The sequence below is a fragment of the Strongylocentrotus purpuratus genome, unplaced genomic scaffold (assembly GCF_000002235.5).
Source record: "Strongylocentrotus purpuratus isolate Spur 01 unplaced genomic scaffold, Spur_5.0 spur5_scaffold_16, whole genome shotgun sequence".
NCBI lineage: Eukaryota > Metazoa > Echinodermata > Echinoidea > Camarodonta > Strongylocentrotidae > Strongylocentrotus > Strongylocentrotus purpuratus.
Window position 1 is genome coordinate 10,178,096 of NW_022145601.1, and position 72,089 is coordinate 10,250,184.

Consider the following 72,089-nt stretch of genomic DNA (forward strand, 5'->3'; position numbering starts at 1 on the left):
TAATATGATGCGGTGCATTACGATTCCTCCGTCTATTTATAAAGAGAGAAAAGTTAAAGGTTATATGCAGCGATCATCTTTTATAAAAACTTCTGAAAAAGTCAGTAAATAGCCTGGCCAGTGTCTCGTTCGGGTTTTTGCAAACAATTGAGGTATATCATTTATCATAGGCTTATGGGATAATGTTAATACTTAGTAGTTGAATAAAAATAAATAATTAAAATAAAATAATTCAAAAGTGGAAGCGAACGGGGAGAAATGGATTGTCCTTATATCAATCTGATGAAAATATATAATTTATTCAGAAAAAAAAGTATTCGGCAGTCTGAAATCTAATCGAAGTAGGATGAATATCTAATTAAAATTACTTGCACAACCATGTTAAAGTGCTGTCCAACCAATTGAATTATTTCACTTGTCAGAAAGCAGGAAAATAAGATAAAGAGAGTGGTGAAAGATTAAAATGTATCAGACGAATAATAATTAAGAGCATTATGATCGTTTGAGAGAGCGCTTCTAGAGTATTTTACTATCAAGGTTGAACAGAAAAAAGGAGAATGAGGAGAAAAAGAAGAAGAAGAAGAAGGAAAAAAAGGAATATAAACGAGAATAATGTTGTAACTTTTGTATTGGTTGGGATGGGTTTAACTATCAACCCCCCCCCCCCCTTTAAAATATATTTGATAGTTAAACCCATCCCAACCAACACAAAATGTACAACATTATTCTCGTTTATATTCCTTTCTTTTTCTTTTTCTTCTTTTTCTCCTCACTCTCCTTTTCTGTTCCTTCTTTTCTTCTGCTTCTTCTTCTTCTTCTACTACTATGTCTATGTCTTCTTCTTCTCCTTCTCCTTGTTTTTTTTTTTCCTATTCCGCTACTTCTCCTTCTTCTTATTTAACTACTTATTCTTGCTCTTCTAATTTTTCTTCTTCCGCTACTTCTCCCTTTTCTTCTCCTTTTTTGTGTTTATTGCTCATGCTACTTTTCCTTTCTCTTATTCAAAGTTCTACTTCTTCTTGCTCGTCTTCTCCTTCTCCTTCTCGTTTTCATCTTCCTTCTTCTTCTTCTTCTTCTTTAAAATAATTCTTCTCCTCTTTCTTTTCGTGAAATGACAGCCCATGCATTCTGTAAATAGTTATCATAAATAAGAATACAAATCAATTGTCAATTACAAAGTGTGGACTGCAATAATTAAAGTTTAAATTCAGTAACAATCCGTATATGCCTGTATACGTTTCGGACTTTGCCCGATTAACGAGTAGGCTAAATCCATGTTTAACAAAATATGTTGGTATAGATTTGATAAAGTACAAGACATAATTAAAATCATTCACTGATATCCCCAAAATAATAAGAACAACAATAACAAAGTGATAATGATTATTTGTAAAGCGCCATTACCATTTCGCGAAATGTTCAAGGCGCTGAGAGCGTACATAAACCAACATTATAATAAAATGTAAATTGCAATAAAGAGTAGGCCCACATAAACAATATAAGAGTAAAATAGAGTACATCGAAAACTTTGGCCTAGAAAATTGAACAGGATGATGGTTGGACACATGATGCTTATTAAACAATTTTTTAATTTTTTTTTTAAACGTCGGTGTTTTTTTCGGCGTTTGTAAGAAAATATGGTTTAAAAGCTGCTTTCGGTCGTAAGGCTTTTTTCAACAAGCCGCAATAACAGTGCAAAGTAATAGATTAATATATTTAATTCAAAAAACATAAAAAAGGAGATAGATTACAATATTTTTGTTTCACATTCTTCTGTAAAGATTTGTTATACTTCAATAAATGTTTTCATAAATACGCCAATACCCCCTAAAGACGTTTTCAACTTATTCATAGTAAACATGAATTAGCAACAAATTTGTATGATTTTCCATTTGTTAGGTTTTTCACATTAATATATTTAAAAAAATAACAACTTAGTTTAAGTACAAATCTAATCAATGTCCTCATTATGGGGAACAGGACATAATCTTCTTATAACTTAACTTACTAAAATATGAAGGTATTCAGAAAATGTTGAAGAATAAAATATAGGCTAATGTAAAAATCCTCCGAGATTTTTTGTTTCTGTTTGAATTTTTTTTGAGTTGGTTTGAGCCGTGTATGTGCAAGGAAATTGCATTTTTATGTGAAGTCAATAAAAACACTCTCCACCAGTTTAATTGATCGGTTGGAACGAAATTTTAACTTTATGACATGCATATACTTTTACCGAAATCTTTATGTGACTCCATAAGCGCCAAAGTGGAAAATCGATGCCGTATTATTGTTGCTTTTTGTCGCCTTCTCCCAGTCTCATTGTAAGATGGCGCTATATTCATTATCACGATTAGCTCTTGTTGATGTCAGGGCGGTTCCGTAGGAATACAGGCGATTGATTGACTGGTGTTGCTTTAGCTACGCTTTTCCATGCACCTTGATCAAGTATATTTAAGATTACTGCAATCTTTATCATCATTACTGTTTATTACGACGGTCATTTCCACAAATGTCAGATTTTAATCATTCTTATCGTTGAAAATATTGTGCTAATCATGATTTGCATTAAAAATAACTTTAATGATCTTTATTTAAATCATTATCAGCATCATTATCAGCATCATCATCCTCACCAAAAACACTACCTTTACCATTATCATCACCACTACCATCGCCATCATCATCACCAACATCATCATCACCACCCCTATCACCACCACCATCATCATTCATCATCACCACCAACACCATCATCATCATCCTCACCACCTTTTTTATCACCATCACCACCATCATCATCACCTTCAACACTATCAAAATCAACATCATTATCATCACCACCACCACCACCATCACCATCATTCATCAACACCACTACCACCACCACCATCATCATTTATCTTCATTCAATCACTATCACCCCCATCATCATCATCTTTTTCATCATCATCGTCATCATCACCACCACCACCACCACCACCATCATCATCTTCATCATCGTCATCATCACCACCACCACCACCATCATCAAAATTCATCATCATCATCATCATCATCATCATCATCATCATCATCATCATCATCATCATCATCATCATCATCTTCATCATGCACCATCAATATAGGAACAAGAAAGACAGTAAAGAACAAACCGATAGGCAAAAACTAAAGCATTTTCTTAAAAAGATCCCGGTATACCAATATATTTCATCATCATCAATACATGATACAGTAATACATCTAACATATTTTATGTACAATATGAAAAAGTGATATTTCTATTTGAAAATTACAGTAGCAAATACATATCAAGCACGTACCAATTAAGTACTGGGAAATATAATACAATGAGACATTATTAAAAAATGGTTGACATTATTTTTGCTTTTTTACAGCATACATTATATCATATCATTTCAAGTATGAAGTTACTTAAGTCAAGATTTTTCTGTAAGCTGCGAAAGTGACATTTTGTCACTCAAAGTTTTTTGCTAATGTATAGTCAAACATTCCCACAGGCCAGTACCTTCCAAATGATTAAAGCTTGCATCTATAGTACTTTGAAAATTAATATCTTGATAATAACGTATGTTATTGCCTATTAGGGTAAACTTTATTTTCTTTGATTCAAATTAGTTTATTGGTCTTGTAGATATATTACATGTCTCTTTTTAAACAAAATGTAGAATACTGATCTGTTTATTTTTCTCTTAAGCTTTACTGTACATAAAACCACACACATGTCCATATTCAGTTAACAACTAACTTATTCATACCCTTACCAAGTTTTGTAATTTTAGAAGCATGTGAGTAATTGACTTGCCCCGCTTTATGTTTCTTGATAATGTGACATATTCAAGCTTACATCCAAAAGTATTAAACAAAAGTCCTAATTCAACCAGTCTAACTTTCATTCTTGAGTTACAAAAACACACACAGTAAGAAAACATCAAATTTTGTAAGGGGTATGAAAAATTGAGTTATTAACTGTATATATCAAACACAACCCTGTAATTAATGCATATTTAAGTAGGTCAGGCGTAACATAAATGCCTTTAACTGGAAGCGAAAGATACATAGATATAATAAGTAGTGACAAGACTTTTACAAATTGGCCTTTGCCTGCAAAAAGGCTGTAATAACCACCCATGACTGGGGGCAGTAACAGCCTTACTGCTAGCAAATACAATGAATGTACAAAGTTTCTTCCTACTAAAGAATACTCAACTTGTATGTTAATACCATGAAAGTAAAAAAATATGAAGAAACAAGCCGTGAATGAGTCAAAATGATCATCTAATCGTTGTTAGAACAGCTGTACCTCCCAGAAGAGGTGATATTGATTGATATACTGTAAACGCTGATATTTTTGCATGATTAATTTTTCACACCGAGCGACCCCAAAACATATTCGCAGGTTCTTAAATTTGCGTTGCAAGCAATTCAGCCCGTTCAAAACACGCATAAGAAGTCAGGCCCATATATTTGCGGTTATAATATTCACGGACACTGACTTTAGCGCGAATATTACCAGGTTAACAGTAGATTGATGTATGTAGTATATTTTGCATGATGTAGGGCAGAAAGTGAACCAAGATTATGAATGAAATTAAGGTTTGGCGTTACCAACTTCTATTTACGGAGTAGCAGAGCTGCCAACCTTGTGCGACCAAAAAAAGGAATCATGATGGCAAAAAAAAGGAATTTCAAGCCAAAAAAAGGAATTCATAAAAAGAACCTTACAACCACGCGCGACACACTTCCAATGCAGAAATGTTCATTCATCATGCTGTTTTTTCCATACAAGCAGGTAATTTTTTTTGTGGTTATTTTGGTATTATCGGCATTTATTTTCTTTTGAGAATATTTTTCTCTTCAAGTATGTTTTAAAATAAGTTTTCTATTGAATTCGTGATCAAATCACCATTTAAGGGCAGTTGTTTGACGTGTGGTATGTTTAAAAAAAAAAAAAAAAAAAAAAAAAAAAAAAAAAAAAATTAAATTAAAAAAAAAAAAAATTAAATTAAAAAAAAATTTTAAAATTATGAAAAAATGTATTTTATGAAGAAAAAACGTTGTACCGTAATTTGGAGGAAAAAACGGAGTAATTCTGGCAAAAACGGAATGGTTGGCAGCTCTGGAGTAGGATACATCTTACAAGGAAACCTGTATATAAAGACTGCTCAAACGAGACAAGAATATTGGTCTTTACAGGCAGTTTGCTTTTGTACAAGTTTCAATAAGAATAGTATTTGAAGGGGAAAACAAATAGGTCTTTTTGACAGGTGGTCTTTCTATACAGGTGGCTGTTAAGTAAGGTTTTACTGTATCTTTGCCGATGTATGACGCACTTAAAATAAATCTATACTATTAATATATCATCACTATCATTTATACTAAACTTCAATATGATACTATTTGATTGTCTTTTTGCTTCATAAAAGAATATCACATAAACGACATTAAATTTGATACAACTTCCATACAATATTTGCTCCTAACACATTTGTAAACAGTTTCAAAAAAGAAAGGAACAGTGTCTCATATCGACTGATAATTGCTACTAACATAATTGTAAACATTTAAAAAAAAGAAAGGAATCAATTGATAATAAACAGAAAATCGTGCAGTAACACTATATTAAATTTGATGTTCAGTGATTGTCCTTTTCAAAAGCTGTTTTAACATTTCAAAAAGTATCCTCAATATATCAAACATTATAATTTTGTATTGTATTTCCCTTATCAGAAATCAAGAGCATTTTAAAATTACGGCATTTCTGTTTATGTCACTGAAAACACTCAACATTTCATTTTAGTTTTGGTCAATTGAATACTTACTCACATTTTGAGTTGTACATTTAAAAAAAAAATGGAATTCTTCATAAATATTAGAAATGTTTTTTTTAACAATGTTTTCATGGAGGTGCAAACACACAATTATAATGCCAAAATATTTCACAAGAATATACAGAAAATAGCCTCTTTGAAAAAAATCTATCATAAAGGGAATACTCAGAGCAATAAATAATTCAGCTTTCTATTTAAAAGAATACATGTACAGGCATCTACATATGATTTTTTTTTTTTAAATAATGTGCAACTGATATGCATGAGTGCTTTGTAACATTATTTGGTATAGGTTTATATAAGTACTATGCAATGATATACTGATAGGAATCTGGCATGAATATAATTGGAAGTCACTTTATATCCAAAGTCAGTGGATGACAATGTAATTATAACATTAACATTCCGTAACCAATTAACAAAAGAAGGACTTGTTCGAGGAAACTTTTTTCCACCGCGAGCTCCCAAGGCTTTATCTTCTTAATTTTTACGCATCTTTAGACTGTACCAAATTTTTAAAGATTTTGACTCAAGGGTACTGAGCAGCCTAGTTCACTTTAAAAGAAATAAATATTACTGCCTCTTTAGTGGATAATGTTCATATCTGTAATAGTAAACTATTAGAACCCGGAAGGAAAATGAGCCGCAAAGTCTGCATAAAATAACCAGAAGCAAAATGCCACATTGTTAGGTGGTACCATATATCTTAGGCCCAATTAACACGAAATAGCCGTAAATGTTGCAGTTATTTTACAGATAGATGGCTGATACGAACATGGCTTTTGTATCCACAGATGTGCATCAAAATCATTTACAAATACAGCACTCAGATCTGGCCTTGTAATAAAAAGGGTCTAGCTAATGATGGGAGGCTCTTCCCTATAAAATGAAACCACTTTTCAATAAGAATAATGGTAAATAGTTGGTGTTTCTAAAAGGGTATTTCATATAGACTCTTCTATGCAAGGCAAGCGGCTTTCGGCAGGTATAATGATGGTGTTGTTGAAGAAATAATAACAATGAAAATAACCTTTCAAGTGGTTTGCAGTGTACTACTATCCTCGTCAGTCGTTACGATTACGGTATGAGCCAATATGTTCGCATACAGATGATTTCAAGAATGTTTTTCTTCACATTTGTGAAGAAAAAAACCCTGCCAAAATAATAGATAAATAGATCATTCGACCTTGCTATGCATACTCTCTATTCCATTGGGAGCAATTGAGCACTTCATTAACCATTTTAAAGGTATCCATATCTAAGTATGTTCAAATGACTAACCTTCTATCAAAGTAGTCTATAAATACAGGTAATTCCAGATCAGATTTATTATTGTATGTAAAATGTCCCGTTTAATGGAAATCTCTCAACCAAAGTAAAAACGTAAAATTGCACAGACTGACTAAAAATGACTTATATTGTAGTATACAGTTGTGATTAAAGTCTATTCTGAATACAAGGGAAGACTGGGAGTTGGCATAGACAGGCACTTTTATTTACAGAATTAAAAAGAAAGGATTACATTTTTCAAAATTATCTGAAGTAACAGATGCCTAATAAATAAAGAGTATGATAACTCGCTACTGCATAATATTATTATGCAGATTGATATGATAATAATATGGTTAAATGCAATGATAAATAGATATAAATGACCTCATGTGACATATGCAATGACACCTTGCCATGCAAAACTCTTTGTGACTAAGATACATTGAATTTTTTTCGACATGTATGAATATTGACAAGGGTCAATGCATACTTTTAACCTGCAAAACCGCTGTGCATCTCCCAAACTATACTCCTCGGAATGCTACAAGACCACATCTCACTCAACCTGGGCCGAATTCCTACTGATACATGTAGGCCTGATAGATACAATGTACCTGTAGCTTCTAGATAGCTATTGTTTTTCGATTGGTAAGGAATAAGCATTTCTCAATCATACTTGAGAATATTTACAAACTGGTTGAAACTCTTTGAATTCACGGCACTGAACAGCAAAAACGGCCATAGCGAAGCAATGCAATGCGGAGTGTCCCACTGAAGAATTTGCCAGAATTTTCTATCCATGTAAGTGTACAAAGTAATGCCCAGCTTAAACAACTGAAAATATTTCAAAAAATAAAGATGCTTAAAGATCTAATGTTACTTACATTAAATCATGAAAGAACCGATACTTAAAATAATTCTGCTATTTACAGTTTTATACATCGATCAGCTACCAGTTTTTATTCTCATCATTAAAAAACAAAAGCCCAAGATATATGGTTATTGCTCTAAAGTCTAGAAAGAGTTTGGGGATCAGAGAACAAAACAGTATGGGTAGAATGTTGCGAAGGTTTGACAAAGTGGAAATGGACTAATAGCTCCAGCATGCTTGAAAATACTTGGGACTGGACAGATGGCTTCGCTGAATAAAAATATCAGCATCATTGACTATGTATGGGACTATACAGTTCAAAGTCTTTGAAAAAAATGCCAGCATCTTTGACAACACATGGGACTGTATAGTTGGATGCCTGGAAAATATGTCCATATGACAAAATCTCTAAGATTATCTGGGAAGTATTGATAAATTTTCCTTCTTCTTTCCTTTAAGATCTTCAAGAGCTTCAAGAAGATGTCCACTTATTAGATTTCCATAGAATGTTGAGGGTAGGGTTAGCAACTCTAAACTTGAAAAGGAAGTGCTCCCAGCATCTTTTGCAATATGTGGGACTGAACAATCGGCTGCCTCAGGAAATGTCTCGTGTCAGAGGGACTCGAGATTACCTCGCAAAATTTGGGTAATTCACAAGTCTTTCTTTTTCGCTTCTCCAAAAGCTTCAAGAAATGTCTTTGGTCAGGTACCCTACAACTGTACGGGAAAGCGCTTTTATTTCTTCTTGAGCTTTGAGAAAATGGATCCTCTTTTCTTCTCCTTGGCTGTAGATCTCTTGGTCCCTTGGATTGCTTCAAAGTCAGGGGGTGGGGCGCCATTGACATGCTCCGGAATGGGCTCTAGATGAGGAAACAAAAAGGAACAAGTGATAAAAACAATGGGTGGTATTCTCATAAGTTAAGCCGGACTAAGTCCAGACTAAACAAGAAATTTAGTTCACACTTCTATGGAATGCTAGGTGTCATCTTCCTCCTTCAATATTCATGACAAGATTATCTACCAAAGACTTTGTTGAAATTCAGTTCACATTCGTAATTATTGTTTTTCTTCCCATTTCATTGCAAAATTATTTTTTTGGACACTGTTAATTGCAGGATTAAAGTAATCTGTACAGGGTAAATGGGTTAGCAACTGGCACTCCATAAAGGTGTGGACTAACTTAGTACGCGCTAACTTAGTTCGCGCTACCGGAATACCACCCAATATGAACAATGATCTCATTACATATTATTAAAACAGTCATCTATTTGCAATGATCCCATGTTTCATTTAGCCTTTCAACAGACTATGAAATACCTTCCAGTCTGCCTCCCCCTCCCCCATCCTAATAAAACCCTGTACTCCCAAAGACCTAGAAAAGTTAAATGCCAAGGCCAAATCATGCTAGTTTGGTGGCTCTAGAAGGAGTCACCTCTGCACTAATTTCAACATTATTTACCCGGGAAATGTGTTGCATGATTGATGGGTGTTCTCTGTGTAAGACTGAACCCCACAACTATACTACCACAAATAACTAAAAATCTGTTAGTATGGAGTAGGTTTGGCAGAGCGACTGAAGTATTATAAATGTTCTTTGTCTATGATGGATTAACTGTGGGGCAACTGTGGGGAGGAACAGACCACGAAACACCCGCGAAGAGACCTCCCAGCTGATATGAAAAAGGGCAGAGGACTCTGGAGGACTCTTGTCGATGTCTTTACCCCAGAGAGGGGTGAACAGTTAAATAAGTATAGAGTATTTAAAGTTAACTCTGTATATAAAATGAGTTCACATTATTTACCTGGTAAGTGCGTCGCATGATTAATGGGCGTTCTCTTTGTAAGTACTACGTTGGTGTTAGCTCCTGGGTTGTAGGTAGGGTCTATCGATGCCAGGATGTTGCCTCCGTTCGACCTGTTGGTAGGTTGATTATCCTTCCCACTTTGCTACAAAAGAGAGAGAGGGCAAAGAAGTTTTTTTAAATAAATACAACAGAAATTACCTCTTGAATGCAAAATCGTGCGACTTCTGAAGGGTGTTCTTGTATACAAATTAATGTTGAGTGATACTTTCTAAAAATCTCTTGAACAGCCCTCAAGTACATGCAACAACCTCTTCCCCCCCCCCCCCCCCAAAAAAAAAAAAAGTGATAGATGAATGACAATATTTCATTAATAAGGAAATTCCAGTTTCAAATAAAAATGTAACAAGCAGATTGCTCATGCAACAAATAGCAAATAGCAATTGTCAAGATACAGTACATGCATACATGCATGGAGCAGTATGTGGCATTCTAAAACAATTTGTGTGTGTGTGTGTGTGTGGGGGGGGGGGGGGGGGAGTGGGTTGGAAATCATTGTTTTAATTTCAGAGTTAATTCAGCAGGGTTCTTACTTAGCAATCCATGAAGAAAGAAAAATTACTAAGAGAAATCCCAGATGGAGCTCCAAAATATTACAGGGTCATTAAAGCAGGCTTTGTTTACACTTTTAAAAAACAAAAGCCAATTATCCAGTGGAAACACAGCTTTATCACCCCTCCCCCCCCCAAAAAAAAAAAGCCAGTTGCTCATACTTTGGTTCATGTCCAAGGGCCGATGAAATTACTTTGTTTTTTTCTCATATTTAAATTATCTTACAGGGAAAGGTCGTTTTCATATGCAGCCACTGTTTTGCCGGAATGCCTAAGAAATATAAAACATTCAAAAAGTTCTGAAGAAATTTGAAAACATAATTATATAGCATCTCATAAGTATGAACCCAGTGCACTATTTCCATCCCTTCCTTATCCTGTTCTCTAAAGTGCATAGAGACATGCAATTATATGTGTTATGCACTCTACATCATTACCATTAATCTTCTTCTTTTTTTTTTTTTTAATTCCTTAAAATTTCCCAGACTGGTACAAAAAAAAGGAACTAATTTTCCAGGTCCTTCCTGCATTGCTGGGACCAAGTATACATGCAGATTGCCGTTGCAGCCTGTGCTTAAAATGCAAATCACAATGAAATTCAAAATTCAAATCCCAAACCCTAATCCCCAATGAAACTATGAAACCCTAACCCACAACATGCCCTCCTGAATGCCTTACTGTTAAGCTGACATCTGTCAGTGTAATTCCTTGTCCTTCTTTGGCGTCTGCTAACACGGCAACTTTACTATCCTTGTTTACCTGCACCATGGGCTGTAAATAAATGGTAAATCATGCATTATCATGCAATATGGCAATGTCAGGGGATTGGTAAACCAAAAGTAAATAATACATCAATCAATTTTTACACTGGATGTAAATAAATGGTAAAACATGCAATATAGCAATACTTGGGTCCTGTATTATAAAGAGTTGTGATTGATCCAAATCAATCACATTTTAAAATAAAATCGCAACTACGAACTTAAGAGATAGGAGTTGCAATTAATTTCAAGTTGCGATTGATTGGAATCAATCGCTACTCCTCATAAGGTAATCTATAAACCAATAGAAATCCATGCATCAATATGTGACAATCTCATCATTTTACAAGTTTTAAATAAGTGCTCAATCATGTATGAACATCCAATAGAGCCATACCAAGTGACCAATAAAACAAGATGTAAATCATGCAACTACAATGACTATAAACAAATAACAAATTTTGCACTACGGTGTGATATTGCTTTAGCTGTAAATAAATGGTAAAACGTTTACATGTAGCATGCAATAAAGCAGTACCACATGTAAACCAAACAAAACTCCCACTTTTATCAATATTACATTGGTGGTATAGCAACCATAAATTGTGCATTTACATACAATATCATAATACCAAATGAACAATAAACTAACAGTAAATCATGCAATTCACATAAGTCGTACAGTGATGGTAAATCTAGCATAAACATGCAAAATAGCAATGCTATTATAGCATTGCTATTTATAAACATCAAAATGAATGGTAAAATTAAGCCTGCTCACTTTTCTTTTGGTATGTTTTGTTTGATGATAATCCTAAGAAACCATGATCATATTCAAATAAAAAGATTGAGTTAAAATTAGTTTGAATATACAAATACCATATCAACTGTAAACAAAAGTAAATCATGCACCTAACATGTCAATTTAGTTTATAAATATTGTGAATTGTAAGTTGTAAACAAATAGTAAATCAGGCATCATTATATAAAGTCACTGGAGTGTTGGCTCAGTCAGTAGAGCGTCCGCCTCACAACCGGAGGTCGTGGGTTCGAACCCCGGCCGCGTCATACCAAAAGACGTTAAAAGATGGGAGTTGTTGCTACCTTGTTTGGCGTTCAACAATAAGGGATAGAGCAACGTCGATCTGGCGCTGCTCAGTGGCTGCCGGGCTCACGATCGATTGGGCGAAAAGAATTTCTGTTTCGGTTTAATAAAATTTGGAGTGGACTATTAGGCTATTAAAAAACTATAATACTATACAGTGAAACCTGTATAATATATTGCTGTTTTGTCTCCTTTAGTTGAGATAAAACAAAATGATACACAAAAATGCTCTTCATGTCCTGTAAAATGGTCATATTTCCAGAGTATCATTTTCCTCCATGCGCGAGCAGTGTAAAGGCTTGTTGCGATATGGCGCAGTAAACTGCCACAGATGCGTGTAAATGAATAGCACCTGGGCGCAACAAAGGACTTGTGCGTATACACCGAGCTCTGTTTTATAAAATACGGAGCGTATTACACTTTACTTCATCATTTTTTTAAAAACACTGCGGTTTTGCCACGTCATATCTGGACACTCCTGTTTTATAAAATTTGTTATCAATAACAATTGCTAAATTTCTATAACAAATTTGCTCTTAGCCAATCAAAAGGCTCAATTTCAGTAGCGGTAGCTTATAACAGTTCTTGCTTGTAACTTGTTTTATGAAACAGGGCCCAGAACAAGCCTTAAAGTCTATTACTTACCTCAGGGTCGGCTATCTCATCACTGACTCTCTGTTTATATTTGTTGTAGGTTTTCTTCTTGGCGAGCATCACTTCCTCATGCTGCATTTTTCTGGCAATTTTCTGATCAGACAAGAAGATAAATAGGAGACAATGAAAATACAACATGAAACTGTTATCAATATTTATCTGTATAAACCAGTGTTCATGTTAGAAAGGAAATACAAAAGAATCAAATATTACATTTCAGTTGGCTTTTTAAATGTACTTAGGCAAGGCGTCAAAAATAAATATACCAGCCAGCGGCAGCTAACTGCACTTGTGCGTCCTGGCTGCATTTTTTAAATCAGCTCAGCCGGCTACCGCTGGCGGTAGGAAATGGCATTCAAAAGCATGCGCCGGCTGCCGCCTTTCGAATGGAAACCGAGCCTCAGATCCCAGCCTGGCACAAGCCGGCTGGGCTAATAAGTGACAAATAAATTGCCCCAGCCAGGCTTCGGCCGTAATTGCAGCCTCGATTCGCCAATACGTGAGGCGGCAGCCTGCTGGTATCGATATTTTTGACGCCTCGCCTTATATCATTTTCTAGAAATGGACCTTAAATTAATAAAACAGACACTCAGTAGTTAACCTTTAAAAACTAAAGATTATAATTCTGATCTAAATAACCCAATTTATAATTGAAGGAATTAGGTGATATTTCTCAGAAGCACAGTCACATCTGTAAAACTATTTCTGGGTGGATCTAACGGTGACACAGTTTTCAATTTACCTTCTTGTAAACATGATATTCAACAATGGGACAAATTTATCGAAACCAGTTTATACGTTTAGTTAATTCAATATTTCTAAGAATGTCACCTTCAAGGAAATGAAAGTACACAAATGTATTATAACCTGTAATTATGGTAAATCAATATTGTTCATATATTAACAAATCCTTTTGAAAATATTTGATTATTTCCTTTATATCTTTGTATTTCTTTTTATTTCTTTTGTTACAGACAGGGAAGTCATCATCTATTCTTTGGAAGCAGATAGAGAGTGATGATATAAAAATAACATGCAGTTGATCAAGTCATGAATCTTGGAATATGACTATTAAAAGGATCGATTAACAATGTGAAATCTGAGTGTTTTCAGTGTCTGTGATATGATGTTATATTGAAGCGCTAAAAAAATTGAGCTTCTAAATATTCAAGAAGCGCCTTAAAAAAGTGAAAACCGGCTTGTAAAAGTCATGGGGTTCCTGACTGACCTAAAATTTTATAAGTATCATTGCAGCATGAGCTAAATCAAGGATTTTGTTAAAGGATCTAAGACAAAGTTACCTGATCCCTTTAAAGAAAACAATGAGCAAGAAACAAGATTATAACATGATGTATGATAATATAATAATATTAATATTACATTTATAAAGCCCCTTTTCATTAGATACAAAGTGCATAAATAATCAATAACTAAAAACAAACAAGTTTAAAATTACATTCAAAAGGAAATGATTTTCACTTGAGGAGCCTTTGTAAGTCCTTCAGGCAAACATTTAGAAAAATAACACTGGTTCAGTTACTCAAATTTCATTAGTCTTTTATTTCTCTGTGGGAGAAAATAAATAGTTCTGGAATCATCTAAATGATAAGAAATTTGGCCAAGTCTTGGTAAAAGTAACGAGCACTGTGCACAGCAATATGTACAGTATATGAGACAACGCAAACATGTGGCATAAAAATGTAGTCCTCATTTAAAGCTGTTACATGTCATATTTAGAATATGTAGGGATTTGAAGAGCCATGCTTTTCAGGGAACATTTTTTCTCTGATGTTCTTCCACACTTGCATACATGTAATAGGGACATCCTTTTAAGGAAATGTGATGTCCTTTTAAGGCACTGCCGGGCACAGCCGAGTGCCTTAACACAATGTCACACGCGGCAGTCCACGCTCTCGTCGTGTAAATCTAAAAGTCCCTAATAACAATGAAAACGCTCACAAATTATTTTTCACCTCTCCCCAGAAATCAACTTTCTCTTTAACCTGTTGTCACGACCATTAAAGCTTTTTATCAATTTGGCTTAAAGAAAGTGAGGCATTACAAAGTATGAAGAAAATTATATTTTAGAAAAAATGAAAAATCCCGCAATATTTTCTAACAAGAATAAGAATTTTCTACGATAATAGATATTATCATAACAAGAGGGTCAATTTTAAGAGCAATTTCAAAGCATTATCTCTCCATATATAAAATTTTGCTTCATTCAGTATCTCAACTTTGACTGATATGATACATGTACATGTACGCATGATAAAAATTCAAATAGTACCTTTAATGAGGAAAATGATACACACTTGATACGCCTTTCTAGATTATCATGCAGAATATTATGTCAACACTTGGCATTCATGTTACGGTATCTTACATTCTCAAATGAGAAACAAGTGATTTCCTGTCCCACGTACATACAATGTTTACATATAGGAACAAACGTCAATAATATGTCGTTACGTAAGCAAACTTGAGTGTGTTCAATTTGCATCTATCTAAAATTCTTCTCATGAGCTGATTACTTGCATTATAGTTATGGTTTGAGTAAACAGTAACAAAAGGATAGAGTTACACATTCTGGAACATTCCCAAAACAATCAAGTCAAATTGCAATGCAGTATTTCCCTTTGAAGATAAAGAAGGGCATTACAATTAGAATAAGCAGTAAAATAAAGCTATATGTTTGGGTAATACTCATATTTTTTCATAGTTTTGGGGAAGACGATCCCCTGGACTATCACCACCCTTCTGTATCAACCGCTATGCAACCATGCCCTGGGAAATTAACCTCAGACCACAACCCCCCTACTACAGAGCAACATTGACTACAGAAATTTCAATATTTAGAATAGTTTCCAAAGAGGGTGGTTGGGGAGGGGGTTTGTCCTAATACAGAATACTTATCTACCTAAACTACGGATCTATGTGCACTATTTGTGTATCATTTTTACAAACAGTCCAGAAGTGTACTATTTTTCTTCTAAACTGCCTAAAATGTAAATACCAGAACAACCCAAAGGGCCCAGAAATCACTGCATGATTGTGGGCCTAGCAGGAGGGCCTTCACACAGGAATTTCTTACAGTTGAGAGCATAAAGGACTTTCCTGCTCTAACTGATAGTACTTCACATTAATAAATTTGTTTGTTTTACCCGACTGCTACAGGACAAACGGCTATCTGTCCCCTACGAGGGACTTGGTATAACGATTAATGCCTTATCAAAGGGCAGGAGCGCATTGAACCTGGGACATCACTGTTACAAGACCACTGCTCTACCACTGAGCTATAGTGCGTCCATAATGCCTTTCTGCCAGGGAAACAAGTTTTTTTTCTTCTGTTGCTCCTTTGACAAGGTTTAATGCATAAAGGACTCCCATGCTAATGCAGTTCTGGGGGGGGGGGGGTGTTTCACAAAGATCCTAAGTCAAACTTGGAGTTAAAAATTATGGATAGCTTTTGTAGTCTTGAGATAAAAAATATTCAAGAACAAATAAATTCCTCATCAATAACACGAAATTTCCTTGATAATAGAAATTATGAACGATTTTAATCAGCATTTTATGCAAAATATTTCAGAGATGCTAACAGCTTTCCATAATTTTGAAGCCCAACTTAGGATCTTTGTGAAACACCACCAGGTAAGCAAACAAGAGTTTGTTCTAGTACTGTGGTCAAACGTTAACTGTCCGGTATCCGACCGTCCATGGCACTATCCATTTTCAATTGGACCATTTTGTTTTCCGGTTTAAAAAAAAAAAAAATAATAAACAGAATTAAATAAACAGAATTAAACAGAATTGGAGATATCCGTGATGTTACAACACTAGTTTGTTCATACACACCTCATCATGTAGTAACTGTTTCTGTTGCTCCTCTGAAAGCGTCCTTGGTCTAGACTTCTGGACTTCCTCACGTTGCATCCGCCTTGCAAGATGCTGTAAGAACAATCCCACATAAAACTATTATTTCACTCTATCATAGACATTTCAAGGATATATCAGTGGGAATCATTAGAGTGATCATTAATTTATCGACTATTTTCTTATCAAAGTGACTCGGTAACCTTGTTGAAGATTGATGAAAAAACTGTGAAATTTTTCTATGAAATGTTAATTATCATATTCCTTCTACTGTACTAACCCACTAATACTGTTTTCACACTGGTAATATTTTGCTTAACCCCGTACTATAGATGGGGTTAAGGGGGGGGGGGGGGGTCTTAGCCCCACCTATAGTACAGGGTAAAGCCTATTCCACTTTCTGTTCAGACTGGTTTTTACCAAAGTGGGCTAAAGTTGGCTAACCCCACCTATAGTACGGGGTTAACTAACCCTGCAAAATAGCAGGGCTAACCCCGCAATTGTGGTGCTAACTCCTGCTAACCCCGCAATTGCGGTGCTAAGCAAATGAATGAGAACAGAAACGAAAAATAGTCCGGTACTACGCAATGGAGCGTATCGCAGCTGGCCAGATGCGAAGTATGTCCAATCATAACATACATGATATCCAGGGTTAACGAAATGCAGCGAGAACAGCTGGAATTTTCTTATTCCGGAATAGGCGCTAGTACGGGACAGGCTTTTACAAATCTTTCACCATCTAAATGTCTGGAATGGCATACAGAGCAAATTCATTGCTTTGTGACTATTTTCATTCACCTAAAATGTAATTAAATTGTAATAATATAGTTGGGAGAATTAAGGAATCGATCAGATCAGTTTTTCCCAATTTGTATCATTAACTCTTAAGCTGCCACCCATACAATGCACCCAGTGCCACAGTGCTAATCCCTATTGTGCCCGCTACTAATCTCCTGTGTGCCAAGTTAATTTAGGGTTGGTTCAAGTGCGTGTAGTTTAAATTGTTACTATGTTTGATCTCACTATAACATCTCATCTGTATATTGTATAAAAAAGAATTCTACGTTAAAGTTGTAGGAAATATAACCCTCTTTCTGTTGATACCAATATCATTTCATGAATCTGTAATTTTGGTAAAGTAAATAAGCACTATCAGTGAGTTGTCAAACCAATCCGTTGTCTCATTTCCCGCACACAATCTGAGGGGCCATGATCAAAACTGACAAATTTGATGATAAAATATCGCAATTTTCTCAGGAAAATCCAATGTAACGGTATATGTGAAGCACACAAAATCAAAACAACAATAAACCCCCTCCACAAATACAGTAAGCATTCATGCGTGCACGCAATGCGCATCGCACAATAGGCATAAACAATTAGCTTGTGTACTTATGCACGAAAATGTGTCCGTGGCACGCGAGCGGATGAGAGTTTATGTGTGCATGGCATGTCAACAGAAACCCGGTTATGTGTGTGTGGCACGCCAGCGCATGCACAGAACAGTGTTCTTGGCACGATAAGAGTTAATAACGGTTTGTTTTCACTCAGATTATCTTTAATTGTACATCTAGCATTGAAGTCACTACCTTAGCGCCATTTTCTCTCATCTGAACAATGTTACAAAGTCCCTTTCAGACTTTTTGAAGACCAAGTTGAGGGCAAGTGCTGCACGACCCCCCCCCCCCCCCCCCCGGCACGACCCCCCCCACCTCTCCCTGTATAACCATTGAATCTGTCAACATTGGATATGCCATAGAAGCAACTCCCAACGTCTAAAACCATCCCAATTACTGTGTTCAACAAGATTGCTCTTCAAATCAGTTACACATTTCCCTTATAAATGTAAATGCAGCTAGTACAGCCATTGTTCATCTTTAACAAGCATTTATGCTTTCCTAGCAGTCAGGTAAAATAACCACCACCACTACACTACAATGTATCTTGCATAGTTTGTATTTTGTTTGCAGGATTAGTTCATTTCAGGGTAACCTGTAATGTTGCTCCAGCAAGCTTTGCTCAAGGTTTTATTTTGGCGAAAAATATTGCATTACAGTTAGGGTTGCAACTGAGATTCGGTTGGTTTTAGTGTTAGGATTAGATTAGGGTTATGTTTAGGGTTAGGTCTATGCTGGGTACAGAACCTAGTCCAGGGTGTGGGGGGGGGGGGGGGGGGCGTTTCACAAAGCCTTTTTTCAATGTCAAATGACAAAAATCAGTGCCAAATCTGCTGATAACCAATCAGAAGCAAGGATTTCAGTAGCTTATAACAAAAACTTTCATTTTTCACTGATGACAAGTTTTGTGAAACGCCCCCCTGGTTCAGAATTCTGTAATGGAAGGACATCGACTATAAAGCCTCGTCGGCAGGGATCATAAGTTCACACTTAGCCCGTAAATTTGTCTCACATACCTCATCGTGTGTCATCTTTGCAAGGGCATCTGATTCCTCATCACTGTCACCCTCTCTCGGATCTATGGCAACAACGAGGGCTTGTTCTCCTCCTCCAGAGGCGGTAGACGACGAGCGTGAGTGGGAGTGGGAGTGGGAGTGTGAGTGTGAGTGTGGGTGAGAATGGGAGTGGGGGTGCGGGTGGGTGTGGTTGGTGCGATGCGAGTCGTCCAGTTTCATCCCTCCCATCGAATGTTCCACTTCCACGTAATCTAAATCATCACATAAGATAATACTAATAACAGTGGAGTCTTGAATGGCGCTCACATCCTGCATTCCATTATCTTTACCCGGATTCTAGCACGGCTGCCATGACAGCGCTCAAGCATTATAAGGAATGAATTCCTGCCACAGATCCATTACCCTCACCTAGGTGCAGTGTGGAAAATGTAGATTAATGCCTTGCCAAAGGACATTAGTTCTCAATGTTGAACACACCTTCTTTCCCTTTTTGATTCACCTTATTCTTGGTGTACACAACACCAAACAAAACACAAAAACAACAAAAAATATCTCTTGTAAGGGTTTAATAAGAAAACATCATCCTATTATCATCTTGCTTTTTTTCTCTTTCCATTTATAATTTTTCATTAAATTCCTCTAAGTGCCCCATAAGCAGGTTCTTCTGATGAAAGAATATATCAACAGCCTTTTCAGTAAGGCTACCACATGGTGTTGCCGAAACCCTCAACATGTGATTTGATATATTTTTTTATCTCTACCTGTTTTCGATTTGTGTTTGCCGGAGTGCGGTGGTCGATGGAGACCGTTCTCCTGCTGTGATAACCGCCGAGCAAGCTGGTGATCTCTCGCCATCTGCTCCGCTTCAATCCTCTTCTTCCTGGCAGCTTCCATTCTCCTCTTCTCCTCCATCTGCATCCTCTTGGCAAGCATCTATGCAAATTAGGATGATTGATTAATTCATTAATATTGACTACTCCAATATAGTATAAAACAATGACAGCTTAGAACAGAAATGTTTTACTACTGCTGCTGCTACTACTACTACTACTACTACTACTTCTACTACTACATGTACTACTACTACTACTTCTGCTATTACTTCTACTTTTACTACTAAATGTACTACTACTGCTATTTTTACTACTACCTTGACTACTAAAAATACTTCTGTTACTATGACTACTACTACTACTGCTACTACTACTAAAATAAAGTCTAATTCTTAAAACGTGTTTTTCAAAGTTTAAAGAAGCCGCTAGTTATTCTGAAGAAAAGGTTGAAATATTGATTAGAAGCTGCTCCACAAACCTCATCTGATTCCTGTGCCTGTAAAGCTTTCTCTTGCTCTTCCTGTATCATCTGAATCTGAAGGATTCTGGCTCTTTCTCTGTCCTCCTCCTCCCTGTGACACAAAAAGAAGAAGAAGAAAGGAAAGAATAATATTTAATTGGGAATTACGCAGAAACCTACCAATATTAGAGATTTACATGTCAACATGTATGTTCCCTTTTATATTTAATGACTGATAGAGAATTCAGCAATTTTGCACTACGTCGTTACTTCATCTTTTCTTTTAAAACAAAAAATAGACAAGGACTAAGGCTAATTACCAGTACTTTCCAAAATCTACCTCATTTATTTCCAAATGGAGAGGAATTCATGATTTACATGTATTTACATTTATACTTGTACCAAGATTCCAGGTTGTGGTTTTCAGAAAGACACTGCAATAAAGTGGCAATGTCGATGGCGATGTTGATGATGATGGTGATGTTGATGATGATGGTGATGTTGATGATGATAAGGAGGAGGAGGAGGAAGATGAGGAGTAGCAGGAGAAGGGGATTATACATGTACATATATTATCACCGGAGGAGCTCACGACCCAAAACAGAGCATAACAGATCATAAATCGTCTTATATCTAAATGAAAAATGTACTAATGTACAATGGCACATCAAATCTAATTATTAGTATCGTTATTACTATTTCTAAAGCATAAAAAGTAACCGTTTCTGTTATAATGGATTTTGCGCTACACCTGTACATGAAAGTCACTGAACAAAGCAGCCAACTCAAGACTGCCTTACACAGCTCCACGAAATGAAACTATTTGTTTTCCCCTGGATGATTGATAGATACATTTTTTTCTTTTTTGTGGGGAGGGGGGGGGGGGGTGTTACTTACAAAGGTTGCCCTTGACAACCACAAAACAACTATTGCATGCTAAATTTCATTAGCAGAGCACGAGCATTCATCATGTTCAGTTGCATTCACACTCTGGTCTTTAAGAACTATTAGTATTTTTAGTTAGAACACGTAGCAGTGCCAGTTTAGTGGCTCAATCTTTTTTAAAGGTTTGCTCCACAGTAAATTTCCTACATTATCTACATTCTTAAAAAGAACCCTAACCCTAAACTTCACATTAAACCCAGTAGCAGTGATTGCATTATATAGCCCAGTGCATATGACGTATCACCATAGCAGCTTACTATTTAAAGAATACAGAGCTGTATTTCTCAGTTGTCACCAGTAGCAAAATGTTCCCCTTGTAATTTGACTAAACTGAGGCTGATAGTCATGGGGAATCACCCATGAGTGAGCTCGACTGTTCACTCTTGCATTGGGTAATCGGTGCTTGATACCGAGTTACCCACAGTCTTCCTCCTGACTCTCAGTGAGAGTAATGTGATGGTGTGAGCACTCTCTCTCTCTCTCTCTCTTTCTCTAAAGCTCTCTCTCAGCAGTCACCTGAATGTATCGTGTGCATAATTTCCAAGGGCCTCAATGCATCGTCAGTGATGCTTACCATGTACAAGTGCTCAAAATCTTGCTCTCAAGAATAAAGCTCTAGTATGAACAGTCCCTTACAGGTGTACATGAGAAAATTAACCATATGCAGTGTACATGTACGTATTTTCAAGGTCATTCATACTTCATAGATTTCCAAGGGCCTCGACGCATTGTCCAAGCATTGTCAGTGATGCTTACCATGTACGAATATTCACAATCTTGCTCTGAAGAATAATGCTCTAGTATGAACACTCCCTCACACGACAACATTAACAGTACATTGCCAAGGGCATTCATACTTTATACTCCCAAAGGTAACGTACATAATAATGATATTAATAATAATAGGTTCTTATATAGCACTAATATCTGTCAGACTTGACAGTCCTGACACTCCACAATTATGTCTTGACAAAGGACATTTACTGCCGCGGCGGGACTTGAACCGCGCACCTTGTGATCCACAGTCTGGTGACGTATCCACTCGACCACAACACCTCTACATGTACAATGTGATGTACTCATAAAAGTTACCGGTAAGTTAAATATGAACATTGCTACCATACTATACGCATTACAAACATTTCCTATTCTCCTACCAATACCCATGCAATCAGTCCGGCATACACATTGAAGCAAATAACTCATTCACGCAGGAGGCAAACAAGTACATTTATTCCTTACTCAACCAACCACCCGTAAAAATATATCACGTTCAGAATCACGCACCTGATTTCTTCCATGATGAAAGATGAGGGTACTAGCAGAGTTAAAATCAAAAGCACAGTGGATTGCAAATAAAACCACACCTGTAACATGAATACCCTGCCTAATACACACATAATACACACATAATTACACTGGTCTGTAATCTTCTTACATGTAAAATGCGTTCATGGATGACAAATTTTGACATATTTCTTCATTTTTGTTCACAAAAGCTCTAAAAAACAGTTATCAATAAACCAGGCTGCTTTTTTGTTCCTTTATTTAAAGGTACTAACCATGATTTGAAACCCGACTACAACTGGCTTTTGAAGGCAACTGCAATATGATTACATTCTTTCTTATCTTCTTTTTTTTTTTTTGTGGGGGGGGGGCGGGATGGTTTTCACCGACCTCAAATCCAAATATGTTATTTTTTACTTTGAATGTCTTTGAGTAATATGCTTTTGTATATCATTTTAATGGATATGCAATAAACAAATTGAATTGATTTTGAAAATAATATGTAATGTTCGAGAACTTTCATATGCATAGCATTATTGAAACTGTGTAGCATTGGCAACCTCCCTCTCGGACTCGGGGGGAAAAAGGCCCAGTTATCTGTAAATCGTAGAAACTTCACACCGGTCGCACAACTTCCTGCAAATGTGTGGCCAATTCTTATCTCCAATTGAAAGAGGTAAAAATCCTGCAATTTTAATTCCACAATCCAAAGACCATTCTGCAAGTACCTAAAAGAAAATCTATAAATATTTTCAAAATCTACTCCCATTACAATTCTTTAAAAACCCAGTTGCAGTCAAATTGTAAAGTAGGTGTCGGCCTACAGCATTCTTACAATTTTATGTTCCTCTCTGCGATCTCATGCTCCTCCCTGAAAGCTTCGAGGGCGGATTCCTTAGCGACATCCTTAGCAACCTCCCGATCTCCCCTCACTGTCCGTCTCCGGGAGATGTTTCCACTGTAATGGGTCACATCTGAAATGGAATTTGAAGAAGAAGAAGAAGCAAATGTTAATGTCATGTTCTGAGACCCAGAAAACTTGAGGTAATACAATGAGGGACTATGAAAAGGGAATTTTGATAATGCAACAGCAATGCAGTGTATACATGTATGTGGATGTGGAGATCTATAAGAAAAATCACAAAATATTGACATTTTGATAATCACTGCTCAATTTCTTGGTCTGATTACTAACGTGTATGATTAAGTTGCTCCTCTTGGATGCTAAATAATGTAATTTAAACAAAATAAAAGGCATTTATATAGCGCTGTCAATCTATATAGACTGACAATTCTATTCTAAGGTGCACTAATTAATTGTTACCCCGGCTTTAGCCTAGTTGCCATTACAGTGCTCTAGCATTTCAAGGAATTTAATTCCTGCCAGGTACCCATTTACCTCACCTGGGTCGAGTGTGGCAAATGTAGATTATTGCCTTGCCAAAGGACATTAGTGCCGTGTCATTATATGCACCTCGTCCATTGTACTTCACATACCGGTAGTTAGAATTAACTACCATAGTGATAAAAAGTACAATAAGATCATGATGAACGACCTATCATAATTCATAGACACTGAACATGCTGGCAGTTTAAAAATGGGTGATTTGGTGAATTTCATATAGGACATGCCAGACAGCCTTCTGACTGCACACATAACTGACTAAACTTTGTATGGTCATTAGCCCTTACATTATAACAGAAAGAAACGTGACTAACTTTACATATTCAGTGTGTTTTTTCTTCTAATCTTTGGATTGGCCTTCACATTTAAGTTAACAAAATACAAATACAGTGAGTTACATGTACATGTATGATGGTTTTGTGAAATGCTACCCTGGTGCTAGTCATTTCAGTGTGAATGGGGTTTAAATGAAGTAATATGAATGGGGCATTAGACTATGAATCTTACATGTATATGTATTTATTTTGACCTACAGTATACATGTATATACATGTACACTGTACACATCATACTTTTGTAAGTAAACAGAGTGGGTATTTAATTATCTATAATTAAACTGTACTTCTTATTAAAAACACAAAGCGTTGGACTACGATGTACATAAGTCATTAAATATTATACAAATAATACACAGCAGTGAGGGCATTAGTCAGCATTACCCGCACAAGGTACCTTTGGAACAGTCTACACTACATGTATCACCTTGGGCGTGTTAGGACTGTTTCAAAGGTACCGAGTGTGGGTAATTTTATTAAAGCCCGAACAAAATGATGTGTATTATTTGTATAAGACGATGTTTTATTTGTTAACATGATTTTACTAATGACCGGTCATTAGCATTAACTACATGTACAATGTAAATGAGTGGTCATTAGTAAAAATTAGTTAAAGATCAAACTACAGTGTACATGTATTTACTGCATGTAGACAGGCCTACAATGTACAGTGTACATCACAGTCATACTGTACCGCAATTAATAATATTACTGTAATACATGTGTATGTACTGTGTAAAACAAGACTGATTATAATTAAAGTCCCTTATTAAATACAAACCTATGAACAATCAATGCATATAAATCAATACTTTAGTACAACCCTGAAGGGCGTTAACCCTGTGCAATTAAGGGTTACATGTACTGTACATGTTTTTTCCTGTTTACTATCATCTACGATCTGACATTAACTTTGTCTATCTATTGAACTTGAAATATTAATTCATCCTGAATTATCCTCATTATGGCAGTGTATCATAATAATATTGGATATTTATATACATGTAGTGCACATATCCACCCTGCAAGGGGCTCAAAGCGCTCCAATATTACCCCGGCTCTGCTAGGCTACCGATTTCGGTGCTCACAGTATTCAAGGAATTCCTTCCTACCGGTACCCATTTAACACCTGGGTGGAGAGTGGCAAATGTAGATTAATGTCTTGCCAAAGGACATTAGTGCTGCGGCGAGACTTGAACCGCTGACCCTGTGATCCACAGTCTGACGTCTTGTCTACTAGACCACAATACCCAGCTAAACTACATTGAATACACCCTGCACCTCTTCGCTCACTCACTCAAAATTCTTTTCTTCGCCGCTCTCCTCACCTCCTCTGTCTGTTTCCAGAGTCCTCTTCTATTCTCTCGCTCTGTCTGTCGGCATCCTTTTCATATCAAATTGATTTTGTATTATAACCTGCACACCCACTCTAGTTTGCATTATTACGGTAACTGTCAATGATAAAGATAACTCCTTTTTGTAAATTGATTTGTAAATTGATTTGTAAACTTATACCAGTGAAAAACAAAGTTCTTGAATGAGTAATACATGTAAATACTACAATAGCCATGTCATGTCCTATACATACCGGTACATATATACACTGTACACGTATATTGTACCTTACACATGTGCATATGATACACTGCTCAGCTGACAATTTTGTACAATAACAAAATTGCTACATGTACATGTACATGTATGTACATATATGTAACTTCACATAACCTGTATACTAAATTCAATTTGCAATGAATTTGCATGAGAAAAATTCAATCACTTCTTTTGATTTTCTATGTCAAAGTCCAGAGAACAAGCACAAAAGAATTTATAGACCAAATACACATGTATCAAGGACATTCAGGAAAGGCATGCAAACAATCACACTACCATGGTGAACTGCATACATCAGCCTGGCATACATGTATATTATTTATAGCAAAATTGAATTGAGCTCAATTTAAAGGAACCTTACATACATGTACATGTATTGTAACTAAATTTAAGTTCAATTCTACATTTGCATTGAGTTTGTCATAACAGAAGTTCTCCTACATCTGTAGTATTGAAAAACTGTCAAATTATGTTTTATTATCCGTATATGAACAAGTATAATTTGAAGGGTATTCTTTCAGCAATGCAAGGAAATATTCTTTGATTATATCAATATACATGTATAATAATAGTGGGTTCTCGTATAGCGCTCATGTCTACCAGACTTGACACTACTGCCGCTCCGGATTATTACCTTGCCTGACAGGGGGGAAAGAGAAAGTGGAGGGGAAGAGGAAGGGGAGGGAAGGGGAAGGGGAGGGGAAGGGGAGGGGAATGGGAGGGGAGGGAAGGGGAGGGGAAGGGAAGGGGAGGGGAGGGGAAGGGGAGGGGAGGGGAGGGGAGGGGAGGGGAAGGGGAGGGGAGGGGAGGGGAAGGGGAGGGGAGGGGAGGGGAGGGGAAGGGGAGGGGAGGGGAGGGGAGGGGAGGGGAGGGGAAGGGAAGGGGAGGGGAGGGGAGGGGGGGGAAGGGGAGGGGAAGGCGAGGGGAAGGGGAGGGGAAGGGGAGGGGATGGGAGGGGAAGGGGTGGGGAGGGGAAGGGGAGGGAAGAGGAAGGGGAGGGGAGTGGAAGGGGATGGGAAGGGGGAGGGAAAGGAGGAGGGGAAGGGGAGGGGAAGGGGAGGGGAAGGGGAGGGTAAGGGGAGGGGAGGGGAGGGGAGGGGGAGGGGAAGGGGAGGGAAGAGGAAGGGGAGGGGAGTGGAAGGGGATGGGAAGGGGGAGGGAAAGGAGGAGGGGAAGGGGAGGGTAAGGGGAGGGGAGGGGAGGGGAAGGGGAAGGGGAGGGGAAGGGGAGGGGAGGGGGAGGGAAAGGAGGAGGGGAAGGGGAGGGTAAGGGGAGGGGGAGGGGAGGGGAGGGGAGGGGAAGGGTAAGGGGAGGGGAGGGACAAGGAGGAGGAAGAGGGTGGAGCTAAATGCAATGTGGCAGGGGGAAGAGAGAGGAAATTGGAGGGGTAAGAGATAGGAAATGGTGAGGGAGAAGAAAGGAGGAGAGAAAGGAATTGTGTGGATTTTTTTCTATAAGAAAAATATATTTCGAAACAGGAAACCGCCTTTAAAATCACAGTACATGTATAGACTTTCAGACATGACTTTAGCATTCTACAGTCCCGGTACTATGAATGATATTTTGTCATATTTGCGGATACACAATACATAGCACATATGAAGTACCATGGAGGGCTTGACAATATGCTCATTCCTAGTTTTCTATCCTCTTGTAATTACCACTTGAAGCACTCAATGGTCTTGCCCCTTGTAGACAATTGTGGACCTTGAAACTTGACAGAGTAACAATAGGCCTGTCCTCAGCAGCTCGAGATTGCCAAATAGTCCGCTATTTCTGATTTGGGAAATAATCCCGAAGTTACGAATCACGTTTTCATCAGCTCGAGATTGACAAATAGCCTGCTCTGCTGTTTCTGATTTGGGAAATAATCCCGAAGTTACAAATCGCGTCCTTATCAGCTCGAGACTTGACCTTGAAACTTGAGCTCAAGCTCGAGAAATAAGTTCAAGATATTTTGCTCATATTTTTCGCGCATAGTGCAAGTCTTCGGGCTGGTGAAAACGCACCTGACAAGATGCAGGATATTTTGCAAACTAGCCCAAGATTTCTTAGGATATTATCCGACCAAATATCCCACAAATTGCTACTTCAGGCTGATGAAGACGCAAGTTAACTGGATAATTTGCGATCGGGATAGTTCAAATAGCAGGATATTTCGCAATCTAGAGCTGATGAGGACAGGCCCAATGAATGAAGCACAAGTAGCCTTTGCACTTCTCATATTTTCCTCATATTTTCCTCACAATTCCCACGGCCATTTCTCAGATGTCAACACTGTTTCAACATACATTTGTCAACAAAACGTGGGCCAAATGAAACATGTCATTCTACATGCACATGTCAGCCATGAAAATCATCTTTGGTTGCTTTTCTTCATATTTCCCAGAGCCCTCGTCAGCGCTGATTTTCTCTGTCGAAATGTTGACAACATTCCACAATGTCAACACTCTTTCGGACATAAATACATGTATAAACATGTCAACAAAACTTTTAATTTTTATGGACCAAATGAATGCAATATTAAATCAATTGTGTCATAAAAAAAATCAACATTAAAATAAAAAAATTAAATAACCCCAAACAATGAGCAGATACATGCAGGGTCTTGACATAAAAAGGGGAATGGGAACACTTCTGAAATTATCTGACAAGCAAAACAAAATATTTTATGAAAAAACCGCACACAGACACCCCAATGTTAGCTTTACAACTTCAAGTAAGAGTGCTGAATACACTATGATAATGACTGACAAAGAAAGTGGACAAAATATACAATTCCTAAGGTAGACAAAGGAACATCCCTTCACTGCTATCATGTAAAAACGTGTACTGTAGAACAGGTGTCACATGCATATTCACTTTTTACATAATAGCAGTGAAAGGATGGTCCTTTATCTACCTGAGGAACTGTATATTTTGTCCGCTTTCTTTGTCAGTCATGTTCATAGTGATACTCCCTTACAAATGAGTTTTTACATTTTAGGGTTCTTGCTACACATGTCCATAAAACATGTCACATACAATGTACATGTAGTCATGTACACATGTGTACAAGTAAGTACATGTACATGTACAGCAGTATCTGTATCTGTATGGTTTGGTCAGCCAGTCTCTCAAGACACTCCACACTAACTTTATGATGACAGGGGCGCATTGCATAGCAAACCATACAGATACAGTAATACTTTCAGTTTTAGTGTAAATCCACGTACATGTACGTAATGTAGGCCTGCAATACTGAATGTCAAGATCAGATCTACAATGTACTTGATAAGAGTAATTTATAACACTGAGCATATGCTATTTTCACACAGTGTCATACAATGTACATACAAGGAGACATCCCAGAACCCATCAGTAGTACACTGTACAGTGTATCAATACGGTATATCAGACAATGACAGAACCCTTCAGATTTTTGTTCACGTATAAAGTAAAAACACAAAGGGCACAGCTGGCAAAATTAGATGTAAACAAACCTCAAGAAATATATTCTCACATGTAAATCAAACATGGTACTGATTAAAGTATATTTGTGATTCAATTCAACAGACTACAATGTACACAAGGAGAAATAAAAATCAATTTAGATTTGAATTTACAAATCCTTATGATACATGTACATTGATAAAGCCAGTGACAAATCCAGCCCTACCCCAAAAAAAAGGGGGGGGGGGTGAAGTAGGAAGAGAAATGTGTAGCCAAACTGCCACACCAAAAACCTGATGGTCTTCCTTGTCACAAAATTTTCATGCTTGTGCCTCCTCCCTGCCCCCCCCCCCCCCCCCCCGACACACAATACTAGATCTGCCACTATACACAGTGACATTACAAAGAGAGAGTGAGGGAGGGGTACACTTGTACAAAAAAGGAGAGAAGGAAAACAAGAGGGAAGAGAATTTTGTACCTACCTAGCTACATGTACATATAGGTAAGCTAACCCCCCCCCCCAAAAAAAAAAAATAATAATAATAATAATAATAATAATAATAATGATAATAATAATAATGGATGATCTTGCTTTTCACAGAACTATTGCTTGTCAGCTCCAAACACACAAAAGAAGTTAATTAATGAAATGAAAATTCCAGGTATCCTTTTCAGTAAAAGATACCGGGGAATCTCTTCACCATGAAAAAACAAATAGTTGATGATTACGTTTAATGCCCATTAGTTGAGCAAATAAACCTTGAACAAAATATTTCTGACATACTTGTACATTCTGCAGTCTGCACACAAATGCACTGACACTCCCCTTTATGATGGTACACGTAGTCATGTACATTGTTTTGCAATAATTTTGTTTGTGTTACGTTACTTTTCATGGCCACTCAATTGCTTTTCCTAAATACAGTGTTAGACATATTATTTATCATTTTGTTCTGTTACAGTCAGAGCAACATCACTGATCAATGAGCTCACTTTCTACAGTGTACATTTGGTGGTGCAAAAAATCTAAATAACATTAACAATAACAAGCCACAAATCTGAATAAAAGACCAAAATCTGTCCAAAGAAGAAGAAATTGAAGAAACCTGAGAATATTGAAAATTCACTTACTTTCTTCTTCCTGCAACTGATATGCCAGTGCTCCATCTTCGTATACAGACCAATTCTTGACAACTGCGGAGAGGGGGGGAAAAAGGATAATGTTGAGAAGATTAACAGATAAATATTATAATTCATGTCATTCAAACATTGTTTCCTTGTTAAACCATGTTAGATTAAATTAAAATCGCCAACGTTATTATGAACCGATTAATAATTTAGCTGTTTACTGTACATGTGAACAATTTATAGCACTGGTATCTATATATTTGAGAATGTGACATGTACAATTATAAATCTTAAAGTATTCAATAAAGACCCCAATTCAACCAGTCCATCATCATACTTTAACTTGAGTTACAAAAATCACAAAAACATCAAATTTACAAGGGGTATGAATAATTTAGTTGTTGACTGTATATGCATGCACTAAGTGGCTAAAGTAAAACGAGGCAGCTGACTTCTAAAACCTTCAAAGTGAACCCTCCCCCCCCCCCCCCCCCCCCCCCCCCCCCCCCCCCCCCCCTCCCGCCGACATGTATTTAAGATAAAGCTGCTACATGTACAGTAGGAGTGTCTCCTGAAATCATATCTGCAAGCAAGTTAAAAACTAATCCTCCAAGGAATAATGAGTCATGTTATCGAATCTTCAACAAGTATGTGCAAAAAGACTGAAGATATAAAAAGCTGGATGTTGAGGCCTTTTCAGGGTGGAATGTGATTGTACATTTAATTCATGTTGGAAAGGAATTTTGTTGATTTGTGTGGAATTAACAGTCCAAGATTAAATACATGTAATATATATCCTGTGATGGACAACTGCAATGTACATGTTAGATTTAATAACATAATGTTTTTATACAATTACAAAATACACACATCAAGATGCCCTAGAGTACATAGGTTTTGAAGGTAGATTCACTCCCCATATACATGTACATGTACTGGAATACTTAAGCATTAGAACATCTAATGTCAACTATTTACAATTTGTGATTTCTCTGGTACTTCAAAGCTGATACATTGCTCTTTTATTTACCAATGAAATTCTCACAGAATCAAATGAAACTCAGTCTACGTGTACATGTACATGTACTGTACCTGTTGAAAGACTAAAATTGAATATCAGCAGAACCATTTTGGTACGAACTGTATACATACATGTATGATCGTGTACATGTTTATTACATACAGTACATGTACATTGTTAATGTACATGTAGCTGAGTAATGCATAAAGAAAGATAAAGAAAAATAAACATATGATTCCCTACATGTACATGTATGCATGGATGCGAAAAGATATTTTCGGCTTACCAGTGTTTAATTTCTACCACATTTTCATGAATGTACATACACCTGTAGTCATGTTTTTTCTCACCTTGTATCAGATTTTTGTAGAAAAAAATTACAGAATGACTTTGAGAAATTGAGAATGGCTTTGCTTACAAAATGTTCAAGTGTGTCAGAATTCCCATACAACACCATAAGTATCTTTAAAGGGACTGTACATGAAATTGTCTCTGTTATCCCATAATTAAGCAGAACTGGGTCAATAGGGTCACTCATACAACAAAGGAAGTTATTAATTTTCTTCTATTTAGAAAGGGATTAACGGTTTATATAGAGTCTCAGGTCCAAAAGTCGAATTGTTAGATTAAGTGATGACCTGATTAGTGATGACCTCGTCACAAGCACAGGCAGTGGGGAAAACGATTGGGTGATTTCTTTTTTTAATGTGTACTGTTTACTAATAATTAATATTCGGTGTAGACTATTGTATGATGGACAGGTGGGTTTAAGTTTCCAATGCATCATGGAAGAGAGCCTGCAATGCATGATTTTCTCTTCTTCTTCTACTGCAGAAGTACAGCTAACACTAACAGGCCACCATGTTGTTGACGTCTTCAAGGCTATTCACAGTGATAGAACCTTGTGGTACGCCATGTGTAAAAATTGGATGAATTATTATTATAAACTACATATTGAGATCAATAACAAAGATTACTTTCAGACCAACATGACAGACAAATTGGAGTGTTGTTCTAGTTTCTGAGTGGTGAGTCAACACACCGATTACTGAGCTGGGAGACATTGCCAGGCATAGTGCCAGGTGGAGGGGCATAAATCGAAAATTTAAAAAAAATAAAATAAAAAATAAAAAACGGGAAAACAAAACCGTCCAATTGAAAACGGAATCCGCCATGGGCGGTCGGATACCGGACGGTTAAACATTTGACTACAGCACTAATTCACACCAGGCATCAGTCAGTCTAACTCCAGTATGTGCTGGGCTGCTACCGCGCATGTGTACTTTCTCTTGGGCATGTTGAATCGACGATATAAAACATGGGATGAATTGGGTTTAGGACAAGGAGTCACCCTTTTTCCTAACAAAGACTTCTTCAAATTATAACTTCAAGTGGTTGTCCGGATGCCCAGAGGAGTCTAAAGGTAAAACATCGTAGGGTAGCGCACCCAGTATTCGGTCACATAGCCGTTTCAACAGCTGTAACAATTATAAAAATAATTTATGAGTCACGAAACTTGCACAAATCAGGCAGCTGAACAACTTTTCTTAACTCTCAAAATTAAATCAGATTAAGGGCCCCAGAAAAATCTCCAACTTAGCTCGAAATTGGTCAGTGTCGCACAACTTTCTGCACTTCTGCGTTCTGTTAGCACATGCGCTATGCATAGCCATATGTAAAAGTCTATTGCTAAACAACTCAAGGAGCTCTTCCGTGTTCGCTCCATCGCAGCAAATTTGCAAATGACGGAGCTCCCGGAGTTACAGTCAGCCAAGACCACAGATGACCACAACAGAACTCATGAGTCAGAAGTCAACTCAAACTCAATCAAACGAGAAAGCCATTAAAAAAAATCAGATAACAAGTCTGGCATCAACTTTTCGTTTACCTGGGAAGAAATACTCATGAATAACATTAATAATGGATACAGGGCAAACCCGGACTTTAGTGCCCAGCTGAAAATCTCAGTTTATTATGGATTTAATATCAATAATATTAATTATGCTAATATATGCAAATATAAACATACCAAAACTTGATGATTTTTAATCATTTGACGTCATAAAAAGCAATTTTAAGCCAAAAATAGCAGCGAAGTAGGGAATCTCCTCTTTGCTTGATGCGAGATACTAGCGAACTGAAATAACCGAATAAAAACTATGGTGAACTAAAAAAAGAAAAGAAAAAATCAAACCACCTCTGAAATTACCTTTGAAATGTTTATTAATTTTTTCTTCCGATATGCGCACATGATAGGGGCAGGTTGGGATGGGATGGGGGGGGGGGGGGGGGGGGGGGTGCTCAATAGTCGCCAAATTTGGGTAAAAGGGCAACTGGCCTTGGGGGGGGGGGCTAAATTTATTATTTACTTATTTTTCTTTGTAATCATTTTCTAATTTTTTCCGGGGTGGCTCTTTTCTTTATTCTGCTTCTCTTTCTTTCTCACCAGATATGCACGAAACATTGGGGGTTTGAAGAGATGATTACAAAGAAATAAAAGTAAATAATAAATTTAGCCCCCCCCCCAGGCCAGTTGCCCTTTACCCCAAATTTGGCGAGTTTTCAGCACCCCCATCCCATCCCACTCGCCCCCTCGATGCGTGCATGCCTATTAAAGAGAAAGGGAGAAAGGGACGGGGGGGGGGGCAGAGAAAAAGAAAGAAAGATTAAAATAACCCTAAATTTGGCGCCCCCATCAGGAAGGGGGGGGGGGTGTCATCTCTTCAAACCCCCAATGTTTCGTGCATATCTGGTGAGAAAGAAAGAAGAAGCAGAATAAAGAAAAGAGCCACCCCGGAAAAAAATTAGAAAAATGATTACAAAGAAAAATAAGTAAATAATAAATTTAGCCCCCCCCCCCAAGGCCAGTTGCCCTTTTACCCCAAATTGGCGACTATTGAGCACCCCCCCCCCATCCCATCCCAACCTGCCCCTATCATGTGCGCATATCGGAAGAAAAAATTAATAAACATTTCAAAGGTAATTTCAGAGGTGGTTTGATTTTTTCTTTTCTTTTTTTAGTTCACCATAGTTTTTATTCGGTTATTTCAGTTCGCTAGTATCTCGCATCAAGCAAAGAGGAGATCCCCTACTTCGCTGCTATTTTTGGCTTAAAATTGCTTTTTATGACGTCAAATGATTAAAAATCATCAAGTTTTGGTATGTTTATATTTGCATATATTAGCATAATTAATATTATTGATATTAAATCCATAATAAACTGAGATTTTCAGCTGGGCACTAAAGTCCGGGTTTGCCGGATACAGTAAGAACTATCAACTATCATCACATCTCAATGAAAACTCTTCCGTATTTAGTTTCAACTGACAGCAACAACTTTTCGAGAATCTGCATCTGCAACCGCAGAACTATCAGCGCTGTCAACGACACCGACTAGCATCCACGCCCGAAACGTCCGGGTCAAATTAGACTTGGCGTTCCGTTATCATAACAACATTCCTCGCACATCCTCACTTTCTCACAAAAAGTGAAACCAACAATTACATGACAACAAATACATACCTTCCTTTACACCTGGGTTATTGGCTTCTATGATAGTGCCATCCACTCCATCGGCCATTTTACTAGTGATCTGTCTCTTAGTCTGTCAATTAATAAGTCTTTTTTGGTCAAATGGCTTCCCTTATTCGACTTCCAACGCTCGACGATTTCAGCAGATGCTGTGCTGTAGTTGAACAAGAGATGGCGCTGAGCCGAACTCAAAACAAATACTTTTGACATGACGTGTATGTATATCTTGCACCCACGATGTTATTCTGAATAAAATAGTAAAGATGGTTACAAAGAATTCCATTGAGTCATCGTATGCTTGATGATTCACTGCAGAATGAATGAAATAATGGAGGGGGCACACATAGATAGCGCTACATTTTAAATTCATTTTTTTTTTACTCTTATGTCTTCCCCACCACTTTAAAAGTGGGCGTGGTCAATCATGGGCGTAATACGAGTAATACAAAGTTGAAGTGGATGAGCGCTAGCTTCGCCTGGGTTCCAACCTACTTCTCTATCTTTTTAAAAGTTTTTTTGTCTCCAAGTTCATAATATTGACTTGCCATATTGAAGTAAATACTAAATAGTCAAGTTTTCTATTCATTATATGTTATGTTAGCGAGTTTATTAAAATAACACTTCATGACGGCAGTTCAAAAAATAAATGATAGCATAATACTTTCATTATCTTACCAGTTATTTTTTACGGGCGATCTTGACAAAGGACTTTAAAAACAAAAATCATCATATGATCCCGAAAGTGTAAAATCAGTAAATAACAAAGAAATTGATAACAAATAGAAGCGAATTAAATGTTACCAGTGGGGCAGACTAGATTTTTTGATAAGCGATCGCTTCACAATTTAGACGTTTTTTAGGGTTTTAGACATCTAATTACGGTCAGATTAGCATATTTTGATACCTCATTTGTGACACTAGTAGGTCACTCGGAGCCCCGTCGTTTGGCGGGCTCCGAAACTAAGGCTTATAAATAACTATATTTTTTTACCTGCCTGTAAATTTGGGAATTTGTCATTTTCCAACAAACGCGTAAAAAAGTAATATTTACAGAAAAAGGGAGAACAAAATCCATTTCAGCAACATTTTGTCAATCACTGGTATCGAAATAGAATTAAACCACGTTTGAATTTTATTTGGGGGGGCAACTGCCCCCCCCTCCCCCCATCAGTACGCCAGTGACGAATTAAATACTGAATTAAATAGACTAGTCTTCTATTCATTATGGATGCCAAGCACCTACGTATTAATAGACCTCTTCACGACTGCAGTGTGTAAAAAAAATATGAAAATAATGACATAAAAACTCACTATCTTATTAGTAACTGCAATAAAGTCTTTACGGGAATTCTTGACATCATCAAACGTTATCAATTGCAGTATATTGATCGAGTTTTACATCATACCTGATTTTCTTTTATTTATGGGATGAATATGATTCTCTTTGCTTCTCTCTCTCTCTCTCTCTCTATGCCATTACACACTCTCTCTCTCTCTCTCTCTCTCTCTCTCTCTCTCTCTCTCTCTCTCTCTCTCTATCTCTCTCTCTTTGACTCTCACTACCCTCCCCCTTCTCTCTGCACCCCTCTCTCGCTGTGTGACTCTCTCTATCCTTTGCATATTTCACGTCAATCATTACCAATGGTGCTATCCCACTCATACTATCTCCCAAAACTTCTGACTTTCCCGTAATATCATTCAGACTGAAAAAGTATTGAATGAAGTATTTGTTCATATTGATACTGTCAGCTGTCGATCCAGACAGATGTAGATTTGGTGATGAAAAAATCAGGCATTTCGATTCTCTCCCTAATTATTCAGAGGATCACTTATTATGAGGGTTCTAGGACAACCCCCCCCCTCCCCCCCCCCGAGGACAATATTACCTTATTAGGGGTGGGGTACTTGTCCTCGGGGGTAATTGTCCTATATAGGAGTTAATTTTCCGGGGAATTATTTTCCTGGGAGGAGGGGGTATTTTTTTTTTGGGGGGGGGGGGGATTTTCTGGGGGTGATTGTCCAGGGGGTAATTATCCTGATACGATTGCAATGGATTCAACTATTTTGGCGGGAAAGCCCGACATTTTAAAGACCATCAACACTACTGGGCCAGAAGGGATTAGACCACACAGCGAGGTCACTGACAGGTGGCCATCTCATTAACTCAGCTCTCAACTAGCATAAGAAAAAGAGGATCATGGGGGACCAACAGGCACCGATGGGGAAGTTTTCTATAGAGGGAGCAAGTAACTACAAGTAGGACAGTGGGGCTTTAAAAAGGCATTACTTTTTTTCCAGTCATACCATACTTACTGATTGTTGTTGATGTAAGGGAAAGAGGACTAAAGCACAATATGGTAGTGTAGCAAAACACTATCGGGGAGTCTTGGGGGAGGTCATCCCTATAAGGGGCCTATTTTTTTCATGGTAGGCCTATAAGCTGGCCCCGACAGCTAAGCTAGTCCTACCGTTAAGCTAGTCAAGACATACGAATTCTTTGTTTCCACTTTACTTTATTAACATGCAATTATGTACACTCTCAGATATAAAAGCAAAAACAAATTAAGATACATGTATCAAAAACGTGTGTAGAAAGACGTGAATGAATGAATGCAAAGTGATTCCATTTCTGAGAACATTATGCAAGTATATTATACATAATTATATTATTATGTTTACATATTCAATACATTTCGGATATCAATAATACGATACAGTAGTCCTGCAAAACCATATACATGTACATGAGATATATAACAAAGAGAAATTCACCGGCTTTCAGATGACTCAAGGCAACCAAAGAGACTGTATTAGAAGAGCAATTTTGAAATAGCTCGAACAAAGAGAATACATCTTTCACAACGTAACGCATATTGCAAGACTCCACTTCACTTTCCATTATTCAGGTGAACTGCCCACCAACTGCCACAATCATTACAACACAGGCTTGAATGGAAACGATCATTACAATATAGACATAAATGGACAGAAATATATTATAGAGTATAAATTGATAAGATGTAATGATAACAGAAAACTGTACAGGAGCATTGGATGTTTGAAATATTAAACTTGAAAGAAATTGTGATTGTAGATAATAATACAGCTTTGAGCATTTATAAAATATCCTATTCAACCATGAACAACACTTCAAAGAAGTATTGGCCATACAAGGCATGTAGTTTAAGATATAGAAATTAATAATGATTAATTAAAATTATGTCAACTCAAATCCAATGTGAATGGATGTTCTATTTCCATTTGACTGAAGAGCAAAACAAAATTCTAAAAAAATAGATGATATAACGATGACATATTTACAAACATGTACATATCATATATATATATATATACAAAACAAAAAACAAAATTCTAAATTCTTAACAATTTATAAGATATCACTTGGTCGAATATTCTATTCAGATCTACTGATCATAAAAAAGACATAAACATAACTTACATTGCATCATTGTGATGGGAAATAGACATGCATTCTAATGCTACAAAATAAAACGACAATAATCCTGGAAATGGAGAGATGTGTTCCATCAAACGCCATTTTTCAAACCATCTAATGGAGGTTTCTCTCTGTCTTATTACTACCACCTGTCTTACTCCTTTCTGTCTTATATACACAGCACTGTTGTATGCATGTCGCAAAGAAGTCTAGATTGTAGGTATACACCATTTGATCTTGAGTAGTTTACTACAAGAATATTATTACACCGAGATCGAAATGACTAATTCCTCTCTCTTACTGCATAATTGAGTTTGACATGAAATGCCACAAATATGACCATCATAAATTGAATACAAAAATATCAAAACGAGATAGGGTAGACTCTTTCGAAATACAGCAATAACAGTTGCATACATGTCACAACATGAGATTTCATTACATAAAACATATTATCATGGTTAGTTGAATACAAGAATATTTAAACGAGATAAGGCTACTAATTTCTCTCATATTACATCGACGACTGTTACATACACGTCAAAAATAGACTAGATTGTATGTATACATGATCTGATCACGATTTTATATAAGAATATCACAACGAGATCAAGATGACTATTAAATTCCTCTTCTTTACTACTTCAATAACTGTTGCATGCATGTCACAAACTAGTCTAAATTATATCAAAGTTAGGATCATGATTAGTTGGATGTAGCCGTTCTGGGAAATGATGTTATGACAAAATACTTAAGGGTGGTAAAAATAATAGCACGACATGTATGGGTGATATGGTTTGAATGGATTTGTAAGAGTACATTGAGTAGACAAATTGTTTTCCTGTCTCAGTTTAACCGCATACACACGCTGCTAAATATAATCATACTTTAACATTGTATTAACGTCAAACTTATTATGTTCATGAAGCACGACATACTCCCGGACTAACAATCGTGAACAACACTTCCATGAAGTATTGGCCATACATGGCACGTAGTTCAAGATATAATATTTACACACGTGTACATATCAGATATTTCATCATGTTTGTGTACATCTCATCAAGAAATGAGAATGTTCACTTAATCTTGACTATAACGATTACATCTAGAAGAAACAAATATGTTCAATATTTTAATTTCAAAAGCAAGAATTTATTGGCTAGGACAGAAATAAGTCTAAAGCTTGTCTAGATCGAGTATATACATTATACACACGGTTTTTCAACAAAAAAATTTGATAATGGAAGAATTGTCGGTCAAACAGGAAAAAGTTGATACAAATTACTTTACCCGTAGTTCATGAAATAAATATTGGTATACCGGAAAGTCTTACAGAACACATGTATCACGATGATGAAGAATATATCAACAGATCCTTACGGATTAGAGTCCTGATGACCTTATTATGATGGTACAATGCAATATATTATCATCAATATCATTACAGTATAGCCAATGTGAGAACATAGACACCGGTTGGAATTGTGCTAAACAATCAAGAGAGAGTTTAGATTTGTTCAAATTCATTTCGGTCATTTCATATTTCACATTTTACGTTCCTTATTGTCAGTTTTATTTACTTGAATTGTAATGATAGTGACAATACAATTATTGATATAAGTTCATAATTATATCAAATCACTTTATTTATTTGTAGCTACTTGTATATTAAGGAATTACTTAAAATTAGAAAAGAGGAAATGAAGAAGCCTTAGGTAAAAGTATAGCTTGTTGGTTGTAGCCTGTATATCGTAGGCTCTTGGTTGTACTGCATAGATTGTTTTAACATTATAATCCATCTTATGGTTATCCTATTTACTTCACCAGGAACCCCCTTTGTAAGATTATATAAAATGGTAAGGGTTCACAAGCCGTCAAACTTTTGTTTACCTTGAAGCTTCAAGTGTGATTGAAATAAGTTTCTGCTTTTAAAATATGTAAACTAATGGGTTACTAAGTACATGCAATTCTATTCAGAACTGAATAAATGTCATGAAATGAAAGCTAAACAACCATTTGATATTTCAGTCGAGTCTTTTCAATGATACGGAAAAAAGAGATACTAAAACAATAAATGCAGGAGCTTAGTCAATCAAGACAGATTAGGGCGAAGGTATTTTTTTCTGTCCCATTGTTTCCTCTTATTCGTCTTCTCTGTCCGGATTTCTTTTCTGTTAAATTCATTGTTCTATCTTTTGATTCCTTCTTTATACTGGCTTCCTTCTACATGTGCTCTCTCTTTCTATATCTCTTTTCCTCTTTACTATAGGATATGATATGGTGTACTTGAATGAAGCAGCTTTGCTTAGGTCAAAGTACTTCGAAGAGGCTGCAGAGAATTAAAAATTTGCCCCGAAAATAAATCGACCTTCTCCATATGTTACAACATAAATATACAGTTATTAATTTAAAGTATCGAAACAGGGCATCAGTAATATGTTTATGATACTGTATTACATGCATGTTAACTTGATATATCTTCAATTAAATATTCGGGTAGCCTGGTTACCACCACACTTTACTCGTTTCATTTTGAAGTCCGTAGTAGTAGTCTGCTGCCATCACGTGATCTGATGAGGGTCATCTTCCAACGTTGATACAGTGTTGCTTGACGGCCAAACCACATATTACATGATCACTATCCGCTATAATTATGGACAAATAAGAATACCAGAAATGATATATACCGGTAATTATGGTTTTCTAAAAAGACATATCTTTCAAATTTGCGAGAGGTAAATTCTATAATATCTATTTAAATAATCATAGTTTGATTTGATTTCATATGATGTTTATTTATTCCATATACAACAACACATTTACATTTACAATCTTATAACTTTAGATGTAGGATCATGACATGGCATATACAGAAAGGAGACGTCTTAAGCATAAGCTTGAAGTGACCTCCTCTCGAAAATGAAAATAATAATACATACAATATGAAGCGAAGCATGAAAATTAGGTTAGGAAGGAAGCAAGATAAACAAAAAAAAAAACATAGAAAGAGAAGGGACAGACCTGGGAGGAAGAGACAGTAACATTCATTACAGTATTGGGAGAAGTACATATATATCAGGCCAAGTTGTGCATGTATAGATAATCACCTTTTGACATTTACTATTCATGACAATAGGCACCTTCTTAAAATAAATGATCAGTTAAAACAAATTTAAAATAAGCTTCCAGAGATCGAAATGCTTTAGGTCAGATATCTAACAAATATATGTTCACAATCATTTCTATAGAATGTATTTCTATTTTTTTACATTTCATTTCGAATCAGAAAGGCGATAGATTCATTCACATGTCTGCATTTGAAGAAGAGAGAAATTTATGTAAAATGCTAGGATATCATTTTTTAGTAAAAACCAAAATTAGATTTAAATTTGATTACTATTTGCAAGCAATTGTATATTGATAAATATTTTTGTTCATAAAGGTACTACGAGGATTTAATTTAAGGCAGGGAAGATTTGAGATATATATATATATGGTGTCACTTTCATGACCAAGGTAGCAGGCAGAGGAAGAGGAGACACAATTATAGGCCTACACTCTGTAACTATCACCCATCTTAGTGACATAATTTCTTCATGAAATGTTATTTGTTGTTGTTTGTATTTATACAGAATCAAGAATAGATAGGCAGTTTTTATTGAAAACATTCAGACCACAAACAAGATTATGCATCTTTAACATGTTCCGTAAAAAATCAGTGTGATTCGTAGGAATTTTTTTCCAATATAAACTCGTATATTTAAACTAATGGATATTGCTATATTGTAAGAAGCATGTTTTATGTATCTACTTTTTGCCATGGTGCTAAGTGTAGTTTATGTTTGCTTAAGCTATGGTCACAAATCAGAGCAGCGACCGACCGATCAGTAGCCTGCTCGGTCGCTGCTGGAATTAGGCATCGCCCAGCGATTAGGTTGGTGCCCGGCGGCGACCGCCCAGGCACCGAGCGTATTTTGGGCGGCGAGTGAAAGGTGGGCAGGCGCCGCCCAAATTTTAACTCCGCGCTAAAACTTCAGCGGCGACCGAGCGATGCCCTAAAAACGAGCGGTGCCTGGGCGGCCGCCGCTCAGTGGCCGGCCAGCCGCCGGGCAGAATTGGTTAAAAACTCGCCGCTCGGCCGGCGAGCAGGCTACTTTTGGGTAATGTGACTATAGCATAAGATAGAGCAGCGTGATTCGTTGGAATTTCTTACCAATATACTGTACACTGTCTTGTCAACTTGTCAAGTCAAACTCATGGATATTGCTATATTGTAAGAAGCATGTTTTACCTTTCTACTTTTCGCTACGGATGTATTAAAGTAGAGTTTATTTTGCTGAGATGCATGCTACCTGATCATATGACACACTTCTTTAAGTAGAGCTATAGATAAGATACGGGAAATCTTTCGTCCTTTCATCAGATATTAAAGGTAATACAAAGTTTTGGGAAATTTTGGAAATTGGGTGGATAGTGATTCATTACAATTTTGATATATGTGGATGCCCCTGAGGATGTATTATAAGCACTGCTGAAGTTGAGTTCTGGTCATGCGATTGCATTGTGAAAGAAACGGTGTGGAATCGACCAGAAAAGGTTGATCATCTAGCATATAAGAATTTGTGTGTATTGCAAGGTTCTGGAATCATCAAAATGATAAGAAATTAGGCCAAGTCTTGGTAAAGTTACAAACACTGTGCACAGAAAGATGTATATGGGACTACACGAACACGTGGCGTAAAAAACCTACCCCCGAGTTTTACGATGTTACATGACATATTTAGAATTCAAGGTTTTATTCATGACTTGTCAAAAAGTCCATAGACTAAAAATGCAAGTTTACATCAAACATACAATCATATAAAAAGCATTCAAAAACATATGTACATATATATAAAGATAACATAGCAAATGAGAACAAATATATAACAATGAATATGAAGGCATTTGAAGAGTCATGCTTTTCAGGGAACATGTCTTTTCTCATGTTCTTCCACACTTGCATAATAATAATAATAATAATAGGCATTTCTATAGCGCCATCTATCTAGACAATTCTATTCAGAGGCACATTTATTATTACCCTGGCTTTAGCCTAGCAGCCGTGTATACAGCGCTCCAGCATTTCAAGGAATTAATTCCTGCCAGGATAAAGTTCACTATTTATTTTTCACCTCTTCCCAGAACTCAACCTTCTCTTTAAGCCCCTAAAGTGAATATAAAAATTTACCAGTGCTCCCGGTAAATTTTGATAAATTTCAAATAGCGCCTACGGCCGTATAATGGTAGCTGCGACCATGAAATTCTCAGAATATGTAAACGCAGGCGCGTACGCAATGGGGGGGGGGGGGGGGGGGGAGGGTGTTAACCCCCCCCTTTGGTATGTTTTATGTGTGTATTTTAAATTTAAAAAAACGAACCCCCCCCCCCCCCCCCTCCTTTGGGTTTTTTTGGTTTAGGTCAGCCCATGGCTGACCTAAAAAAAGGTGACCTTACCCCCCCCCCCAACAAAGAAAAATGTCAAATTTTCAAATTTCGAGACCAAAAAAAAAAAAAAGTGTCCCCCCCCCCCCGCTTATTCAGCGGCTGGCTAAGTCGTTGCGAAATTTTCGGCCCGATTTTAAAATGTTTTTAAAAAAAACCTGAAAAAAGCCTGCGTACGCCACTGTGTAAACGTGATATATAATTTCCAAACGGGAATAGCTAATCGGTCGATTTTAGTCCAGGAACATTGTTTTATGGCTTAATTAATATCTTGACTTGGAGGGGGAGCTAAACAACATAAAGAGTGTATTATTTACAATTTCATAACTTTAGAATCGATTTCAACCGCGATAACGATCACTGAATACTGTAGGATCGCATATGCTTCCAATATGTTCATTTGAACCAAATTCATGACCCCATACACAAACATTGTACTACCTTTAAGGTCATATCGCTTTTTAAAAATAGAGGAAGAAGTAACTTGAACGTTTTCACTCTGTACACCATATATATGAAGGAAAAGTACCTTTTCGCTAAACGAAAAATGTTCATATAGTTGTGAAGAGTCTTTTTCTCTATGTTTGTTTTATTTCAGTTTCTGGGTTTCATTACACAAAACAAGAACTCTATTGCTAGACGTGATCATTTTAATCAGGCCAGGATAAACACATTCAAGACAGCTTACATTATGTGTATTGTTTATTCTTGGGTAAAGATTGGGCGGATTGGGAGTTAAATATGGCTAATACAGCTACTTTGAATCGATGGAATGCCAGTAGTAAGAGGGAGAAGAATCAATCAAAGGATGCGCATGTAATCTATTGTTATATCTTACCCGACCACCATGCTTCGCGGTGACACTCAGCTTGCCTTCACTGTTTACCTCAGAGATCAGGGGATCCAGATCCGCGTCGGTATCACAACGATCCAAGCTATAGTAATAAAACAGTACATTTCGGGGGCACAATACATTATCTTCTGAACTAACCTGACGTACGATATTCTCTTAAAAAGCCATCAGAGATGTATGCTATATGGTGTGAGAATAGATGACAATTTAATAAACATAGGAACTTGCATAATTTTGCTCTGTATTTATATTGCATGACTGCAAACCATGGTATCATAACTGTGTGTGTAGGATACAGCAAGTCTATGAACATCATGATGAATGAAATAAACAAAGTATTGAATTTAACTTTATCTTAAGAAACTTAAATTGGTATGAATAATTCCTGAAATGAAGAGATCATCAGATTATGTAAAATATTTTAAAATCCCTTTTACAGCACTCTATCATCTAATATTAAAGACAACCCACTCTGAGATGCATTCTAAACCTTAATGCAACTATACCCCTAATGATTTAGCAGTAATAACGAAAGGTGGCTTGTGGGGCAAAGAGTTTTGCCTTAATTTTACTTTGATAATACAATTCAAATGTGTTAAATTAACGCTAGTTTTCCTCTTATCATGCTTATAAGACCAAACATATTTATAATCAGGTATCTAGGTTGTACCAACACCATGTTAGCATAAATAATATGTCTAAAGGTATGGAAGGAATTAAAATATATAATTGTATCTTAATATCGTTGTAAATAAACGATTTGAACAAATCAAGTGCTCAATCCAATGGTCCTGTTAATGAAGAGACTAATCACATTTTCTCACATAAATATGCAAATGAGCGTTCATCAAAAAGATAATAAAATTAGTATTTGTTCATAATTTGCCATGCTCAAACATCCAAGCCGATTCAGGACAGGTGATATGATTGATATTGCCCATGCCACTGAACCTGATTAATACATTTTAATATTACTATAACCAGTGAATTTCACATGATATGCAAATTAGCTTCCACCACTAAAATATTTTTGTGAATATCTTAAATTGCATCCAAGTCCGCTATTATAAGGTTTCATGTATTGAAAGCTATGTATTATGGGTCTCCAGACATGGTGGAATAATTTTGAGATTTAAAATCCAAATATTAAGCCATCGTAATTGTATGAAAATATAAATTCAAATTATTGCTTTCGATTTTAATACCAATAAATGAAAACTTAATTTGCATATTAAGCATAAAGTACTGATTCGACCCGATTTAAAATGAATTCATCCTGTTTAGTGGGACAATGCCAGTATCCATTACATTATTTGAACTGATTTAACTGGGATCTTAGATGACAGATTATGATAAAAATATTAATTTTCATATCTCTCTGCTGGAAGCTTTTTTGCATATTTTGCAAACATTAATCCTAATATGGATTTAAAAACTTGTCCACCTTTTTCATTGACTTTGAAAACATTGCACTGAACACGTGAACTGTTCAAATTGGGTATTAACAACGATATTGAGATAAAAATATGAATTTTAATCTCTTTATTGTTGTCTCTGAACCCTTTGAAATTAGTATTTAGATGCATATTTTCCAATAAGAAAATAACAATTTGTCATATTACGGAATTTTAACTGCTCTCCACTACTTAAATGTTCTCAAACTTTTAGTATGTTGTGTAAAGTATTTACATGCATTCCTAGTTCACTGAAGTGGGATAAATTCTTTTGCAATTTGTTTTGAGTAAACTAATATTTTGACTGTAAAAAGAGAATATTAGTAAAGAGAGAGAAAATTAATTAAGAGAGAGGGAAAGAGAGAGAGAGAGAGAGAGGTAAAGAAAATGAAGAGAAAACAATCCCAGTAAAAAGGTAACTCAAAATTTGTCGTTCCACAATGTGTTGTACACGTAAATTTTTAATATTTTGACTATAATGTGGCAATCATTACCCTGGTAAATCAAAATGAGACTCACTCTATGTGTGTCAGGTGTGGATGAGTCTTCATGAGTTGGATGATCTCAGCTGCCGTCTCGTTGTACAGGGCACTGCTGATAATGGACAGCTTGGTGAGCCCAGGACATGATGTTATCACCGCCTTGCAGAATGACACAGGATCAATCACTGTACCAGAAGATCCAAACACCATGTCTCCCTGGATGTGAAGGTGAGTTAGATGATGGAATGGACAGCAGGCCATTGTGACGATATCTGATGATATTTCCCCTCCTGAACAGTCCAGTTTGAGAGTTTTCACTCGGGGACATGATGTATGAAGTCCAAGATTCCACAGACTGGTCACACGCTCACTATCCACAGATAACTTATCTACTGAGGTTGTTTGATGAGTCTACATAAAACAACAGCGATGCAAAAAAAAAAAGACTCGCTCATTATATATGCTATGTATGGAAACCAACACTAATGTAAGAAATGATATAAGATAGCCTGACACATTTTTAATAAAGTACTTTTACTGTTCATATCTCATGCTTAGTAAATATTCCACAAAATATACAATAATAAAACTTAAAGGGTTTTCATCAGTTTAAAGTAAGAAGTAATAAACAAACGCGTAGTTTTGTGGACAATGGGACAAAGAATACATTTTTTGTAAAAACTTTTGGATGCCGAGATTATAAATGGTATAGAGAACCTTCAGTCATATTAGATGCCCCTCCGGATGAACTATAACCGATTTATTTTTCCAAAATATTAAAAATACCTCTCTGTTTCCCATATTAGTGATCCAGCAGATTATGTTCCATTAGGCCTAAACATGAATCCCTTTACCGTAAAAGGTTTGTCTATCATAATACTCTAGAAAAGGTGTTTGCGGTATTTTTGATACAAAACAATTAGAGGATTACCCCCTATATGACAAAACACATCATGACCGCATTGCCAATACAAGTTTTCTCACATCATTAGCATTATCGACGTTCAAAATTTCTTAACGTTTTTTGTTTTCTCCGTTATTTCTGAAACCTTCGTAAAAATGTTTTTTTTTATACATTGCGTCCCAGAAAAAACGAAACCGAGAAGTATCGATGTTCTATCATAACTTAATCACAACCATAATTAATGAATGATACATATTTGGAAAGCTTAGAGTCTCCTCTTTCACGTGATGTTACTTAGATGATGCATATTTCACGCATAAGTGATTAAAAGCAATTTGAAGGAAGGAAACCAAAAAGACATTTGGCGGGCGGTATCTGAATTTTGAAGAAAAATTCACATTTCTAGAAAGTTGAGTTTCTGCCCTTTCATATGACACCTCAATCAGGAAAAATGAGCGAGGAATAACAAAGTTCTGTTTGTTTAAAGTAGCCCTTACATTTTCATAATTTTATTGAACGAATTCGTTTTCACTGGCTGCCTGCCGTATCAATAAACGAAATTAACAAAAGACTTAACTCCGTTTCGTTGACAATCAGCCGTAGACGAGAGTCTTCATGCATGGCTGATTGTCAACGAAACGGAGTTAAGTCTGCTGTCAAATCTGCTTTTTGCTACGGCAGGCACCAAATGAAAACGAATTCGTTTGTTAAAATTATGAAAATGTAAGGGCTACTTTAAACAAACAGAACTTTGTTATTCCTCGCTCATTTTTCCTGATTGAGGTGTCATATGAAAGGGCAGAAACTCAACTTTCTAGAAATGTGAATTTCTCTTCGAAATTCAGATACCGCCCGCCAAATGTCTTTTTGGTTTCCTTCCTTCAAATTGCTTTTAATCACTTATGCGTGAAATATGCATCATCTGAGTAGCATCAACTGAAAGAAGAGACTCTAAGCTTTCCAAATATGTATCATTCATTAATTATGGTTGTGATTAAGTTATGATAAAACATCGATACTTCTCGGTTTCGTTTTTTCTGGGACGCACTGTATTGTCTGTTTCCACCAACATGACCAAAGCCAACTTAATACCGCGTCTTATTATCCTCCTTTTTCAGTGGAGAATGACAGAGTTGTAGTACTCATTTTTATCTTTTTTATTGTGATATTTGTTTAGCCAGGCTTTAACAAAATCATTCAAATGATTTCACATTAATGAAAGTTACACATTTCATGATGAAAAAATAAGCAACAAAAATCTCTATAGGAAATAGCAAACGGCAATCATTCATTAATCGATATTTAACTAGCTGTAATTAAATATGCATGGTTAAAGATTATCCCAAATTGAAAAAAAATTGATATATAAAACCATGCATAGATTTACTAAACAGCCCGTAGTATGTCGTCTTAACTTGATATCAAGGCAAAATACATTATCATTTCCGCAATTCCTTTATCATTCATTTTTAGTCTGTCTAGTTTTTCTGAACCCCTACTTTTTGAGCTTGGAACAAAAATTGGATTTTTATTTCAGTCTTGGAAAAATAAAGATACATACCAGTGTCTCTCCATCGTCCATGGCAACTCGTCTGATATCCGTCAAGCTGAGTGACTGGAGGCGTGGTAGCGATATAATGGAGTGTAGTTGACATGGAGTTATGGAAACATACCCCATACTCAGTGTCTGGATCTGTGCAAAGGCAATTTATCAGTTCACACCAAAGTGAAATCCACGATGCTATCCAATTATTGTTTTTACTAACATAAACACCTTTTTTAAATCACAGCTTATATAAGATGAATCTGCATCTCAGTAACTTTATCATTAAGTAAGTCTGATTATTTCATCTCTATTTCTGCTATAGTTCGAATGAATCAACATAATTATAATAAACAAAAAAGCATTTTAATATGCATGGCATGATGTAATTCAATAGAGGTACTTAAGGTATTGTATCAGTGGGATGACATTACATTAAAATGATATCTTCAGTATGTTATACTTTTCCCCCTTTGTTTTCAGTAGGCTCATTTCATCTGTTTCTTCAACGTGGATTAGTAAGCATTTTATTAATTCTTCTAAATTCACTAGACACAAAAGGACACTCGCATGTATAAATATTGCTTCAGATATGTGATAGATCTGTTCCTGGTATCAGGGGGGCGTTTCATGAACAATTAGTCGGTGGTTTTTACCGACTAATATCATGTTCACCAACAATTTAGTTAGCGCTGACTAAATTTGACCAACCACAGGCCTGAAAAATAGCTGGTGACAAAAGAATTGTCGGTGAACATGATATTAGTCGGTGAAAACCACCGACTAATTGTTTCATGAAACGCCCCCAGGTATATTTTACAAGAAAATTGTGAGAACAGTCTTAGGCAATAGTTGTTACCTGGTAACTTGGTCATGTTGACTACGGTTAAAATCAGTTAAAATCATGAAGTTATCACATTAATCGGTTCTCAATGCGTTGTAAGCGAAAAGAACATTATAATACAAATACTCTTGGTACAGAAATTATTTAACTTACTGTTACAAACTATTAGTTGAGGAATACATTAAAAGTATTTTCCAAATGATTATTTTTGTTCATTAATTTTAGGAGATTAATTACCTTTATCTATAAAATCGAAGAGAGGAACACCGAGGTATTATGTTTGGTTATTCATAGTAGTTGGTTATTCATAGTAGGCCTATTTAAATTTTATACACGCTTTTTATGAATCTATATCGTTATGACACCAAAGTTCATTCTATTCACATGATTTGTTTCCTTGTAAGCATGGCCAAACTATATATATTGATATGAGAGTGCTCTTGTATAATGTTAACAAATGATTTATTTTAAGAAAGTGTGAAAAAACAGATACCCCTTAAGTGAAATTTGAAGAATCTAAAAATATTTCGAAACAAATGTTTTCTAATCGAAATTGTGTTCGGGTATACCTTTGATTGTGATGCCTCGGTGGCCATCGTATAGTAGAACTCATCACTCAGCTCCACCCTGTACATATACAGTGATCGAAGATTCGGCATGGAGCAGAGACCTCTCGCGTAATGATGGGATGCAGCAGAACCCAGATCTGCGTTCACGTGATATAGCTCCTCAATCTGGTGATGTGACAGGACAGGTTGAATAGAGTGAATAGTATTATCAAGTATAGACGATATGTCTGATTTCAGTAGTTTTCAACGTCATTAATATTACATCATAAACCTCTAAATAGACTTTTAAAGCGAGAAAAAGAGAAAAGGAGAGAGACAGAGAGAGGAAAATACAAACAAAAATGGGAAATGGGTGTACGTGTGGCAAAAGGAAAGCAAATCGAGATGAAAAAGACAAACAAATGAGATAAATTATATATATTTGGAAAAGAGAAACCTGTCTGTTCAAGCAAAATAAAGTGTTATAATTCCCCCCTACATGGTACATGCGATATTTAAGACTATCGACAATACATAACTAATATCTTTAAAAAATAGAAATATTATTTATAGCTAGGATACGTGTCTTTAAAACGCGTTTTTATATCAATCTAATCCATGATAAAATCACAGTCCATTCTATTCACATGATCTATTTCCTTGTCAGCATGACCAAACTATTTATCATATTGATATGAGAGTGCTCGTAACTGATGAAAATGAATGATGTCTTTTGAAAAAGTGTAAAAAAAACAGTGAACCCAAAAGTTGAGTTTGAAGAATACAATACTATTTGGAAACACATCGTATCCAATACAAATCGTTTTGGGTATACCTTTGATTGTGATGCCTCGGTGGCCATCGTATAGTAGAACTCATCACTCAGCTCCACCCTGTACATATACAGTGATCGAAGATTCGGCATGGAGCAGAGACCTCTCGCGTGATGAGAGGATGCAGCAGAACCCAGATCTGCATACTCGTGCTTTAGCTCCTCAATCTGGTTATGGGACAGGACAGGTTAAATAGAGTGAATAGTGTTATCAAGTATAGACGATATGTCTGATTTCAGTAGTTTTCAACGTCATTAATATTACATCATAAACCTCTAAATAGACTTTTAAAGCGAGAAAAAGAGAAAAGGAGAGAGACAGAGAGAGGAAAATACAAACAAAAATGGGAAATGGGTGTACGTGTGGCAAAAGGAAAGCAAATCGAGATGAAAAAGACAAACAAATGAGATAAATTATATATATTTGGAAAAGAGAAACCTGTCTGTTCAAGCAAAATAAAGTGTTATAATTCCCCCCCCCCCTACATGGTACATGCGATATTTAAGACTATCGACAATACATAACTAATATCTTTAAAAAAATAGAAATATTATTTATAGCTAGGATACGTGTCTTTAAAACGCGTTTTTATATCAATCTAATCCATGATAAAATCACAGTCCATTCTATTCACATGATCTATTTCCTTGTCAGCATGACCAAACTATATATCATATTGATATGAGAGTGCTCGTAACTGATGAAAATGAATGATTTCTTTTGAAAAAGTGTAAAAAAACAGTGAACCCAAAAGTTAAGTTTGAAGAATACAATACTATTTGGAAACACATCGTATCCAATACAAATCGTTTTGGGTATACCTTTGATTGTGATGCCTCAGAGGCCATCGCTGAGTAGAACTCATCACTCAGCTTCACATTGTGCAGCTCCAGTGATCGAAGATTTGGCATGGAGCAGAGACCTCTTGCGTAAGGAGAGGATGCAGCAGAACCCAGATCTGCGTTCTCGTGCTTTAGCTTCTCAATCTGGTGATGTGGAAGGACAGGTTGAATAGAGTGAATAGTATTATCAAGTATACACGACATGTCTGATTTAAGTATTCTTACTCTCATTAATGCAAAATTGTTAACCTCTACTTCGGCTTTTAAAGCAAGAGAAAGAAAGAGAGAGAGAGAGAGAAAGAGAAGGGGGACCGAGACAGAGACAAAGAAGTGCAGAAAGAAAACAGCCCAATGGGAAATGGGTATGGTAGGAGAAAAGAAAGTCGAGATGAAGTAATAAAGACAAACAAAATTCATCAATTATAGATGGTTCATAAAGAGAGAACGTGTATTTTCAACATAATTCATTACAGTGTTATGTCCGTCTTTTGTGACTATTGACAAAATTTCAATTTTTTTTCTTCCAACGATTTCTTTTAAAATAGTGTAAAAACAGTTACCCCAACAAGTCGAGTTTGAAGAATGCAAAACTATATGGAAACAAACCATTTCCTATAGAAATCGTGTATGGTATACCTTTGATCTTGATGCCTCAGAGGCCATCGCTGAGTAGAACTCATCACTCAGCTTCATCCCGTGCAGATAAAGTGATCGAAGATTTGGCATAGAGCAGAGACCTCTTGCGTAATGAGAGGATGCATCAGAACCCAGATCTGTGTTCTCTTGATTTAGCTCTTCAATCTGGTTATTGGACAGGACAGGTTGAATAGAGTGAATATTATTATCAAGTATAGAGGACATATATGTTCTAAATATTCTAACTGTCATTAATGCAAAATTGTTAACCTCTACTTCGGCTTTTAAAGCAAGAGAAAGAAAAAAGAGAGAGAGAGAGAGAGAGAGAAAGGGAACAGAGACAGAGACAGAGACAGAAAAAGATAGAAAGAAAACGGCCTAATGGGAAATGGGTGTGGTAGCAGGAAAAAAAGGCGAGACGAAGAAAGACAAACAAATTTCATCAATTATAGATGTTTGATAAAGAGAGAACGTGTCTTTTCAACGAAACAAAAGTATTATATCCGTCTATTTACAATGCACATGTAAAATTAGTTTCCTGCGTCTATTGACAAAATTGCAATAATTTCTGAAATAATATTGCTAAATATTATTTGTTAGATACGTGCTTATTAAACACACTGTTATATGAATCTATATCATTATGAAACCAAAGTTCATTCTATTTACAGGTATTTATTTCCTTGTCAGCATAGCCGAACTATTCATAATATTGATTTGAGAGTGCTCGTAACTGATGAAAATGAATGATTTCTTTTGAAAAAGTGTAAAAAAAAACAGTGAACCCAAAAGTTGAGTTTGAATAATGCAATACTATTTGGAAACACATCGTATCCAATACAAATCGTTTTGGGTATACCTTTGATTTTGATGCCTCAGAGACCAACGCTGAGTAGAACTCATCACTCAGCTTCACATCGTCCAGCTCGAGTGATCGAAGATTTGGCATAGAGCAGAGACCTCTTGCGTAAGGAGAGGATGCAGCAGAACCCAGATCTGCCGTCTTGTGCTTTAGCTTCTCAATCTGGTGATGTGACAGGACAGGTTGAATAGAGTGAATAGTATTATCTAGTATACACGACATGTCTGATTTAAGTAATCTTACTCTCATTAATGCAAAATTGTTAACCTCTACTTCGGATTTTAAAACAAGAGAAAGAAAAGAGAGAGAGAGCGAGAAAGGGGGCAAAGACAGAGACAAAGAAATGCAGAAAGAAAACAGCCTAATGGGAAATGGGTATGGTAGAAGAAAAGAAAGACGAGATGAAGTAATAAAGACAAACAAAATTCATCAATTATAGATGGTTCATAAAGAGAGAACGTGTATTTTCAACATAATTCATTACAATGTTATGTCCGTCTTTTGTGACTATTGACAAAATTTCTTTTTTTTTCCAACGATTTCTTTTAAATTAGAGTAAAAACAGTTACCTCAACAAGTCGAGTTTGAAGAATGCAAAACTATATGGAAACAAACCATTTCCTATAGAAATCGTGTATGGTATACCTTTGATCTTGATGCCTCAGAGGCCAACGCTGAGTAGAACTCATCACTCAGCTTCATCCCGTGCAGATAAAGTAATCGAAGATTTGGCATAGAGCAGAGACCTCTTGCGTAATGAGAGGATGCAGCAGAACCCAGATCTGCGTTCTTGTGATTTAGCTCTTCAATCTGGTTATTGGACAGGACAGGTTGAATAGAGTGAATATTATTATCAAGTATAGAGGACATTTATGTTCTAAATATTCTAACTGTCATTAATGCAAAATTGTTAACCTCTACTTCGGCTTTTAAAGCAAGAGAAAGAAAAAAAGAGAGAGAGAGAGCGAGAGAAAGGTAACAGAGACAGAGACAGAAAGAGATAGAAAGAAAACGGCCCAATGGGAAATGGGTGTGGTAGCAGGAAAAACAGGCGAGATGAAGAAAGACAAACAAATTTCATCAATTATAGATGTTTGATAAAGAGAGAACGTGTCTTTTCAACGAAACAAAAGTATTATATCCGTTTATTTACAATGCACATGTAAAATTAGTTTCCTGCGTCTATTGACAAAATTGCAATAATTTCTGAAATAATATTGCTAAATATTATTTGTTAGATACGTGCTTATTAAACACACTGTTATATGAATCTATATCATTATGAAACCAAAGTTCATTCTATTTACAGGTATTTATTTCCTTGTCAGCATAGCCGAACTATTCATAATATTGATTTGAGAGTGCTCGTAACTGATGAAAATGAATGATTTCTTTTGAAAAAGTGTAAAAAAAACAGTGAACCCAAAAGTCGAGTTTGAATAATGCAATACTATTTGGAAACACATCGTATCCAATACAAATCGCTTTGGGTATACCTTTGATTTTGATGCCTCAGAGACCATCGCTGAGTAGAACTCATCACTCAGCTTCACATCGTCCAGCTCGAGTGATCGAAGATTTGGCATAGAGCAGAGACCTCTTGCGTAAGGAGAGGATACAGCAGAACCCAGATCTGCCGAGCTGTGCTTTAGCTTCTCAATCTGGTGATGTGACAGGACAGGTTGAATAGAGTGAATAGTATTATCTAGTATACACGACATGTCTGATTTAAGTAATCTTACTCTCATTAATGCTAAATTGTTAACCTCTACTTCGGATTTTAAAACAAGAGAAAGAAAAGAGAGAGAGAGAGCGAGAAGGGGGGCAGAGACAGAGACAAAGAAATGCAGAAAGAAAACAGCCCAATGGGAAATGGGTATGGTAGAAGAAAAGAAAGACGAGATGAAGTAATAAAGACAAACAAAATTCATCAATTATAGATGGTTCATAAAGAGAGAACGTGTATTTTCTACATAATTCATTACAATGTTATGTCCGTCTTTTGTGACTATTGACAAAATTTCATTTTTTGTTTCCAACTATTTCTTTTAAAATAGTGTAAAAACAGTTACCTCAACAAGTCGAGTTTGAAGAATGCAAAACTATATGGAAACAAACCATTTCCTATAGAAATCGTGTATGGTATACCTTTGATCTTGATGCCTCAGAGGCCATCGCTGAGTAGAACTCATCACTCAGCTTCATCCTGTGCAGATAAAGTGATCGAAGATTTGGCATAGAGCAGAGACCTCTTGCGTAATGAGAGGATGCATCAGAACCCAGATCTGCGTTCTCTTGATTTAGCTTTTCAATCTGGTTATTGGACAGGACAGGTTGAATAGAGTGAATATTATTATCAAGTATAGAGGACATTTATGTTCTAAATATTCTAATTGTTATTAATGCAAAATTGTTAACCTCTACTTCGGCTTTTAAAGCAAGAGAAATAAAAAGAGAGAGAGAGAGAGAGAGAAGGGGGAACAGAGACAGAGACAGAAACAGAAAGAGATAGAAAGAAAACGGCCCAATGGGAAATGGGTGTGGTAGAAGAAAAAAAGGCGAGATGAAGAAAGACAAACAAATTTCATCAATTATAGATGTTTGATAAAGAGAGAACGGTGTGGTAGCAGGAAAAACAGGCGAGATGAAGAAAGACAAACAAATTTCATCAATTATAGATGTTTGATAAAGAGAGAACGTGTCTTTTCAATAAAACAAAAGTATTATATCCGTCTATTTACGATGCACATGTAAAATTAGTTTCCTGCGTCTATTGACAAAATTGCAATAATTTCTGAAATAATATTGCTAAATATTATTTGTTAGATACGTGCTTATTAAACACAATGTTATATGAATCTATATCCTTATGAAACCAAAGTTCATTCTATTTACAGGTATTTATTTCCTTGTCAGCATAGCCGAACTATTCATAATATTGATTTGAGAGTGCTCATAACTAACGAAAATAAACGATTTCTAAAAAAAAGTGTAAAAAAACAGTTACCCCCAAAAGTCGAGTTTGAAGAATGCAAAACTATATGGAAACAAACCATTTCCTATAGAAATCGTGTATGGTATACCTTTGATCTTGATGCCTCAGAGGCCAACGCTGAGTAGAACTCATCACTCAGCTTCATCCCGTGCAGATAAAGTGATCGAAGATTTGGCATAGAGCAGAGACCTCTTGCGTAATGAGAGGATGCAGCAGAACCCAGATCTGCGTTCTTGTGATTTAGCTCCTCAATCTGGTTATGGGACAGGACAGGTTGAATAGAGTGAATATTATTATCAAGTATATAGGACATTTATGTTCTAAATATTCTAACTGTCACTAATGCAAATTGTTAACCTCTACTTCGGCTTTTAAAGCAAGAGAAAGAGAAAGGGAGAGAAAGAGAGAGAGAGAGAGGGGAAAATACAAAAAAAGGAAATGTGTGTGTGGCAAGAGCGAAGAAAGATGAGATGGAAAAAAAATAAACTGAGATAAATTATATATATTTGATAGGGAAAACTGTTTGTTCAAGCAGAATAAATTGTTATATCTCTCCCTCTACAGTGTACTTTATATATCTCATTAATACAATTGACAATACATAAATAATATTGAACAAAAATTGAAATATTATTTATAGAATACGTCCCTATAAAACGCGTTGTTGTATAAAGCTAATTCATTATGACATTCGGGAAAGAGAGAGAGAGAGAGAGAGTAGCTGTTCAAGAAGAAGAAAAATGTTATATCATACTATCTACAGTGTTCATGTAATATCTCCTTGAGACTATTGACAAATTATATATAACTTCTAAAATCAAAATGCGAAATTCTATTTATGGGATACGTGCTTTAAAGACCGTCAATACTACTGGGCCAGAAGGGATTATACCACACAGCGAGGTCACTGACAGGTGGCTATCTCATTAACTCAGCTCTCAACTAACATAAGAAAAGGAGGATCATGGGGGACCAACAGGCACCGATTGCGGAAGTTTTCTATATGGAGGGAGCAAATAGCTTTATATTTGATATCATTATGAGATTGAAATTCAGTCTATTTACATGATTCCTGATTTTTGTTTTTTAATTTTGAGAATATTCACAATTCAATAATAGGGGGACTGCAACCCCTTGCCCTCTTTACATACGCTGGTGCGAAGAATATGCAATTCTACTCTAAGGATGGGTCTCTTGTAGACACTGGCGTACTGATGGGGGGGGGGGGCTTGGTTCTGCTGCCCCTGTACAATTGTATACATGTATAGCATATATAATTATCTACCTAATAATTGAACACTGATTATCGCCATCAGACATGAAAGAAGGTGTGAATATTGAGCTCAGACTTTGATTAATTGTCTGTGTGTGCAAAAGTGTCCTTAATGCAAAGTTCCAAATTAGAAAACGTAAAATAAGGTATATATTTCATTAAAGAAGAGGGGGATGCTATGATGCAAATCTGGTCCACAGTTCCACGCACAGTCTCCTCATTTCTGCGAGGGGCCAGATGGTATTCTCCCCCACCCCCTCCAAGGTCTCGCGGGACTTTGGTCTCGTCCCGTAACGATAGTCTATCATAATTTTCTTAGTAACTCTCCTCTCATATATCTTCTGAATGCACGTCTTTGCTTTTAATCATCAACAGAAAACAGAAAACGGGATATCCTCTCAAATACATTTATATTACACCAAACCGCTTATACTATAGGCTTATACGATATCGTGATTTTTCTTTAAAAAAACTGGGAAAATGTGGGTGAAATATTACTGCAAAAAGATGCGTCGATTCCCAATAGACTACGGGAAGCTTTTGTAAGTGGTCTCCCGACCGATAAGTCAAAAGAAATTAAAATTAGCATTATTTGTTTGCTCAATAATGAGTTAAAGTTCTACAAGACACTTTGACACACTATTCAGATTCTGAGGTCGTCTAGAATGCAAAGTTTTACTATTCCAAAAAGGAAAATCTTCTCTCTCAGTCGATACGCTTTCTCGCATAATAATTTTATCTAAACAGAAATGTAAGCCGTTGGTCTACATAACTACATAATTAGAGAGGACCGAGTCTACATCCCCGAAATTGGAAGGTCGCCAAAAAGGAAATGATATTTAACGCTACCTATCCAATATGAATGGAGAGGAAACAGACCTACTATATATGTGGTTCAACATTTCCATAGTACAAAACGTGAATTTTTCTAGCGTTTAAAAAATAAAATGTGTAATTTACCCATGGAGCTGAATGTTTATGAAATAGAATAGCTACATACCCTTCTTAGTTCAGGGAAGGGCGGATGTAACCCCCCCCCCCCCGCCCGGATCGACACCGGAGCCCTTTCTGGCTCGGCTCCCTCAACATGTTTGGTTAACACGCCACTGAGCTTGTGTGTGTATCAACAATTGCGGCAGGAGAATTATAAAAGTGTAGGGGCGCACTGGCGGCAAGGAAAAGCGTCAAGGGAAAATTTCTTCCTATCCCGAATGAAAAATGTCCTGCGTCCTATAGTGTGGTAAAGGGAAAGTCCACTCCAAAATAACTTACTTTCAATAGAACCAGAAAATCAGACAAACCAATCAAAAAAGTTTGAGCAAAATCGGATAACTAATAAGAAAGTTATGAATTTATAATGACATTTAAAGCTTTGAAATTCACTAGAAAAATTGGCAACTCACTCATGAGTCTGTGACGTCATGTCCTCACTATCCACTAACTATTTTCTTTATTAGATAATATAAATTTCCTATTTCCCCCCTAAGAATCTTATTTCCTCACACCAGCATCCAAGTCAGATTGATAGTAATATGTTTTTGTGTGGATGCACTATTATAGAATAATTTTTTCCAGTTAATTCATGAAAAATGTGAATTTTGATAAACTATTTATATACAAATCAATAATTATGAATATACAATATTCAGAAAATACTATCAATTCTTCAAAGTTCATAAAAGATTTTGTGAAATGTCATGCATGCAATATGATATAAATCATATAACCTGGGCAAAGGCATGACAGCTCAATAAACTACCAGTTTTGGGGGATAAAAAGGGAAATTAATGGGATTAAAGTATATAAAGCAATTGATAAATAGTGAGGACATGACGTCACAAACTGATAACCGAATTGGCAATTTGTGTAATGATTTCCATTGTTCCAAAGTTTTACATACTTTTTCAAAAAATCATAACTTTCTTATTAGTTATCCGATTTTGCTCAAACTTTTTTGATCGGTTTGTCTGATTTTTTTGCTTCTATTGACGGTAAGTTATGTTGGGAGTGGACTTGTACTTTAAGTGCCAATATAGTTTTCTTTGCTATGGAAAAAAATGTCAACAAAGAGTAACCTAAACAAACACAACAGATGATGAACCAGAACAAGAACAAGAACAAGAAGAAAAATATGAAAGTGAAAATGATTTCTTCATATATTGGAGAGTGGCAAAGACTTTGACTGGGGGTCAGATTTTTCTCCATGTCTCAAGCGCTGCCACATAGAGACGAAGAGAAAATGACAGAGGAAGATACATATCAATGATAGAAATGAAATGGAAGAGAAGAGGGTGGAGCTGAAGGAAGAGGAGAGCAGGACCATTTTACAAGCCTTTTATTATGCTATTATAGACTTCTCACCTTTGTAAAAAAAAGTGAACGAAATTATGAGCGTAAATAATACAATTTTGTTCATGAATGAAATACTTTCCCTTATCTTATTAAAAATCAAATAGCATGCATCGGATAAGAAATAATGATAATTATGATTTAGGATTCATGAAGGTTAATACAATAATCAGAAACCTTGGATTGTGAAGCCGCAGCAGACATTCCAGTGTAGAATTTGTCATCCAGGCGCTCGCGAATGTTCAAGTCTCGTAAGCTCTGCAATGTGAAGAGTCCTACTGCTGCTGCTACATCAGACAATGATGCGTTACCTTCGAAGGACTCGCTAACACCCAATCTTTCACGAATTGAGGAACTTCTTCTTACCTGTACAACAAATATATTTTAGCATTCGATCTATAAATAATACTCTCAATAATTAAAATCAAACATACCATGCTAATGGTTTAATTTGTGCGAAAAATTCTTATAGCATGCATTCGTTTGTAAAAGGAATACAAAAACACACCAAGTTATTTTCTTGATGTCTTCACCATTAGGCAAGATTCTGACAGCATGTATTATGTAAATAGCATGGATACAAACACACATTCTTATCATCACGAATTATGGAAGGTGACATGAACAGGACAAATCAAATTTAGACTTATCGTGTTTTTTTTAATTATCTGTAATAAGTATACATGAAAATTGAATAGCTATTGAGGTAGCTATGGAGGGCATATTGAATATAGAATGACCTATATTTTGTATAGTTCGTTTGGTTCGCTCAGCTTTTTCTCTTTGTTTAATCCTGAATTAGCCGTACATTGTTACTCTCTTCCTTTCTTAGTAAGTCCGTTAAATTTATATTATTATGAGGAAGAGGCAAACGGTGACATGATTCTCGTTCTCATGTGAGACTGATTACACAGTACACATTGGAATATAGCCCACTACAGTACAGTACGTATATAATGACAACATGGCAGTTCTAAATGATTATTGGTCAGAATGCTGGAAAGCAAATATTAAACGGTATAATGTGTAGTTGTCCATTTGTTTGTAGCCAAATTTGCATAATTATACTGACTATGTAATTACTGAAAGCACAACTGTACGGATGACAGTATTCCCTCGATATAATATCATTTACAATTAGATATATGAAAATGAGATACGTCCGTCTACAATTCTATTCGCGAAACTTACTTCTTCCTTCCCTATTGGTTCCAGTATGAAGAATAAAGCGGCCATATACGAAGAAGAAATCGTAAGACATGTCTCCGTATTCAACAGGTTCCTGACGGGACCAATGGCTTCTGAAACATGACATTCAAAAGCACACTGAATGATGAACTTCATGTCATCAACTTTCTTGCATAGGGCTTCCAGGACCGACTTTCCTACTTCACCTCCATTAGCTGCTGTGAAGTACAAGACATATTTTGATGCCCTGTAGTCCTTTAACAGCTTGTGTGTCAAGATTCTGTTGAATTCCGAACGATTGTGCTTATACAGCGATGCAAGGTATAGGCTTGCGGCATGTTCCTGCAGTAGCTTATGAGGGAAACAGAACTCTTGAACGAATTGCTTTCCCTCTCGTTGTCTGATTTCCTTTGAGGCCAATCTCTTTTTCCCACTTAGAATCCCAACCTGACATGCTACTGCTGAAGCCTCATCGCAGGCTTCCATTTCCTCTTTGGTGAAGATGAGCTGATTTTTCAGCAACCCCTCGAAGGCCACACGACCAACCTTTGTAATGGCTTCATCAGCCTTCTCCATATGGCATTGATACCCTCCCTCACTGTCAGTGTATCTTGACGAATATTGCTCCCTAAGAGCGAAATCAATCTCCTTCATTAGTTGGGAGATTGTTTGTAGCTTTTCAGTTGTTTTGCGCTTAGATTCTACTTTCCACATGTAACACAGCATACAGCAAAAGATTGGGAATGGTGCCATAAACTTAGAAACGACACTGTTAGTCTTCATGAAGTCGATGAGACTGGATGCAGAAGCTGGGTCATTTTCGAAAAACTGATTGATGTATTCATTTGTGTTTACTTTCGTAAAACCCTCAACCCGTATGTAGGAGTACTTTTCATGGATTGTTGGAATGCTCTTGATTTGATCAGCTCCAAACGGACGTGAACTAATGAGAACGGATGTGTCAATGAATCTCTCCCTTCTTGCGATCGAGACGATAGAGAGTTTACGGTTTGGACATTTTATGTCCATTTTAGCCTCGTCCAGTCCGTCCAGTAAGATCAGAACTTTCCTCTGATTCTCCTTAATGTAGTTATCAATCCATTCCCCTAAAATTTGTGTGTCATCTGGGAAATGATTCATAACGATATCACCAAAGAAGGGGCTGTCTTCTATGTCTCGAAATGATTCGTGAAAGAGAAGAGTAATATCATTGAGACATTTACCCATCGCCCAATCGAGAGCTATTTTTGCAAATAATGTCGATTTGCCCACACCAGCTTCTCCAAGAAAGGCTAACCGCGTTATGAATCCTTTCTCAGTCTTTTTTTGAATGAAACTGAACAGATCCTCATATAGAATTTCTTCTTTCTGACCTCTTGGATACCCCAACATTAGAATGAGACTGACGTAGATATGCTGCAGCCAGGTGCGTGATTCGGGGTCCATAGGAGATACTTTGACCTCGCTAAATTCTTCGATATATCTAGCCTTTAACTTCTCTCTTAATCGTTGTACTTTGCCAGGCATCTCACCATGTTCACCTGAAAAGAAGAAAGGATCGGAACAAGTTGCAGACAAGCGTGTGGATGATGGGTCAGATATTTACAACATCTTGTACGCACTTAACATTTTTTGAAGAAGGAAAAACATGAATGAAAGTCATCAGAAGCTGTAACCCAACCACTTATGTGACATGCCAATGCCCCCACCCATACTCGCATACACACTCTCAAAATAAATGAGAGAAACTGGTACAAAACATTTTCAAGTACATTTAATTTGAAAAATGGATCACAAAGACTCACAAACGTTTGAAATCAAATTATACACAGATTACCCGCTCTCTTCTCTAAAATCTAACATAAATCCAGATAAATGAATCATAACTCGAGACCATATCTACAATTATGAAAGAAACCGATTACCAGGACATCATTTAACTAATAGACGGGGTTTACACTGTGAAATATTTACATGTCAGTAATTAGTAATTGGGTTCATAATTTGTACCCCCTTCCGTGTGACAATGGACCTACTACGTAGTAGGTAGGCGCGGATCCAGGGGGCCGAGCGGGGTTTGACCCCCCCCCCCCGTGCCTATCAAACAATAAGGGCAAAAACAAAAATTGTAAACAAAAATTTAGCTTTTCTTTTTGTTCAAGGGGGGGGGGGGGAGTTAAGGGTGGGGACACAATAGGGTATTTCCCCCCCCCCCCCATTTTGGAAGTCTTGTATTTCGTATAATTGGCTCTATGGGGCCCCACTTCTTGAAATTGTGCCTTAGATCCTAGAAATAACCTCTAAATTAGGAATTTGATCAAGACTAACAAGGGGCATCGACTTTCCCAGTTCTCTGATTGGCGAAAACTGGTATTATTATAGATCATCAACCAATTATTCGCGCAGATCTCGATGGTGTATGCTATTGCTAGTGTGTGACTGTGTGCTACAGGTATGTATATTACAGACCAAATTACATGATAAGATCAAGATCAGCATAAGTTTTATTGCCAGGGGTCTCAGTAATGTTGTAATAAGCATGCGTGACCACTGGTTTTCCAGACACCTCCTTAAACGAGGAATTCTTCTGAAGCCAAAATACACCCTTAAGGCCCGGTCACACAGAGGGGACGCATGGGGGACGCACGGCCGGCGCATGGAAAATTTGCAATTTTGGCCAGTGCGTTGTCGTTCGCTAGGCGTGCGTCATCACTCGTTACTCGTTCGTCGAGCGCGCTGGACCAACGCTGGACCAGCGCTATGCATTCGTCGTCATTCGCTGTGTGCGTCGGGATTTTTTGAGCATGCTCAAAAGTGTGCGCAGAGCTCGACGCATGAATGTACACGCCAAAGGCACGCCAGACGTGCGTTGAGCGCGCTAGACCAGCGCCAGACATACGCGGAGCACATGCCCTGTATACGCACAGCGCGCTAGCTACACGCTGTGCATTTTGTGTCAGGTCGCTAGCTTTTCCAAAATCATGACAAAAGTTAGGCACATGGCCTTTTCCGATTTCCAATGCGCTGGCCGTGCGTCGTAGAACGCGGTGCATGCGTGGACCATTCGTCCAGCGCGCTAGCAACACGCTGTGCATTCGTGGAAGTTGTGATCATGTGCGCTCTGGGTACGGTCTGTATGCGCACTGTATGCGCCCTGTATGCGCTCAGCGCGCTAGCAACACGCTATGAATTTGGTGTCAGCTACGACAAAACTTGGGCGCACGACAACGCACTGGCCAAAATTGCAAATTTCCAATGCGCTGGCCGTGCGTTCCCCATGCGTCCCCTCTGTGTGACCGGGCCTTTAAATGAGGAGCTCGCGTGTTTTTGTCTTCCCGAATTCACACCCTTAACGGGTAATTCACAAAAGTTAGTGTACTCCTACAGGTATTGTAAAATTATAACCACTTGAGGATTCAAAAGAGAAGCTTTAATATCAACCTGTACACTTCCAAACGGGTTTAATGCACAGCCATCATAAGTCCTTTCTTTAAAAAAAAAAAATTACATTTCAAATCAGATCTAGGCCTATTTTGTATAAAGTACGTGTAGTGTTTACAAAAAGTACACAATGTACAACGAACAGTTACTATTCTAGAAAGGAAAACCATAACATTGATGATGAAACAGATTTTTGTTTACAGAGACTTAAGACTACATACATTTTCTATTTCAAGGGAATTGTTCTTGGTCTGGGTATGGTTTTATTCAATTGGTATAGAAAATCACATATAGTCCAAAACACAGGGCCAAAACGCGACTTTCATCGTGCCTAGCGTTTTGATTTAATATATATTTAAGTATTTTTAGAAATGGAAAGTTTGGCCAGGGGGCCCTTATGGGCCTGAGGCCAGACATTTAAATTTGCATGAATTAGAATTATATATAAATAGAATTACATTTTATGAAGAAAACTTTAATAATATTGAATATTAATAATAAGCCGTGCGTCCCTGGCCATGGGTCCTCGGGAAATTGTCAGTGGTACATGTTTGGTTTTATTGGAATTGGGATGGAAAATTTCAAAATATGACTTTCATCGTGCCTAGTGTAATAGTGTTTTGTTAAACATTTTGTTAAAATATCATAAGAAAATGAAAATAAGGCCAGAGTAACCCTATAGGCGTGAGTCCGGAGATATAAATTTGCATGAATTAAAATGCTAAAACGAAATTCTAATTCATTCCAAACTTTTAGAAAATATCCTGGTCCCGGTATCCTGGTCCCTGGGAGAATACCCCACCATTCTAATTTCCCTTTTTATCTAATCCCTCGGTCTATTCCTAACCATAATCATGTGGTGCATTATTCTAAAAGACTAAAAACAACAAAAAACACCTAAAACAAGAGACTGCACGTATAATGTAGTCAACAAGACTCAAGGCCAGATTCAGTAAGCTTACAAAACCCACCACTCTGTGTTGGCGGACATGGCAGTATAATGGCCAAAGATACTTTCTTATACTGTAATATTCTGATAAGATTTGTGTATCCCTATTACTACACTGTAGTAACATTATGCCCATTTTCATTTTTTGGCAGTACTCAATCCGGGAAAGGGTCCCGGAAAGGGTGACGAATTCAGCGTCAAGCTGAAGCTATCGCAAAATGCTGCCTTATGATCATTCAGTTCCAAATCGGTGTATATTAAAGTTATTTATTTATGATCTCGGGAATGTTCCCATTATACAAAAAATACTAATGTAAAATTAATGGCATACATTGCCTAAAATTCTGTGTTAAAAGTCGACAAGGCTAGGCATGTAGCGAGTAGTATATGAGTAGAAAGCCCCCAGGAGAAAGCCTCGGGAATGTAGCTGACCCGAAAGCTAACACATCTTTATCGCTGTACACGACGTCATTAATATCACCATTTAGATACAGCTAGAGTGGCAGAAACGTGAACATATTGACCGTATTGACCATATCGCTATCCTAAACAAAGTACTGAGAAGAACAAAAGTTAGATCACTTCCCGGGGACACAAACAACAGTGGTTGAGTGGTTGATTTTGTTCCCCTCATTCCCGGTAGCCGATAATGGTCAAATCGTGAGATTCCTTGTTCCACTTTGACAAACTTTCAAGTGTGCATCACGTTTGTGCTACAGTGTGTACATCATTTACATACATAGACTTTCAAAATGTACCCTAAGAAAGTATTTCATCGAAGCCCCAAATCACACCCTGAGCAAATATTTCTTGGAGGTTTTCCTACCTTAAACAAGTATATCGTTTATCATTAATTTTAGAAAATGTCTATACCCTAAACTTCCCTAAAAGTTTTCTGCACACGATTGAGGCATTTTTCAGATTAACGGCGTGCTGCACAGTGTTCCTTTTAATCTCGTCATCTTGTGTGTATGATTTATGAATTATGCACCCTTTTAACGTAAGCGATGTGTGATTTAAACACCTTGTTTTAACGGCAATACCCTTTTCCTCTATGATTGTGTACGCGCATGATGTACAAGCTGGGGGGCGTACCCTGGGCGCCACTTTTTAGAGGGGCGCCAAATTAACAGTGACAAAGAAAGCGTCAATGAAAATTGGTGTTGGTTTTTATTACCTATATTAATGACATTCAAAAATCTTCAAATTTATTATCATTTATACTTTTTGCAGATGACTCCAACATTTTCTTTTCTCATGAGAATGCGAACCAACTACTTAGAACTGTAAACTCTGAACTAAAAAATGTAACTGACTGGATCAAGGCTAATAAACTATCACTTAATCTGCAGAAGACCAATTACATGCTATTTAGCAACAAAATCAATAGTTTGCCAGGTGAAATTATTTTTGATAACGCTGCTCTTGTTAATGTTTCTACAACCAAATTCTTGGGAGTGTTTATTGATGAAAAATTATCATGGAAAACTCACATCGATAATATATGCAAAACCATTTCACGAAACATCGGTATTATCAATAAACTCAAATACTTTCTTCCTTCTCGAACTCTTCTTACATTATATCATACCTTAATATTACCATACATTAATTATGGGATTATAGCATGGGGATGTGCAATACAAACACAATTAAATAGGATCCTACTGCTGCAGAAAAAAGCACTCAGGATAATATTTCAAACACAATTCAGATATCATACAGATATTTTATTTTTCGAAAATAATATTCTCAAAGTGAAAGATATCTATGTGTTCCAACTCGGCCAATTTATGTTCAAACTAAGTAAAGACGACCTCCCCGCAATTTTTCCCGATATGTTCTGCAAAAATGCCTCTGTACACAATTACCCGACTAGACAACGGAACTGTTATCACTTACCCTTAACACGAACATTATTTGCACAGAATTCATTTGTCTTCGCTGGATGTGCCTATTGGAATTCTCTTCCCAACGATATAAAAGAAGCCCCTAGTCTTAGCAATTTTAAACGTAAACTTAGGAAAACATTAATCAGCCAATACTCCCCACCAACAAGCCAAGCTCAAAAATCTAAACCTACGGAAAGATAAAACAAATCTTTCCTTTTGTTATTCCTCCTTTCTTCCTTTTTTGTTTCTTTTTTAAGAATAATCTAAACAAGCCTAACGACCTGGTGGTGTACCTGCCTCCTGTCCCCATCTCCTTCTTCCTGCCTTTCTCTCGCTCTCTATTTCTCTCTTGCTCTCTCCCCTTTCTCTCTCTCTCTCTCTCTGTTACTATATTTATCTTACTTTTATTTTTACTTTTACTTTTTCTTTTTTTTTTGTATTCCCTTTTAGTGTGTTTTACTGGTATTAGCTTTCGACCATAATTATTTAAGCGTATCCATGTAACTAAGTCAGGGGCTTGCCTCATACAAGCTCTGCTTTTTTAGCAAGCCCCTCCGTTTTGAATTACTTCATCAAGGTCATTTTTTTTCTATTGTTCAGTACTGTTTTTTCCCAATATTTCTTATCGACTAAATTTTGTTCTACATAATACTGAATTTACTTTGTTTATATTATATTTGACTGTATTATATTATGTCTGTTTATATTTTGTTTGTTTTGAAACGGAAATAAAATCTGAAATCTGAAATCTGAACTAAAACAGTTTTTTGTCATAAATACGAAATTCATCCTCCATAACGGTTTCTAGTACGGTATATATATATATCGAAAATCAATAGCTTCAGTGACAAATTCGCCCCCTGGGCACCGCCATTTTTGCGCCCTACGTAAGGGGGAGGGCGCCCTTTTTGCCCTGGAACGCTGAAAATATGTTATATTAAAGGGACATTTTTTCAACATTTTCTTAAATTGGCGCGAAAATGAACGCAAATTTAAGATCTAATGTAATGTAATATTGGTCAAAACGTGACACTAAAATCGTGCGATTGTTTGAATGGGCTTTAGGAGTTTATCTAAATGTTAACTAAAAGTATTTACCAAATCGCATGAATCCAGTATAAAAAAACAACACAATAAATTGACGCCACTGGGCCTACATTTCGGTACTTAAGATATTTTAGTAACATAAGTACCAAAGTTTTAAAATACCCTCGAAACCTAACAAGTTGTATTTTGGGAGTGAAATAGATGTTATCTTGTCGTAACGACTGTTCAAAATCAATAAAGGCTAATTGGGGCACAGTGCCCCAACTTATTCAAGTACCCTAAAGTGCCCCCTTTTTACATAGAAAAGGTGCCCCCTTTTACTTCAGATAAGTGCCCCTTTTTATTTCTAATAGGTGCCAGTTCTACATTCGTATAAGTGCCTCTTACCACCCTATACCTATGATAATTGCCCGTATTTAAATCTGACAGGTGCCCATTCTAGTTTAACAAGTGCTCTTTTCTTTTGTAATAAGTGCCCCTTCCCCTTTTAATAAGTGCCCCTTTTCATCTTTGATGAGTGCCACTTCTCACCTCTGATAAGTGCCCCCTTTTATTTTTACACGTGGCCCCTTTTTCTTTCTAATAAGTACCCTTTTTCCTGCTGATAAATGCCCTTTTTCGTTTTTAATAAGAGCCACTTCCCCTTCTCATAAATGCCCCTTCGAAAACCTCTGATAGATGCCTCTATTAAAATCTCATAGGTGCCCCTTTTCCTTCGAAAAATGCCCATTTTCCCTTGTAATAAGTGTCTCTATTCATTTTAGCTGAGTGCCCCTTTCAGGTGCGAGAAGTGCCCCATTTTCACCTATGATAATTCCCGTTTTTACTTTGACGTGTGCTCTTTTTCTTTTCTAATAAGTGTCCTTTTCCCTTTATATGTGCCCCCGATTCTTGTCACCATAAAATGTGTTCCTAATTAAGGGCATATAGTTGCACATTTTTCTTTGATTTTACCCAAAGCTCGCTCGCATTTTTAAATGATATAATTATGTTTCTTATTAAAGATAATTTCAGTCTTTCATGATTAGATTGTGCTTAAAACCCTATCAGGAAACCCTAACCCTAGGATTGTTCTTTCCTCTTTATAAGATGTAATTTTTCGCACTGCGACCTCACAAATCTTGTTTTATTTGCTCGCTCGCAATGCAAATAAATATTCAGTCCATCACACCCAACTGCAAATATATGATGCTTAAAGCAGTATCTTCGACCATGTAAGGGGGAAACAAAAATTAAAATCATCCCTGATAGTGTAATTATAATGTAGGGGTATATACCAATGTCTAAAAATTGTATATTTCGCTTTGAGATTTCCCTTTGTAGGTGCCCCCTTTTTCCAGAAAGTGCCCTTTTGTGTTGGTGCCCTCCCCCCACACTTTAAAAGACGCTCCGCCACACCTGCATGGACCCCACGCCGTATAATGCTCCGCTCACTTCGCTCGCTATGCTCTACACTCTACACTCAGATTTCAATGTCCCCCAACAAAATTAAAACGGATTGACGCCCCTTGGTAGTTGATACTATTGTTGGCGCTGAAAATAAGTGTTAACTGAGGTCGGATGATATAAAAACAGTAGAGTTAAATAATTTCTATAAATATTGCTGTATATTCCTCAGTTTGTTTGTGTTTTGTTGTTGGTTTTTTTTTTTTTGTAAATACGGGTGTGTAGCATAGTCCTTACATTTTGAATCTTCATACATAATAGATATCAAGATTTACCCTTTGCAAAGTGCTCCGCTACTATGATAAATTAAACCCGCCCCCCCCCCTCCCCCCGATGACAACCAGTCACTGGTCGTTGCCGTGGTGGTGATATAGGAAAATTTCAAGGATATATCTATATTTCGTTTCATTTTGTTGGCAGTAAGGAATTTCTATATGCCTTCGCTTAAAATTGCGAAACCCACAAGTGACTGTTCTTTATCAAAATGCAGGCTGAATATAAACGAAAATTCAATTTCAATCTATTTAAGACTCATATGAGCAGAGTTGCACAAGCCTAAATCCCAAACACCCATTAACAACAAAGCGCTTTTTTGTAGACACTTTAGTACAACAGTAAACACCAGTCTACACCAGTACCTTTTTACCAGAAAAGAATGATACGGATGAATATTTGTAATTATCAAGACAAATAAATTATCTTTTACCGCCCATTTTTGTCCTTTTCTTGCCACCAGAGGATACAGCAGCCTTTCCTTTTCTACCTTGACTTTGACTAGTAGATGCCCTTTATTAGAAGAAAAGAAAGACAAAATAAAATTGAAATATATTAAAGATAGAAAAAATACTAAAATATGAAAATAAAAACCAACCCCCCCCCCCAAAAAAAAAAAAAACACGAAAAAACAACAACAACACTTGCCTTCCCTTTACAATAGTAACGTGATTCGGGTAAGCTTTTTCATTAACTAATGAGTATACTAATGCCCCAACCAGTGGCGTAGTTATACTAAGAACATGTGCCCACGTGCGCCGTCCCATTGGAAAAAAGGTAAATTATACCCCAAAGAGGGAATAGAGGCTGGGCAAGGAAATTTGAAAAAGAGATAAATAGTCCCCCTCACACAAAAACATTGTTCTCTCGTAATTCACCCTCCTTGAATTAACAGTGCCCTCTATAAAATCAGTGCCTTCAATAGCTAGACTGATGCTACGCCAGTGATCCTTACCATTTCGTATGACCAATTTCATATTTCCTATGTTATCGGGGGGAAATTTAAAGTCCTTAGATATTATATTCCTTTTAGTTTTCCTTCAGAAGATTATTTCCATATAAGTCTTAATGAGGAACATATCTTCAAACCCCGTTTTCTTAGGGTGCGTTTATGCTCATTTTTAGGCAGAATGAGCGTTTTGAAACGCTCATCGTAAACGCTCATCGTAATGCCCGCGTCACACTGTCCCAAAGTTAACACAAGATGGACACACGACTTGGGGCGTGTAAGTTGTTAAGGATCCAATTCCTCCACATAGACGGGACGGCATTGTGTACAACATCCCTTGTAA

The 72,089-nt window shown here is 36.6% G+C and overlaps 1 protein-coding gene across 2 annotated transcripts; it reads right to left on the minus strand.

Annotated features, from left to right (window-relative positions):
* Window positions 1-5,519: 5,519 nt before the first annotated feature.
* Window positions 5,520-35,360, minus strand: LOC100888797 (uncharacterized protein DDB_G0290301). Of its 2 annotated transcripts, XM_030986762.1 has the most exons (11): window positions 35,191-35,359; window positions 30,651-30,713; window positions 23,569-23,707; window positions 20,520-20,613; window positions 19,970-20,141; window positions 19,209-19,459; window positions 16,778-16,870; window positions 12,914-13,015; window positions 11,081-11,173; window positions 9,792-9,936; window positions 5,520-8,849 (listed from the first exon to the last, which is right to left on the minus strand). In XM_030986762.1, the coding sequence occupies exons 1-11, from the start codon at window positions 35,246-35,248 to the stop codon at window positions 8,725-8,727; spliced, it is 1,335 nt and encodes a 444-aa protein (XP_030842622.1). In that variant the 5' UTR covers window positions 35,249-35,359; the 3' UTR covers window positions 5,520-8,724. The 2 variants fall into 2 exon arrangements, with proteins under 2 accessions (XP_030842622.1, XP_030842623.1); XM_030986763.1 differs by lacking the exon at window positions 11,081-11,173 and having other exon boundaries at window positions 35,191-35,360.
* Window positions 35,361-72,089: the final 36,729 nt, after the last annotated feature.

What these genes read in the sequence shown, in the direction of transcription:
- LOC100888797 (XM_030986762.1), bottom strand. Translation starts at nt 35,248, where the DNA reads ATGGCCGATGGAGTGGATGGCACTATCATAGAAGCCAATAACCCAGGT. An exon ending in GCAGAGAGGAACATAAAATT is followed by an intron (nt 20,614 to 23,568) that starts GTAAGAATGCTG and finishes TTTGTGTCACAG; the next exon opens with GGAGGAGGAGGACAGAGAAA. An exon ending in TGACAGATGTCAGCTTAACA is followed by an intron (nt 9,937 to 11,080) that starts GTAAGGCATTCA and finishes TCTCTTTTGTAG; the next exon opens with CAAAGTGGGAAGGATAATCA.